We start from the raw sequence: 60,948 nt of genomic DNA, 5'->3' as shown, positions 1-60,948 counted from the left end.
CTGACATACAAACACGTGGCCGTGCCATCTGTTTGGCATGGCTGATGCTCCGGATTAAGACAATACTCCACCACAGTGAACTATATGCACAAGTCTCGCAGACGTGCTTCATTGGCATAGGGTGGAAATATTTTATGTTGTATGATTATGTTAAACTATTGTCAAGACCAATTTTTTCGGCTGCCAGGTTGTGAAAACTCACTCTGGCTGGTTTGACCGTTTCACCATTTATCTCTAAACAAGACCAAAAGTTTACAGCCGTGCCGAGCAGCACTGTGAGGCTCTGCTTAGACATAGTAGTTGCTTTGAGCTAAATGCAGTATCTGTGCGAAGTAGGTGTAAAGCAGGGGCCAGCAATTAGATTAAACGGTGGGCCAATTTAGTTTTACAGGCGAGGTGAGATGCAGCCCGTTGTCAATACTTTTTTTTCTTAGCAAATTTTTATTTTGGAGTATCTTATTTTAGCGAGTTGCAGCAGCTTGGCAAAAAATGACTCAAATGTATGCTTTGTGTTGCACCGCAAGACTTAAAATATAATTGACAGTTTATCCACATTCAGTAAACAGTGACCTGCTTCATTAACAGATGAATGAAAGTACTCTGTTATGTTTGAGATGCAAATCATTGATTATATGTGTCGTAACAAGGTTGTGATTATTGGGACTTACACAGGCCTTGTATTTACATTGTTGTCAATAGTACATTTTTTAGAAATTATGCAAAGGTTTTGATGCAAACTATGAAAAGGAAAACTCCAGTTTTCATCAAGGACCAAATAATCCTGTTGGCTGGCCGGGTTTGGCCCACAGGCCACTTTTTGACCCATTTGCAAACATTTGCTATTTAGCACTAAACACAAAGTACAGCCGAGGCTGATGGGAATGTCATTAGTTTTTGCAGGACTTTGGTCATAAACAAACAGACAAACTGAAATTTTGATCTGATGATGGTGCTAGATAAGAAATTAGGGGATCATCAAAGGGATTACAATATGCCCTCTTCACATCAGATATTTTGACATGTCATATGAAAGGCACAGATGTAAATAATTACTGCTTCAGGGTCCTAGTGTTGTGCATACTGGCTCAATGTCCCGGCTTACTGAGATAACTGAATGGAACGGAGCCATCGTTGATGTCATTCGTTACAACTGTGCTTTTCCTGCTCTCACATGTCAAAATGTCTGGTGTGAAAACAGGCCGTTGCCAAATTTTAACATCTAATAGCTGTTGGGCCATCTCACCAAAAACCAGAAGTATGAACCGTGTGGTGGAGCGAGAGGACTAGTCAGAAGAGCACCAATGTCTTGAGGATCCATCCTCTTGGGAACACAAGTTTTTGTACAAAATGCCATGACAATCCGCCCAATAGTTGTTGAGATATTTAGAGAAGCTAATCACCTGCCACTGGGATTTTTCACAGCCGTGACACCCCAGCATTTGCTGTTATTACTGACTTCTCACTGATCTCTGAAGCATTAGTAAGTTATTGACTTACCGTTAATGAAGCCATTGAATACAGCTACTTTCGAATAGGGCACAGTTTATTAAGGGTTTACAAGCTGTAAATAATGGAATCATTAGTGGCTAATACACCATTTACTAATGCTTTACAGATCAGTTGCAAGTCATTAATACGAACAACTTTTGGGTTGCCAGAAAAAAACAAAACAAAATCCATTTAGAAACAGCCCATTAACATTTACAACTGCACACTTAAATTATACAGATAATCTGACTAGCTGATGATATGCGTGCAAAACCCGAAACAGTTAAAATGTAGAGACAGTAGAGTGAATGAGAAATATAGGTGATAAGAGGTGTTATTATTACATTTTTAAGTTGAGGAGTTCCCATGCTGACACCATCAACACTATCTTGCATCAGCGTGCCCTGTTTATGCTTTGGTAGTAACACGGCTGAGTGTTTCTATGCAGTAATAAAGCAGCTACAAATGTTAGTACGCCATTAATGAAGGGTCCTCTCACTTTTCTAATGAACCATTAGAAAAAGTTGGTTCAATTATAAATGTTAATAAACCATCAGCAAAGGGTTCTACAGTCCATCAAGTCTGCAGTTGTAGATGTTATTAAGCAGTTTATAAATCGGGTTTGGTCCAAATGTCGTGCAGCACTTTTCAAAGGGTAGGTGGAGGGGAAACAGAAAGCTGAAAAGACGAAAGTGCCATGCCGGAGGAGGATTGGCCACAATCTGGCAACACAAGAGTCGTTCCTTTTAATAACTGATCTAAATGCTGAAATAGCCATTAGTAAAAAAACGAATTAATTACAGCCTATAAACCCTTTATAAGTCGTGCCTTATCAGAAAATGGCGCCGTTTTCGTTCTTTTTTTTTTTTTTACCAGCATATTAGACATTCACATCGAAGGTGTGCGCGAAAATGTTCGCCGTGCTTCTCGCGCGTCGCCGTTAAAAAGCGCTGCGAGCGCACACGAATTCGCACGCAGACACGCCCCCGGAGCGGGCCGCGAGCGGCGCCGTGGATCTCGCCAGCTGTCGTCGCTCGGGGAAGGCCGTCGGGGCGCCAGGTGAAGGGCGGGCCGAAGGGCGGCTGTCGCTTTAAGAAGTGGTTGCATGGCGAAGCTGGTGATTTTCCACTCAAAGCGATATCGAAACGCGCACCGGCTCCCAGAAACAATGGTCGCGCGGAGAAATAGATCGCACTGTCTAACTCAGCGGTAAACGTAGGCCCACAGAGCGAGGAACAACAGGCTGCTTAGTAAAACTAAGGGGACAGGTAATCCGGTATTCTTCTTCACACGCCAAGGCAGTAAATGAGGTTTACAGCGTTTTTATTTTCAAACTCAAAGAAAAAGGTGCGATAGAAAAACCAAAATGGGAGCTTTTAAACGGCGTTTTTTTTTTTTTTTTAAGGCGGGTTGATTTTTTTTTTTTTTTTTTGTCATGTCACAGTTATTTTCATCTTGGACTGCGCTGACTCATTTCATTCTCTGATACAAACAGATCACCTTTGCTATTTTTTTTTTTTTTTTCCTGATAACATGATGCTCTGTCCCTCCAGTTTCCATGATGCTTCCGCTAAAGGAAAAGAGGGGAATCCTGCGTTTTGACCCCGCTTTGAAAACAACTTGAGTAAATAGTGTTTTGGTTGTGAAAAAAAACGCGGCTTTGGCCTTTGGACCCTGTTTCCAGTGTTTATAATCGATAAGACCCTGTTCCGCGTTTCTGTTTGGTCTTTTTTTGGAGGGCTGCTGTGATGCGTTCAGGCGCGCCCGGGCTTCACAGAGACGTGTGTGTGTGTGTGTGTGTGTGTGTGTGTGTGTGTGTGTGTGTGTGTGTGTGTGTGTGTGTGTGTGAGATAGGTCGGGTGAACTAAGACGTTTACCGGTTTATATCTTGTGTTTACTGGCACATACTTAACCTACTTCCTCTGTCTCCGCCCCGTCCAGTGTATGATTGATTGATGTGCGTCCTCTCATAACCCCAATTCGCCCTCTCAGCAGGATAAACCCTGAAGGGTAGGTGCACTTTTTTAGCTGCTAGTGCTGAAAATAAAATTCTCAAACCGGGGACCTTTCAGGAGTCTGTGCAGGGTTTCCTGCAAAATAATGAGTGGCTTATTAATATTCACAGTAATTTTAGCTGGTATTGATTCTGAAAATGTGACTTTCCCAGTTAAAAGGTTTAATATTTTTGTGTGAATGAGCTCATTATATGTATGTATGCATATATCTGTGCATACATACATATATATATATATCTATATACACACACACACATACACACACACACATATATATATATATATATATATATATATATACACAACATATGTGTGTGTATATGTATATGTATATATTATATGTGTGTGTGTGTGGGCACCAAAAGCCCCAGGTTTATTTGATATCATTTGTGTCTGAATAATTTGGTTAATGGCAGATTTGTCATTTGTGCCACTGATGTAAAATATCAGCTCTGACAGATCCGCAATCTTCCATCCTGGGCTCTGTGTCAAAATCTAGACCTGAATGTTTTAGTTTATATTTTGGTCTTTTGTTATAACGTTGTGCTTTTTATTGTCATTGTGTCAAGTAATCACACCAAAAGCTAAAGAAGTATGCAATGTTGCATTATTCTGTAATACTACTGTAAGGTTGAATCCAGCTATTATTTTCATTATAAGTATGTCTCTTTTTTAATAATGAATTGATTGTTAATTGTATAAAATGTCAGAAAATCATTAAAACAACATATTTACTTTTGTCTGACCAATAGTCAAAACCCCAAATATGTTGAATATTCTACAATAGATAAACAGGGAAAATGTGCAAATATTCACATTTGAAGAGCTGGTGCCAGTGAATTTTTGGCTTTAAAACATTTTTTTTTGCCTAAAAGATGATTAATCCAATATAAAAAAAAATGTTGCCAGTTAATTTGCTGTCAATCATCTATTTGAGTAATCAACTAATCATTTCAGCTCTACAGTCCGGGTTGGCTTCTGGCTGCCTGGGGAAATAATGAAACAGCCATGTACAGTGGGGCTCACTAGGAGCCCAACAACAATTTTTTGCCCCGGGCCCCCCATGGAGGTTAATCCTGCCTTGATTCACATACACACATATCTGCTCCTCACTTGCAACTTATCTGATCATCATAATGTGAGCATCGATTTTAGAGCCGAGATGCAATAAAAACCAAAACTAATGATTGAGGGTGGAAGACTGGATGATGTATTTGTAGGTGCCATTTTCAAAAATATAGATCCAGTTTGACCCTGTAACATCACCTTTATTCAACAATAACTAAACCTATCTCACAGGGTTTCTTTCTGCTTTCTCTCTGTCTCTCACACTAAAGTGTCTGTCAAAGGTTACATAATGAAAATGGTAAACAGAGCAGGATACTGACCAAACTATGACAGATTATGGTGTGGTGCAAAGCCAAGAGGTGTCAAAGGCGTGTGTGTGCAACTTGTCATCAGATGATCCCTGTCTCCCATTTAACTGTGTAAATCCTGCAGCGGAATTTATCGGTTCTTAATTGACTCTTGAATGCCAGCCTTTGTTGGGTCATTGTGAGCTCTCAGAGTAGTGAATGGTATCTGAACAGACCATGGACAAGCAGAGGAGACATATTACCTTATTAGGCATTGTTATAAGCTGATACTGTACTGGTTTACATTTCCCACATAACAAACCACATGTCATGAAAGAGCGGAGGACAGCGATTCGAAATGTCCCGCATACCAGAAATTAGCACAGCGTACTCATGAATAAAAATAGTTTTCACACAAAGATGCTTGGATGTGGCGTGGTGATGTGATGAGGGGCTTGTTAGGAAACCGTGCTTCATATTTTAGTGCTGTTTGAGTGAGTAAAAAAAAAAAGGGGGGGGGGGGCAGTAAAATTCCCTATCCTGTCTTCAGTTCATCCATTTGTAATATATCATAATTCAAGACCAATCCCCGGTATTGGACCAGCCCAGCCTTTCTATTCCTCTGACTTGTCCTCTGTGTCTCCAACATGAATAAGGAGTGTTGTGTGCTTGTATGACACACACTCGTCGTCACCCCCCCCCCCCCCCCCCCCGGCCCCACTCCCCCTCCCTTGGCTGTGTGTATGTTTGTGGGCAGGGAGTAGTGGCAAGTGGAAATTTACAGTCTCCCACGTTGGTACCTGAGTTGTCTGTCACATCGAGGCTGCGTCCAATCTCCACTTTGGATTTAATTGTCTTTAGGCAGGGGGCGGGCCCCACTGTCAGCTCCACTTCTTGTGACCCGTGTCGGCATAAAGGCATTCAGTACAGAGGAATGGTAACAGCCGAGGGAGAGGAACGCTATACATAGTCGCAGCCATGAAGGAAATGTAAGTTTTTTTTTTAAATTGCTTTGCTGGAGAGAAGAGTTTGAGTTTTCGGGTTGTGCATGTGTTTAGTCAAGTTTTTCTGCATTCATTTTCTTAAAAATGTCAAATCGAAAGCAGTTTAGTGCTTCAGTTGATATTGTAAGACTTCCTTTGTATGTTAAAAGAGATATATAGAGAAAGGACAGATATATATATCTATATATATATATATATAGATATGTATATGTATATAGATATATAGATATATAAAGATGTATGTGTATATATATATATATATATATATATATAATATAAAGATGCAGATATTATTGTTGTCTTTACTTTTCATATATACAATAAGCAGAAAGAGTCAGTGATTTCAATTGTACATCAGTAAGAATTTTAAGATAACTGATGTGCTGAGATATGTGGGGGTTTTTTTAAATAAAGTTAAGAAATTTCTGGTGAAGTATGGCTGGGTTTACTCCTAAGGACGGTTGGCTTTAAGTCTTATCTGACGGGCAGAGAGCCTCCTAACACCATGCAGCCAGGTGAAAGCATTCGCTGAGCAGACGAAAGTGAAAAGGGGGGGCGACAGGATGAGAAACCGAGTGGGCAAGAACTGATCCAGTTATGTAAGGAGGTTTGAGAATGGAAAGCGGTTCAAGCTGACTTGTCATGCATAACAGGAAGAGAGAAATCCTAGAAAATGATGGGAGGCAGTGTGCACACAGGGGAATGGAGGGTTGTTGTTCAAGTGTTAATTAAGTGAGGAGACACATCATTCCCAGAAGGAATGTGAGAGGTTTCAGAGTCTTCTTCTTCATGTAGTTGTTGGCAGAAATGCCCATTCCTGCGAGGTCAACGTTGTTATTCTTAGGTTGTTATTCTAACGTAAAATATGCTTATCATTGTCCCATTTTAAAAGTTCCACTGACAGTTTTCCCTTTTTTGTTTTCAACAAAAAGAGAACTCAGTTTAATAGTTTTAGGCTTGACACTTTTCTGTACAAATTGTTCTTTTACCTGAGCTTCAGTGAACAAGGCCATCTGAATTTACTTTGTGACACGCAAGGGTTAAGGGGAAGTATTTGAAGTTGCTGTGCTGACTTCGTCTCTGAAAAAAAAGAGGAAACATATTTCACTAGTATTACAAATAATCTTGTAGAGCTTAAATCACATTCAGTCTTGACATGTTTTACAGAATTATTCCTGCCCTATTAGGCTTTTTTTTTCTCTTCTTTGGCTCATGCAGGGAAATAGGATACCTCAGTCAGTAATAACAAATCCTGTCTTTCTTGGAAAGACGGTTTACAGTGTAAACACTTTGTGAACTTAAGCTGCTGTATCTTCCTGAGAGCAGCCAGGGCTTTGGGAATGCAGAGGGATATCTCCCTCTCTAAATTTGGATTACGGTGGGCTGACTCATTGCTGATACAGTGGCATATGAGAAAGTGAAAAGAAAAACTTTCCTTCAGGTTCAGGCAGGGTCTAATAGGCGTGTATCGTGTCCAAACATTCCCTTCCTTTTCCTTCAGTGACAATGTGCCCCCCTCTGAGCAGAAAAATCCACCCTGAGACACAGAGTTAAGTCAGAAAACATAGTACTACATGTCCAGCAAATACAAAAAACTTAGGTGAATGTGCAGATGCTGTCACCAGGTGATTGTCTTGCAGCTTTGGTACTGTTTCATCTGAAATATAACATATAGATGTTTTTACTTAAAACCAAGAAAATCTGTTATCTTTAGTCTGATTGACTGAATAATTGAGGCAGATAGAGAAACACATTAGGTATTCTCCCTGGTTGATTGCCCTGGTATATTGTATATTGCACAAACCATTGTGAGACTAGCGTTGGACTGGGTTTTGTACTTTATTGCCAGCTTCCATAGCACAAGGCGTAAGACATATGTTTGCATATGTTTTTCATTTTATAATTTGATTTTGCTCTACGTTTCAGCGTAAATCAACTCCCCCAACATTTCTCCATCCTAAATGACCTCCATGCATCAGTCGTTCAGATTAGCAAGATTAGCAACATTGTACTGTATATCATGTACTCACACAGCCCGCTGTAACGCAATCAGGAGACGGCATTATCTTCCTAATGCTCCTCTATCTGTGTCTTATCCCTCTCACCTCCGTCTCTCTCTATTTGACTCTGTCTCTCTCCAACTATGTGTCCTTTTCCTTTTTGCTGTCCTCAGCATGGCACAGAAAGAGAAGCTCCAATGTCTGAAGGACTTTCACAAGGACACCCTGAAACCTTCACCAGGGAAGAGCCCAGGCACGCGGCCCGAGGACGAGGCCGAAGGCAAGGTTCCTCAGAGGGAGAAATGGGCCAGTAAGCTCGACTTTGTCCTGTCTGTGGCCGGAGGCTTTGTTGGATTAGGAAACGTCTGGCGATTCCCTTACCTTTGTTATAAAAATGGTGGAGGTAGGCAGAAGATACACAACAGATGCCAGAGCCGAACATGTTGTGATGATTGTAGCAGGACGATTACTCTGAGTTGATTCATTTTCTGTATCCATCCTCCAGGTGCGTTTCTCATCCCTTACTTCATCTTCCTATTTGGGGGTGGCTTGCCTGTGTTCTTCCTGGAGGTAGCACTGGGCCAGTACACCTCTGAAGGAGGGATCACCTGCTGGGCCAAGCTCTGCCCCATCTTCACTGGTTAGTCCACACTGCACATATTCACATACGGACACAAAAATAAAGGTTCTGCATCACAGCGTAAATCTCCCCTGACAAGAGCATTTAATATTTAATTCAGGTAAAAGCCTCATTTGTCCGAATGAGAATTCTTCCCTGATTTTCTTCCTATTTCAGTCCAATGTTCATCATTCAGACATGATGTTGGGCTGAGGCCAAAAGCCGCCCCAAGTAGAAAGTATACATACATACACCCCAAACATACATAAATATACAAAGGCAAAAACCACATGCTTGAAGCCGCTCCAAGACATAAAGTCATCCTTGGATCGCAGATCTGGTTTGTATAATGGATTGATGAGTTCTTCGTTGCCATGGAAACAGACCAGCAAAAAAATAAAAAAATAAAAATTAAAGTTGCCTAGCAATCAGCGCAATCTCATGCAGCAGGTTTGCATGGAAATAACAGGATCGTCTTTGTTGACACGGAGGTGCAGTGTGGATCCACGTGTTTCGTTTAGCTTACAGAACCTTTTAAATACAGTATGTCCTCTGTGACAGCGTTGTCAGGGTGGGGTTCTCCCACCAGCCTCTTGACCAGAGATCACCATAAGCTACTGATACTCTTAAGATCCCCCGGGGCTTCTCATTACTCTTAGGTGCAGCCCGTCTACCTTTGAGCGACAGCTGTAACGAAGCACTGAGGCGCCGCACCCTCAGCAGCTGCCGTGATGCCCTTACTCATGTTCACACGAGTAACGTAACATGAAAAGAGAGGAAACTGTGCGTCGCCGGATCCCTAGCAGCTGCCGATGGTCCCCGCTATTCAAGGAACGCTGGGGCTGCTGCCTGTCCATCTGGTGTAGCGTCTGGCACGGCAGAGAAAGTCCACAAGTGGCCGCGAAACTGGCCAATCACAAATCTCCCCATTGTTCCTCCTGTCTTCACGTGTTTTTATCACACAGTGAATTCACGACTTTACTCAACACACACCAACACACTGCAGAGTGCAAATACACACACACAAACACACACACCTGTCACAGCACTGAGTTGTCTATCCATTTGCATTTGGAATGTGGGAATGAGGAGGTGGGGGCGACAGAGATGATGAGTTTAAAAATACTCCGAAGCAATGGAGGAGTACCGGGGATTTCTGTGTCCAGGTTCATGGCAAAGTCATCTAAAAATAGCAAACAACACTAAGGACATTATAACAGTAGATAGTAGAGCCAGGGAAGTTGATTAAGAGTAAGTTGTTATGTGTTTGTATTAGCCTGCTTTTAGAGTTGCTCAGCAGCATTATTCATCTCACTTAAGCAGTTTAATCGTTTACATAAAGTCCTCCTTTAAAGAGTAATTTAACCACAGGCAGCTGCATAGAGTGTGCTCCATGGCACCTACAACTACACCCACCAGTGATGTCACAGTGTACTGACACACCCTGGAGTACACTTCTACATCATTGCAGAGGGGTGAGAAGTTAAAATCACGGAAGGTCAGAAAAGACAAGATTTTTAGCCGCTGTGCAAGCGACCATAATCAGTACGTTAACAACAATGGATCACGTGACTACTTTTAGGGTATGCAAAAGGTATTGGATGTGTAAATAGGCAACTGTATACTATCACGTTCGCCGTGTCAATGGACGTGGTGATAGTATTGTAAGTAAGTGTTGTGGCGATCGCTTGTATTTGCTGTCGACGTGGTAAAAAAAATCAGTTACTGAAGGTGTAAACTAAGCCATCACACAAGAAAAAGCTTATTTGTAATATGTGACTGTTTCAAAAGATTAGAAATGATAATGCTGAGCTTAGCTGGGTGATATCTTGAGCTGACGCCGCAATCTGGCCTCTCGCTTTCTTGTCTCCAGGTATTGGCTACGCCTCTATCGTGATCGTATCTCTACTTAACATCTACTACATCGTGATCTTGGCCTGGGGTCTCTACTACCTGTTTCAGTGCTTTCAGCCGGAGCTCCCCTGGGCTAAATGCAAGCAGCCCTGGAACACAGAGCACTGTGTGGAGGACACAGTCCGCAAGAACAAGACCCTTTGGCTGGCAGCCAACATTACCAACTTTACCTCCCCTGTCACTGAGTTCTGGGAGTGAGTTTTCACTGACAGCATGCCTAACTGACACACACACACACACACACACACACACACACACACACAACATACACACATGCACATCTGAATACACTAAAGTAACACTGCCTCTTTATCTTGCTTGGATAAATTTGTTTGAACAGGCAAAATTCCTGCAAAAGCCACCGTTTACTTTTATAAAGTACTTTCAGTTCTCTGACAGTTTATTATAAACTTTATTTGAACCGCACCTTTCATAAATCACATGCAGCTCCAGGTTTTACTTTGGCTGTCAAACTTAACTGAAATACCAAGTGTAAATCCCAGTGTTTTTCATGCCCGTTTGCTTCGTTATATGTTTGAATTTGAGGACAATTGATCACAGCAAATGGCACTCAATTACAAGTGTTTATGCAGCATCAGAAACTTAAAAGGCTCCTGCTTCAAAGCTTTTCCAAATTATCTTGTCAACATTTTAAGTCTATTCAGACTCTGGACAAGCAGCAGAGCAGCAATGAAAGGCCAAGTCATGTGCCTGTTTGATTTCCACTTTTATTGTACTCTTATTTGGTGTCTTGTAGTAATAGTCTGGACATGACCTGCTTCCTTGGGCGTGTTTGAAAATGTGCACGTTAACCTTTTCTGTTTTAATTCCCACAAACTGCCATTGACCTGTGCCTCTGTATGCTCTGCAGACGCAATGTCCTCAGTATCTCCTCTGGGATCGAGGACATAGGGCCCCTGAAGTGGGACTTGGCCCTGTGTCTCCTAGCAGTGTGGGTTATCTGCTTCTTCTGCATCTGGAAAGGAGTCAAGACCACTGGGAAAGTGAGTGCCAAGGCATATACACATCCTGTACTTATTGTGTTGCCTGGATGCTGCTTGGCCTTTACTTTTTACCCTGACAAGTTAGTGACAAAACACTGTTGCCCAGAGAAAACCCACAGGCTTGGAAACAAGGTTGATTTAGTTAATTTAGAGACACAGGCCTCCATGCTGTCCTGGAAGTTACTTCTTGGCCAGACTTTCTGTCGGCTGCAAACAGTTGACTGACGCCCCTTAGCCCTCTTTCTGTTTCTGTTAGCGGGAGAGAAGCTGGGCCTGAGCCAAAAGGAGAAACTATGTGAGGAAAATGATTAACCCTACTGAGAACCATCTTTGGGATTATTTCTGTATCTTACAGATAGTCCATTGTTGTGATAAGTGTGCTTTAAAATGATCACCCTTTATTGTTTAACCAGATAGCAGTTCAGAAAGTGAGAAGCCTTCATTCAGTGTTATAACTGCTTCGTGCTCTATTGGGCATGCACTCTATCTCAAATCCCTATAATGACTTCTGTATGCAGTATGCATCACTGTTCACAGATCTAAGCAGAACAAGAGCACTGTTTCTTTTGTCCAGCAGTTGGAAAAATTTGGCCTAGAAATGAGAACTTAAAAGGGAAGTAGTGTTTATTCCATTCTACTGCATCTCAAGGTTTATGAGTCATAGGTTTTGGCTAATAATTCCTTTGTCCTGTCTAGGTGGTGTACATAACAGCGACCTTCCCTTTTGTGATGCTGATTGTGCTGTTGGTTCGTGGCGTGACCCTGCCTGGGGCAGCTGAAGGGATCAAATTTTACCTTTACCCCAACCTTACCCGCCTACAGGATCCGGAGGTACGATCGAAAACTCTTCCCTTTTCGCTCTTACCCCTTCGTATCTTCTACATTTCTGTCTACGGGTATTAAAGGAATCGCTGGACATTTTGAAACATACCCTTATTTGTTTTCTTGCTGAGAGTAGATGAGAAGATTGATGTGATTCTCATGTTAAATAAGAAGCTACAGCCAGCAGCCACTTAGCTTAGCTTAGCATAAAGACTGGAAACAGATAGCTTGGCTCTGTCAAGTAACAGAAAAGTAACAGAGTCCACCTACTATCTTCATGTTTTAGCATATGGACAAGAGAGTGATGCCATTCTTCTCATCTAACTCTCAGAATCTAATTAAATCACTGTAGTGTAGATCTATGTTTCAAAAGCCAAGGATATTATTTTCCTTTTCTTTTCTGTTCTGTTATATAATTTGATTACATAATTTCTCATGAGTGATTGAATTAACATCAAAACCAAGTCGATATATATCAATCGGCTAGCCCCCATGTTTCTATGTGTGCAAACGCTGAGGTGCTGAAATAAATGAGATTTGACTATGCCTCATAGAGTGATATGCACATGATATGCATGAGATTTCAGATACAATTATACCCTGCTCAAGAGCTATTGGTATGTTTAATATGCTGTTGTGACTGTTGTAGCTCTATTTGATTAGTGGTTGCAATGTTTTTTATATTTTATATTACCCACCTCTGCAGCTCAACTCAGCTATGTTGACCTAAGTAGCATCTTTCAGCTCATTGTTTTGGTTTTATGGCCGTCTATTTTACTGTTTCGGCTCTCAGGGTAAATTTTGGGGCCTATGTTCCTCTGGAAACACGACTCCATATTCATGCTTGCTAATGTTGCTCCATGCAACATTAGCAACCATGAAATGCAACTTAGAGGCGATGATATGTTAATGCTGTGTTCACATCTTTTTCCCTTTTCTCCCAAGTGGCCAAAATCAGTTATACAGGCTTAATCAAATATTTGCCTTCTCAGTGTGTGCAATCACTTGCACTTTTGATTAGCTGACAGTCAGGAGCTCATGATGAAATTTCCCCAACACATTTCACAACAGGTTAATTTCTTCTCATATGAAAAAAAACTGTGGAAATCAGTGCACATCTTCCTCTGTCTCCTCAGGTGTGGATTGATGCAGGAACCCAGATTTTCTTCTCCTATGCCATTTGCCTGGGAGCCATGACGTCACTGGGGAGCTACAACAAATACAAATACAACTGCTACAGGTGAGTTGTACTTCCGCTGGGGGGAGTGGGACTGTGGTAGTGACAGCAACTCGTGTCAGAGACGGTTGCGTGAAAAGAAAATGGGAACTTCGGTTCCGCCTGTGTTCATTAACAACCTCCATGACATATGTGTGACATAGGGACTGTTTGCTGCTGGGAGGCCTCAACAGCGGTACCAGTTTTGTGTCTGGCTTCGCAATATTTTCCGTCCTGGGCTTCATGGCACAAGAACAAGGGGTGGACATTGCCGATGTGGCAGAGTCAGGTACGAGGGTCCAAGGTGATGGCAGCAGTGATGGTGGGCGCTGCTGCCAAAAAAGAAAAAAAAGAGAGAGAGAAAAAAATACAATTGGAAACTTAAAAATCAGTAGGACAAACAACAGGAAAATTTAAACAAGGAAAAAAAAATATGACTACTTATTTAGGTCTCTGAAACGATGATGCTGAAATGTATCGGCAATTGCACACTCCTTGAATAAAAGCTTCAAAGAAACAGAATTGTTACTTCAGTGTGAAATACGGTATGTTCCACCTTTTTGAGGAAAGATTACATCGCATCGGTCAAGTGCTGTGTGTTGTAGCTTCATAATGAACTGCGGTGTTACAGAGCTCCTGCACTGGGCCATCATCATTATTACAGGTGCTTCAATGGCACAGGGTGTCCTCATGCGCCACATTCGACCTGCTCACGTCATTTAGTAGCTTTACACTTTTTGACCAGGGGACATTGCTAAGAAGATTGGCTCCCTTCTGTATGTACTCTACTGTATGTGCACTGGCACCCTGAAGTGATATTCTGCACTGCACTGTAAGCCCAGTTCTGTTAACAAGCTGTGGATCTCCTGAGCGAGGTGGACGCCACCGGTTCTGTTTCTGCCTTCCTTTATACTCTATGTGGACTTTGAAGGAGATGTGTCTTCTTTCAGCATGCCTACTCTCTTCAGTTAATGTTAAACTCTTGCTATCTTTGAGACTGCAACTTGGATATAATCATCTGGGATACCAAACTACAGTTGTATGGCAATGACAGTAGTTCTGTGATGGACATACTGTACACAGAAATAGACACACATAGAGTGTACATACATCTGTACATACAGCTGTTTAATTGAGGCAGTAATTTATGTGATTGTTAACTTTGTGTCTCATGCTCTTATTGTATCCTGTTGAACTGTTTCACGGCTCTGCTAAAATCCTCATCTGCTTTATTTAGATTAGATCAGACTCCACAATTTTATTTACACAGTTAGTAACAGTACAATGAAATACAGTTCAGCATCTTACAAGATAGTGCAAACAGTAGCAAAAGTACATATGGAGATATATAAAGATAAGCTAGTATACAGAATGAATAATAGACCAGTGGGGTTTTCTAACTGTAAGGATGTAACTGTGATATATACATGTATAAATAATATACAAAATGAAAAAGCAGCTGTAATACTGTATGTACAGTATAATATGTCAACGTTAAAGAGATAATACTTACAGTTGAATACAGTAAGTAAACACACACAGGACACCTGTAGCTTGAGAAAACCCTCTAACCAAATACACAACACTCAATCTAGTTAAATTTATCTCATGTCTTTCAACTGTTGGACAAATTACATCATATTTCCTGTAAATTACTGGCAGCGTCAGACCCTTCTCAGACTCTCTAGCTCAGTCTTTACATTATTTTTTCCGATCCCCTTACAGTATGTCGTCCAAGCTGAAATCAGATAGAAATGTTAATTCTGTCCTCTGCCCCTTGTCCCCATCCCCACCCTTTTCTTCTTCCAGGTCCCGGCTTGGCCTTCATCGCCTACCCTAAAGCTGTGTCCATGATGCCGCTGCCAACCCTCTGGGCCATCCTCTTCTTTATCATGTTGCTGCTTCTGGGCCTCGATAGCCAGGTCAGTATTGCCACAATGGCTCTGCTGTCAAGCTATGTACAGAATAGATGTTTGGTGTAGTGCCCATTTATTTCACACAGACACCTCCCAGGAACCACGGGTTAGTTGGCTCCTGCCACGCCCAATGTGTAAAAGACATTTAGTGTCTCTCTGATCCATATCTAACTTCACCTAGGTATCAGATAACTGACAAGTAATGCAGCCTGTTCCAACAAAGGCATTTTACTACCACATTCAACTGCACTGTGTGAGGATTATTGCCCTTATAATGCTCTGTAATGCAACAAATTAAAATTTTTAGAAGTTGATAGACGTTTGCCAAACATTTGGTCAGAAGAAGTCATTATAATAGCTTGCAAGCCATTATCTAGCTTTGATAGGAGGCAGAGCTTTGATTAAGACAAGATAATCTACGTAGACAAAACATAAGTGTGCACCCGAGGGATTCTCCGGCTATATCACATTTCCTGCCTCCAAGTGTAATTCTACTCTTGTGCTAACTCAGTCCTGCACATGGGCGGCCAGTTGTCTCAGCCAACTGCGAGATCTGCCCAATACTTTAAATTTGAGCGCAATTAAATAGTCATGAAAGTGCGGCAATTTAGAAAGGGTCCCAGTGACAATATGTGTGTGTGCGTGGGTGCCTTTTTCGACCATAAATTTCATGCCGATTTGTAGTCTTGAATGCTATACATTGTTAGCATCGCTCACACACACATGCCGTTGTTATGTAAGGGTTTTTTGTTTGGTTTTCATAAATCAAAAGAGCATGCCCTTGGTGCATAAAGACACTGCAGTTTGATAAATGGGAACAATTTCATAATTTTTTTATGACATTATGGAGCTTATGAGGCAATGAGAAGACACAAGGGAGCAAGAGAGGGACACAGGCAGGGAAATGGAGATGGTGATTCACTGTTGTTTTGTTTCTGTTGTGTCTTGGTAGCAACAAATCAGTGTTGCAGAGAGAAGCCTTGTTTAAATTCTCATTACTGCCCAACAAAGACAGCTCTCTTTCTCTAATCACTGGTTTGTAGAGGCAAAAGAAGAGCTGCCTGCACGCAGAAAGAGACACAGATTGTTTTTTTTTTTCTCTGAAAACTTAATGGTTGCTTTTGTCCCCACAGTTTGTTGAAGTGGAAGGACAGATCACCTCTATTGTGGATCTGTATCCATCTCTCCTCAGGAAGGGTTACCGGCGAGAGATCTTTATAGCTGTGATGTGTTTCATAAGCTATCTCCTGGGGCTCGCCATGGTAACGAAAGTAAGTTCACCAGCAGTCTCTTCATCGAGCCTCCGCTCTCTTCCTTCTGCTACTCATCCTGTTTAGAAAAGGAAAAGAGGCTCGGCGCATTCGGATCAACAGCAGAGATAACGCCACAGACTTTCCACTTGCCTGTCGGCTGTTGCATTGTTAAGACCAAATATGGCTTCCTACCACATTCACCACTCACATCCTGTGTGTCTGAATGGAACAAGCTGGAATGCTGTTTTCCGTTTAGCCGTTAACCGTGCTTCAATGACGTCTCAGCACCTGTTGAACTCTGCTTCTATTGGTGGAGTGCCAGCATTCTTGTGTACTGTTTTCAACACCCCCTTCCCACTCTGCTTTAGTGCCCCCTTCTATCTCTGTGACTTTTTTTCTTTCCACACAAATCAGAGAGATAATTAATGGACTTTTCTGTCTTTTCCTTTTTCTAGGGTGGCATGTATGTGTTTCAACTCTTTGACTACTATGCAGCCAGTGGTGTGTGCCTTTTGTGGGTTGCATTCTTTGAATGCATTGCTGTAGCCTGGGTTTATGGTAAGTGGGAACAACTCTATGTGATAGATTTCTGTAGTGTGTGTCGTTTTTCAAAGTAATGATCCCGAAGAGCTGAAAAAAAGCACAAATGATCTCTATAGCGGTAAACAAAGGTGTCCTTGTGGTTCTTTCCACGCCAGTAAAAAATACGTTCAACTGCATATAGGGGTGTGGTGAACGAGGTAGCGTGGTTTACTAGATTGTGATTGGCTAGCCATGGTTCCCTCCCACCAGATTACACACTATCATTATTACTGAAGGAAAGTATATTTAGCCTAATAAGAAAAAACCTTATTCTAATGAAATCAACCCTGCTTCCAGTAAAAAACTTTAACTTTGTTAGCTTTGTTAACATGTTTCTGTTTACATGAAGCCATCTGATTCCTTCAATTACCATAAATCATTCATCTGACATTGTTCTGCAACCAATGTATCTAGATTATGCACAAAAAAACACCCTGCTATTCAAAACACTAGTCGCTGATTGCCTGTGATGATGCCCCCGTTGTTGAATCACACAGAACAGTTGCACCTCTTCACAGTGACCTTTTTGTTGTGGGAAAATGCAGGCTCTGAGTCCTAAACCAGTGGTTCCCAACTTGGGGGTTGGGACCACACAAAGGTGCATAAAATAAATCTAAGGAACTGCGACATGACCAAAGACCCTGGTAACATATTTTCTTAATCAACTTGTTATTGTCAGTGATGGGGTCCTACGTGTACACATGATTTTCTGCCAAAGTTAGAACAGTTTTGTGTATTTTACATGACAGATTTGTGTATTTTGGTTGTGCTCTTCACACTTCTTTGAAGTGCTAATATATTAGTTGTGGGTACAGTATCTTTGCTTTTGTTTCCAGGCCACTGTCAATCAAATCTGCTCAGACCACACCCACACTGTCCTAATGAAGCAGATTAGTACTTTTTTAAGTGTTAAGCTCATGATAAATAATAACTAAGAATGTTTTTTCTAATCTTTAACCTTAAATGTTGGTTATACTGTATATTCATTGATATGTAATGTTATTTAAAAACTAAATATTTACCAAATAGGAAAGAAGAATTTCTCCTACACGAAATAGGCTATCTTTATTATGTATATCATATACTTTAAAATAGGTTACTTCTCTCAAGTATTAACTTATTTCTTGTGAAATACTGGTGAGCTTTACCTCCAATAAATCACTCTTTGGTTGAATTGCTCACTGCCCATAGACATATGCAATCTATGACAAGGTGTCGTGAGTACACATCGCTTGACTTTGAAGGGTCACAAACCAAAAATATGTGTTCAGACGACTATTGGAAGCTTTTTTTTAAAATATTGTTACAATAGATAATATTGTAGCAGCATCACAGAAGATCTTAGTAGCTGCTGGGCTTTGCTTCTAGCTAGTTTAATATAGTTTAGTTTTAGTTTATTAATCAGCAGTAAATGAGCCACTAGTAGCCTAGCACGCTAATTTTCATCTGTATTCCCTCACCAGATGTTAAAACAAACTGCAAACTGAATTAAAGAACATATTGCTAACATGTACCAAGTAGCATAATAACAAACATCAGGCACATGTAACACACAGTACACACACAACACTAAACAATGCAATAAAACGTTGTTCACTAAAAATCAACACCGAGGAAGCATGAATAATGACCTAGTAAACAGTTTTAACTGACAAAGCCGAGACTGTTGATAGTATATACAGTATATGGTACATGGCCCTGTGGAAATATATGCTGCAGTTTATGGCAGACAATAGAGATAAAGGGCTCGTGAAGCTTCTAATTTCCAAAGGTAGATATGAAGGTCATTCTACAACAGACAACAATAACGTGTACATTAGAGACTGATGATAACTTATCCTACAATAATCATTCAATTGACAAACTTTGCTAAAACATATGCAAGGGCTCATGTCATTCTTTATTCTCTTTATGTTGGATAGGAGTTGATAATTTCTACGACGGAGTTGAGGATATGATTGGCTACAGACCAAACGCATGGATGAAATGGAGCTGGACCATAATCACTCCTGTCCTCTGCATGGTGAGAGATCAGAGTCAGTTTATTGTCTTGGAGGGTTTGGAGATACTGTTGTTGATGTCATGTGACTAATGTTGATAGGACGACTTTCAAGGTCACAGGGAGTTGTACAACTTGTACTAAAAGCAGCATGTGTTTGTTTCCTAGGGCTGCTTTGTCTTCTCCTTAGTGAAGTACAAGCCCTTGACCTATAACAAGGTGTATGAGTACCCTGACTGGGCCATCGGTCTGGGCTGGTGTTTGGCCCTGGCCTCCATGATCTGCATCCCAATGGTGATGGTCATCAAGATCTTGCAGTCTGAGGGACCCCTGATCGAGGTGAGCTAACACAACCCTTCAGTGCTTTTAAAAGAATAATTTGACATTTTGGGATTTACACTTATTTGCTTTCTTGCTGAGAGTTAGATTAAAACCACTCTTTGTGTTTTTACGCTTAATATGAGGCTAGAGCCATGAGATGGTTAGCTTAGCATAAAGACTGGAAACAGGGGGAAAAAAGCTGGCCTGGCTCTGTCCAACCGTAAAAACAACAACCTACCGGCACCTCTAAAGCTCACTAATAAATATGTTACAGCTTGTTTGTTTAATCTTTAAAAAAAATCCAGGTTTAGAATCACGTGAGCAGTTGAGCCAGCTGAAGTCATCAGTGGGCTAGTTTTCTGAGGATTACATTCTTGTACTGTAGAAGAAGGTAAACAGTGAAGAAGCACATAACAAAACTTAACGCTGTGAAAAACTTTTCAGTCAGCCTGCCATGGTTCTTCATTCTATCACCTCAGTTCCGTTTTGACAGATTGTGATTGAACAAAAAAGCTGGCTAGCTAGCTGATGTTAATTTTAGATAATGCTAGCTAACATCCAGTTTCCACAGAAATATCAGATAATGGAGAGGACACAGCTAGGTGCCATATTTTAATTATTAGACACGACAACAAATGTAATTTTCAGTCTTGCTTGGACAGCCAATACTGGTCAGCCGACAGTAAACATGCTAGCAGAATAGCTTGCTACCACCGTGGGTCACATTGCCTTCTCATTACCGTGAGGTTGCCAGGCAGTCAGGCTAGCTGTTTCCCCATGCCTCCTGTTTTTATGCTAAGTTAAACTTATCTGCTGCTGGCTGTCGCTTCATACTTAGCACATAGTACGTGGTATTGATTTTCTGATCTTACTCTTGGCAAGAAATAAGTGTTTTACTCTAGCAGCTAGCAACTAGGCTAGCTGTTTCCCAGATAACAAAATTATTCTGGCGAATACCTAACTATTGGTGTTTTATTCTGGCTCAATATATACCCGGTTCCTTGGCCCAAGCCCAGGCAACATACAGCATGACTGTCAGATGCTACTTCCACATCTGGACAAATCGTCCCGGCTGTCAAAGAACACTGGAGGATAACAGCTGGAATCAGCTCATATGTTAAAGTGTATGGACCAAACTCAGGCCGAGGAACCAGGCATATGTTGGACCAGAAGTTTAATTTTGCTATCTGGGTTCCCCCTGCTTCTGGTTTTTATGCTAAAATAAGATAATCTGCTGCCAGCTACTGACATGAGAGTGGTATCTACCTCTTGGCAAGAAAGCTGCATATTCTCCAAAATGTTCAAGTATTCTTTTAATAAAGAGTGCATGGTTTATATATACACTATGCTTCAAAACTGACATATTTCAATATATATATTGATTTCAATATATATATTGAAATGTCACCCAGTTTTAAATAAACATGACTTGAATTATGTAACATCTTCACAAATACAGTTATATTGTTGAATTATGATATCTGCCATTTTAAATTTGATAACTGTCAATTTACGCCCTAAACTGCCCCAGTTACTAATGATCGTTAGTCTAATCTCTCATCTCCTTCCCTCAGAGGATAAAAGCAGTGGCAGCCCCGGCGAAGTCAGGCGTGAGCTCGCGCCCGAAAGAGTACAGCTTGAAGGGCAGTGAGCTGACACAGCCCCTGGACCCAAATGGGAACAATGGCTTGATCAAGCCCACCCACACCATTGTAGAAACAATGATGTGAGCGCTCTCTGTGAGAGGAATAAGATTGATGTGCTTTCTGTGTTATTATCATATTTGCTAACTTTGATAATGGTAGGTTTACATTGTCCAGTATATTCACGTTAGAGATACTATGGTTTGATTTCTATGAAGAGAGTTATATATTATTGTTGTAATTTTTTTTCTCTTGCAATTTTATTTTCTTTTTTATTTTTTACTATATCAATATTGTTGATGTTACAATTGTTGTTGCTGTAGTTGTCACTGATCTCAGTTTAGACAGTATTTTGAGATAGAACATGTTAAATGTTTACTACCTTTCATGTCGATTCCTGGAGAGATGAGGAATTTGCTTTTTTTTTTTTTTTTGGTGTAATAGAAGAAAAGATGAAATTCTCACTTCTCATAAATTCAGTAAACTAAATAGGTAATTAACCATGCAAAAGGTAGAAAACGTCTAAACACCCTCACGTGATTGTGGCATTCTTGTTGCCCAAGCTAATTTCTAATCTGTTGTTGTTGTTGTTGTGTATCCCGCAGTGAAAATGAATGTACCTCCGCTAGCGGCGGAAGCAAGCCACCCACATCTCTCACAGTACATATCCATATCATGTTAAGTGGCAATATGCATTGTATCGAGTTAATTTTGCTTAACATCCTTGTAAGTTACAAGTTCAACAAGGCTTTGGCCAAATACTGTGAGAAATGCATTCATAAGAAGATACATACTCAAAAACAGCCAAGAGAAAAATAATACAGAAGAAGAGACAGCTAAGGAAGGAGAAGTAAGGAGAAATGGGAAGAGGCATTTTTAGAGTATTTGTACACTGCCTGTGTGACTACTATAGTCAGTCCCAGTGCATTTATTGAAACCTCTCTTTGCACTTTATATGTCATTTCACCTTTATTGTAGTATTTGTTGTTATTGTTGCAAGGTATTGCAGTTACATTTGCAACACATTTCAGGAGGAAATATTTTTAGCTTCTAACTTTTTGATATTGTAAACTTTGATATACAGTATCTAGTTGTCTCCATGCTAAGACAATGACGAAATAGAGTAGAAATCTGATATCAAATATTCTGATTCTTAATTAGTAGTAGGACCTGTGAGAACATCACTCAAAGCAAAAACATCACTTCTTTTTCTAATCATCCCGACAGCTCTCTCCATTGTGCTCATTTCAGTAGCAGAACTACCACTGGATTCTAGTCTCTAATGTTCACTTTAGACATTTGTATGTAGATTTTGAATTGTTTGTAAATCACATATGCCTTTTTGTAACAATTTTATACTATACATCATATGAACACCATCACTAATTAATTATTTTACTGAAAATTCAGCATTTTATTTTCTAAATATTGATTACATTGTGAGCCTGGATTACATTTTTCAGTGTGCAATATTCATTGAAGCAATGGCATTCTCTGCTCATTCAAAATGCATCAGCAAATTCAAAGTCAATTTAATGTTTATTCACAAAACAACTCACACAATTAAATGTAAAGTCTGAAGGAATTGTTATCCTGAAGCATGTGCAGGAGTCACCACAGTTCTGTACAGCTTTGTCCATAGAAATCTTCTTTGCTACTTGGAAGTTCAAGTGTACCAAAGTATTTTTGTCTCACAGTTGTCCCCTTTGAGATGCACATTGCATCATTCTATAGAGATTACCAATAAACATCTGTTTCTTTGGATTTATTTGTGTTAATAATTATTTTTTTCTCTAAATATCTCTGAGGCAGTTATACATAATTACACCTTCAAACTGAATAAATGGCCATCTGTACATTTGACACTAATATACACTCAGTGGCCACTTTGTAAAGTGCACCTGTACAATGCAATCCAATACAATTGTACTGCCATAAAGTCGACTTTTATTATGCCTCTACTCAGTTTTTGTTAACACTATCATAGATGTATTAATTCAATTATACTGTATGTTTTGGAATTGAGAGGACAATAATAAATATAAAACTAAATATACACATTTTTGACTGTCATCAAAAACTGAACCACATGAGCTTCGTGAAGACAGGTGTTATGACGGGGAAGTTGTATTGGATTAAATTAGATTGTACAGGTGTGCCTAATAAAGTGGTCACTGAGTGTTTTTAATTACCATTAATGTGCTTGAGTCAAATTTTGATTTTTAATTTATGAGGCCAAAATTATTACTAAGTGACAGGACAGACATTTTTTTGTATAGATATTTTGAATGACAGGGTAATTTTATTGTGTGAATCGTGTACCAAAAAAACACGTACCAGTTCCTGCTGGTACTTAAATGTACAGGAAGTACATTGGAAGTTGGTCGGAATTCACCTATGCAGTGGCCTAGAGTTTAATGTGTTTAGTCTCCTGTAAGTACATCGCTGTACATCCAAAAAGATTAAGAAAAGAGGAGTCCTCCGTTATTCTGAGATTTGTATCCCTTTTCCTCAAGCGTCCTACCCCACAACCACACAGAGGAACCCCAGCACCCCCAGTAACCCATATATATTACTGTACAATCTTCAGAAAGACCTCAATCTGAGTTTGGGAGATTTCACCAAAGCCCCCTTACGTTACCTTACTGTATCCCTGTAGTTTTGGTAGCTTATCATAACTGTGGAATACTATGCCATAATAGTTTATACTGTAGGCTCTGCAGAATATCAGACTTGTTGTCATTTAAGTTTTTACCAGTGCTATACCTTGAAGGTACCCGGTATTAACAAAAATACTTTGTGCTTTCCTCTAAAATGCCCAATTAATTCCCCCATCTTCCACTGTACCTGCTTTTAAGTACAAGTAGAAACTAGTAAGTACTCGATTCATATAATGAAGTTACCTTGTAAATTGTGGGCTGTATCATAAACTGTAACATAAACCGAAACATTTCATTCTAACCATAATAATCATGCCTACATACCCAAAGAGTTGTTTGCTAAATGGAGATCTCACAAGTGTAACATTGCAGAAATAATTTAAGAGACTGAATTTCAGCACAATATCATCTTATCTGTCTTTGCAGACATCCAGCTCAGTGTCGTTTTGCAGCGCCTGTATATCATCGCAGCTCTTAATTTTCAAGGTTAACTGCACATGCCAGGTGTTGCGTGCATGGTTACTCTGGTTTAAAGGAAGTTGTTGCAATTGACTTTGCCCACTAAACACTGCTATCTATTATTTTCAGAAGACTTGGACTATGAACAATAAATTTGATTTTCTAACCGCTTGCAATCTCAGTCTTCATCAATACTGTGTATTTTGAGTAAGTACCACTTATACCAATCACACTACATCTTGATTCCACCCCTGAAATAGCTATCTATATTTAATTGAACATCCTACACTGAAGGCCACCATTGGCATCCTGTCACCCACCTCTCCCCACTGGGACAGCTCATTGACACTTGTCCTAAATTTTTCAAGGTGTTTGTCCCACCATCAATCTAACGCCCCCAGCAGGTGGGAACTGCATAGAAATGTTACTCACAAAGATGGGATTGGCTTATTTGGGCATTTCTCTAGTGTCCCACTGTCCGTCCTAAGCCCTTGAAACACTGAACCCCCAAAGACTTTAATTCATGTCACCTGCATTATCAACATAAGTGCAGAAGGATGCAAGGGCTCCAAATGTTTCAAATGATTTTATGTTCACTTTTTGAACATAAAATCATTTATTATTATTATTTATTTATTTATTTTTTAAATCAAATCCGGAGAAAACAAATGCCTTCAGGGAACAAATTAGACACCAATGTGTTCTTTTCAGTTCTTTTACGGATTCGGGATTTAAAAACATGTATACTGTAATGAAATACAAAGAAACACAGTGTTTAAATGCAAATTTTACAACACGCTGTTGAGTAACCAGTGCCACATCATCTATGGTTTCATAACTTTATTGTCATAAAAAGAAATACATTTCTTATTTAATAATAAATTAAATAACAAAAATAAAATAATATCCAATAAATCTTTCAAGTTCCTTTGAACAGATTCCCAACATATACAGGGAGGATGTGGAAATCAACCAAAAAAACGTGCAGCCACATTCAGTATCACAGCTTACGTGAAGACACTACTGTATGTGCATGTACTGTAAATAAAAAAAGCACTGCATACCATGATTCATTATAGATTCAAATAAAGGTACAATACAGTAAATGAATATAAAACCTTAAAAATAGGCCTCAGATTGAAAAAAGTTAACGCCCCAAGGATGAATCAGTCTCTAAGGCTGCTCTAAATAAGACAGTGCAACTATCTCAACATGTTCACATCAGCCAAGACATGAGATGAAACAAATGTTTCTTGTTTCCATAGAAGCAGCTTGATAAGCAAGCCAGATTTGTTACACAAATTCTTTATAAAAAACACAATTTCATGACCAAAAAAAAAAGAAAAAAAAAAAGAAAAAAAGGGAGCACTCTCACAAAGATCCAGTCGGCGCAAACGGATTACTCCAGTATTTTTATATTACAAGGAGGAGCTACGCGCTGAAGACAAACCTAATGCATGCGGAACATGCTTCTAGATACTGGTAGGAGAAACAGCTACTGCAGAGAGTAACACACTTATGATAAATCCAGTCACATGTGGAGGGAAATCATTCATCAATGAAAATTGAAAGGCATTTCATCCTCTGTTTTGGTAAAGGATGTGATTCACTTAAGGAAGCATCAGCGATAGACCAGACACTCAGAGCCACACAGTGAAAGCGAAATGTGTGTAAAAGTGCAAGGGAGACTTGAACTCGTCGATCATAGATCTAAAGGGGGGGGGGTGTCAATAGAGAAATGTGGGTTATGTGCAAAGGTAGTGATACAAAGAAACGTGCAGAATGTGAAACTGAAAACAATATCTTTGTAAACGTGTTTGAGTCATCAGGACGGTAACAAAAAAAAAAAAAAAAAAAAAAAAATCCAAAAATGCAACATTATCTCTGAACACTGGAGTCTCTCTGGAACCATTTAGAAACTATTCATCCGTCAAAGGACACCTACTTTAAAACGGAAAGGGTAGAGTGTCTTCACAAGCATTCATGGTATTAAGATATAAGGGGCTTTAAAATATAGTTAGTGACACTTGGCAAGTAGCAGAGAGCATTCTGTCTATTTGGAGGCACTGTCCCTTCTCTAGGGCAGGCAGTGTGGAGGAGAGACTGGAAACGAGGGCAGTGAGCCAACACGTGGCTGAAATAACTCAGTCCACTAACGCCCGATGTGTCAGTGTGTGTGTCTTTTATATGCATATAAAGGATTGCATGTGAGTCTTTTGTGCACAACAAAGAAAATAACCCACTTCACACAACTGGGTTGATCTTCTTTCAATGAGAACATGAATCCAATTAAAGCAAAAGATCGTAAATTTATCCAGTGTGTGCGCGCGCGCAGCGTTCGACTCTCTCCAGAGCTGGGACGTGTGTGTTGACATCCTGGCTCCGTCAGAAGCTATGACTCGCCAGTTATATAACTCTACATGTGGCTTTGCCTCTGGAGAGGGAAAAGGGGGGGAAGGGCCACCACTGAACTGCATCATGTGAACACAGTGACTAAAACCAGCGAGAGTGAACACATGCATTTGTAACTTTGTGAGCGAGAGATGCTTTCAGGCGGTGGAGAGGGGCTGTTTGTGATTGTGCGTTTGAGAGGATTCTCTGTGCGCTGAACATCATTGTGATGGTCTCTCTGAGAGGTACAATGTGACAAAAACCTAACCTGGCGTGACTTGAGTGTGTGAGTGAGTGAGTGAGTGAGTGAGTGAGGTCCCAGCACTACAGTGTTTCAACAGCTAGTGTTTGTCTTTGTGGTCACACGGCGATGCTGTTGGTCCTGTGTTCAGGAAAACAGGACAGGGAGTTTGAGGGGTCGTCACAGTCGTCGGGCAGCCCGGTATCTGCTGCTGCCAGTGGATTCCTGCTAATGACCAAGTTCAGGCAGTCGCCAGTCTCCATAATTAGGGGCACAGTTAGACAACAGTCCAGGTCCCTGGTCCTCACACGGTTCACCTGGAAGATTAGCATCAATGAAAACCATCAATCAACATGCTAACTGCATTCACATTTGTGTAGTTTGACACTTTGGGAAAAAAGAATTATTGCTCTATTGGCAAAAGTTTCATTTTAATTTTTTAGCAGGAATAACAGCAGACCAATGAAAAGCACTACCACACAGTGAGGCCAAAGCAATACAATAGCGTGAAGACAAGACCAACAAAAATTACAGGTTAGGCAACATCCTTCATATATAAGGTCTATTGTTTTTTTAAGTGAATACTTCACTGACATTTCAAATGAATGGGCAACACTTCACTTTTAGTGCCCTATTTAGAATTTATAACCAGTATACAAATAATAATAAATTGTTAATAAACTAATGTAGTTCTGAGCAGATGTACATGTTTATTAATGTATTTGTCAACAACTACAACTACATTATAATGTACTTGTAGCCATTTCTTGAATGTTTGTGTTCTACTTAAAAATGCAAAATGCAAAATAAGGGGGAGTAATGGAAGTGTTAACCATGTATACAGAGACCGGTTACACAGCATTTGAAGAGCTGAGTTAAGATATCATTTTGATTCGGAGGAAGGTAATATCTGTAGAAATGTTTAAATTGTTAGGAGGAGGGAGTATGTCTAATGTGATATTGAGTTTTTATTTCTTTTTAAGTGCAGAAAAAGGATCTTAAACCAAAGGCTAATTATCAAAAGCAGGTATCGAGTTCATTTCATTTGTAATAGCTCTGGTTATTCTCCCAAGTCTTGCAAAGTTATGTCTTGAATGAATAGTACAACGTAAAGAAGGGAGAAGGCAATTATATAATTTATCATCCAGACTGATAGGTATAAATGCTCATATGGAAAGATGAGAAGATTGGTACCACTCATGTCTATCAGTTAAATATTTATGGAGGCCTATTTCCGCCAATGTGAGGGGGAACAAAATCCTGTAAGTCATTATAATGACTTACAGGATTTTTTTTCCCCCCGCATCACATTGGGGGAAAATGGACTTCCATAAAATATGAACTGCAGCCAGGAGACTGTTATCTTAGCTTAGCATAAAGACTGGAAACAGGGAGATAAAAAGATTCTGCCTACCAGAACAACTAAAGCTAATTAACATGTTATATCTCATCTATTTAATCCAAAAACTGAAGTGTAAAAACAACAGGTTGTGGTTTATAGGGTTATGTGCCACATTATTTCTTGGCCATCTGCTGTTTGCCTGGAAACATCACAATAATCTCACAATAAAATGTTTATGCTAAAATAGTATACAAACTATTTTTCCTAGCTGTTTGTCCATGCTTCCAGTGTTTTAGGCTATGCTAAGCTAACCTTCTGTAGACATTTATTGGATGCGCTTAGCTAATTAGTGAACTTTAGAAGTGCACAGAGCCAGGCTAACCATTTTCCCCTGTTTTCAGTCTTTATGCTAAGCTATCCACGTCCTGACTCCAGCTTTCATACTGAACGCACAGAGTTGAGAGTTGTATTGATCTTCTCATCTGACTCTCAGCAAGAAAGCAAATAAAAGTATTTCCCACAATGTCAAACTATTCCTTAAAAGATGAGGTTTATAAACAAAAACAGTACCTGAAGAATGCGGTCGAAAGGCTTTAAACCTGCCTGGTCAGCTGGGCCATCCGGGCGGATCATGTTGACATAAACCCCTTTCTCCAGGAGCCCGTCGGATACACTGAAACCAAAGTCATGGCTCTCAAGGTCTTTCCTTATTGTCACCTGAAAACCCAGGGACCTTAGTGTTACAGATTGTACAGCACAGTACATATTCATAAATATCTAGAGGCTTCAACACAGATTTAAGACAGGATGGTCACAAATATAGCAGAGGGCTAGATACCCTGACTTTTAGTCCATAGAATAAGTAAAAAACGATTGGATCCTACTGCATCCTCACAAGGAAGCTAGTCAATAGTAGACTTTAAGTAGATCCTGCTGTCTTCTAAAAGCCGGCAACTTTCAAACTCCCCATCTCTAGTTTCTAGACATGCTTTACATTAAAAATTTAAGAAGTCTCCAACCTTAAGTGGAGGGAGAACATGACAGAGTTCCCTCCAGAGTCTCAGAGGATATTATACAACCGTTTTTACAGGCCTGGCAGTACTCCCCATGACTACTAAACAGACTTTGATGGAGTTTCTCTTTAAAAGCCAGCCCAGGCATTTAAAATAAAACAATACAGAGTACTAAAACACCATGCAGTAAACAGCCTCACAATGACCCATGGAGAAAGAGTAGACCTAAACAGTTATTTTGTGTCGATTGTATTTTAAAGGAATAGTTAGACATTTGGGGAAATATGCTTACATGCTTCTTGCTGAGAGCTAAATGACGAGAACGATTCCATTCCCATGTCTGTATGTTAACTATGAAGATGAGCCATAAAATGGTTGGATTAGCATAAAGACTAGAAACGGGGGACAACAGCTAGCCCTGGACTCCATCCAACGGAAATAAAATTCGAATGCTGGCACCTCTAAAGCTGACTAACATGTTCCTTATGTCTTCTCTCATGCGCGCAGTGACTTTCTACAGTGGATTTTGCTACCTTTGGACAGAGCCAGGCTAGCCATTTCACCCCCGTTTCCAGTCTCTATGCTAAGCAAAGCTAACCGGCTACTGGCTGCAGCTTCATCCCAAACAGACAGATCTGATAATGGTATCGATCTTCTCATCTAACTTTTTGCAAGAAAGTGTATTTCCGTAAAAGTGTTGGACTATTCCTTTAATCCAGTGGCTAGGTGAAAACCCTGGGTGTGGACATATCGTAAAATTAAAGGCGTACCAGGTATTTCATAACGTCCTACAAACACTTACATACACATTTTTACTTTAGAGTTTTAGTAATTTTTGCAAAGTCATTGTGTTGTATTTCTTTGCAGGTGTCTACACCTCCTGTATACACTAAATAGTTACAGTATCCACAGCCACATGCCTCCATATCATTTGTTTCTCTCTGGATTTGCAGCTACACTATAACATTGTCAGCAGTTTAACCATAACATAACAAGAAAAAGCTTTGAGGTGGGACATTACATGTCAAGCTCAGATGACTTTCCATGATATCAAATGTGTCAACTGAAAATATTTTTAATTTCCACACTGCAGGACAGCAATGTGCTCTGTTATTATTGGCCCAGTTTCATCCCAGTCAGTCAGTCGAAAGTGGCACAATGAGATGCACAGATGACAACAAACAGTACACAGACACAGCAGGAGCACCTGCTCAGGTAGTGTTGTGTGTTTTTGTCATACACACGGTGCAAGTCCTGACTGGCCAGGATTCCACTGGGTCCAGTTACACTGTCCTGATGGAAGCCGTGAGTCAAGTGGAGGAGGAACGCGGGTACAAACTTCATAATGGGCAGACTCTCTCAGGACACTGTTGTTCGTACCTTGTTCATCAAGCTGTGAGTGCAACTGACTGATCAGTCAGGGAGGACGGGAGCATCTTTATATACTGGGGAACAGTAATGCAGTTTTACAATCCAGTGTAAGATCAATCTGATGATCAACACTGATGTTAGAGAAAAAGACGAGCACTTTTTTCCCAGGTCTCACATCTAGTTTTCCACCGTTCACGACATAGCTATTGTAAAAGGACATATGGGCTAACACCACATTCACGCAATGTCGTGAGAATGTGAAGAACAGGAAAAACAACCCCTATTCCAACTTGGAAGAGTTCACGCATTATTTCAAGGTGGTTAGCCATAGGGCTAATGATATAAATGTGCAAACCTTGTAGTCACACCAGATAACACAACAAAAGTAGCAAAGTTAGACTGTTTATGTATTTGTAGCAGTTAGTTACCAGGTGAAATGAACAAATATGTACAGGTTTTAGCTCCAATAAAATTAGCTGAATCCATTATATTAGTGTTAGGACTGGATTTTACTTTGATATAACTGCCAGCAGTGTGTTTACATGTCTGTTTACATGTCTGTTATTCTTTTCACCAAGTGGGAGTTATCATCAGTGTCAAAAATTCCTGATGTCTCTGACTGAGTCAAGTCGGAGGCTGGTGTTAATGTTTTTATTCCCCCACTCGGCTGCTTGTAATTACAGTTTAAATTTCAAATATGATATGATATATGAACGTGGCATAAGCTTGTTGGTCCCGCCTGTACCTTGTAAATCCTCGGTAATTAAAAAAGCTGTTTACAGTGTAATTTAGTTTTAATTTGTTACTTCCTTTGCACCCACCTGTGGGTACCAAGTAAGTATTTCATCAGTACTTCTTATGTACAAAATATTTATACTGTAATTTAAGGGGCTTTCATGTAAAGCATAATCAATCTTTCCCACATTTTAATTTTTGTTGTTTGTTTTTAAAACTAGTTATTCTGATGAGAAATGCTTAAAGTCACTCTCTAACTGAACTACCTTGTGCAGTGCCAGAGTTGTAGGGGACAAAATATCGCAGGGGTCCCCTTTACCCCTGGCTGGTACGTCTCTGGCTCCAGTCGACATGTTCAGGTTGCTTTTGTTCTTAGAGTCGGCAGAGATTCCCTCCCTCTTAATCGGACTAATTTCAGACTGAAAAATCAAGTCCTCATTGGTCTTGGTCTCCTCTAGGTACAGACTAAGTGTACTGCCTGTCATGGATGCCTGAAAGAGTGCAAAAATGAAAGGGATTATTAGAGCATCATGTATTAAAAAAGAAAAAAAAAAAAATTTGGACAATCAAAAAACACACACAACTGTAATCTCCCATGCAGTGTACACAGTGCCTGATTAGAGGCAGAGGCACTGCACAAAAGCCTCCCTCGGTCAGTATGGCAGCAGGTGCCTGGCCTGTCTTGTCAGATTTAATAACAGATTACAGTGGGGATTATCATAATGCTTCATCTGGCACAATCATGTATTCATAGAGACCTGTCTAAGTAAGACAAAGCAGATGGAGGAGGAGAGGACACAGGAGATCCGGGCCTACCTCCAGCTCCCTGAGAATCTCTGACTGGCCGCAGGTCTCAAGGTCCTGCAGAGCCTGGGACCAGAAGCTGTCCTCCTGGTTCAGGGTGCCATGGCAACGAGGGGGGCTGACGAATCTATGACAATGCAGGAACCAGAACATGAGAGCAGCCCTGTAGTCTGGAGGCCGGTACTGCGTACAAAGGCAGCATGGGAAATGAAGTTTTTGGGCTGCACGCTGGAGAGTCCCTTTGAAAATCTCTCAGGACCACAGTGAAGGTTTATTTGTAAATTCTCTCACTTGTTGCAGCTCAAACGCTGAGGAGTCCGCTAGATTAGATAAAGCCTTTAAAAGAGTTCATGTATACAAAAGTAACGTCACTCCCCCAAAAAAGCAGAAATTCAAAAGCATGTGACACAAAAGTTCAGGGAAAAAAGAAGTCAAGTGTGAAGAGACAAATAAGGCTGATGTATCCTTGGGCGCTTTAGGTGCTTTCTGAGGAAATGTTTTTGGTTTGGACAAGGGGTGACAGAAAAAGATGTGACTATGTGAAACACCAAAGAGCTCGTGGGCTGTTAGTAAAGCAGATGAGAGAGAGAATACCTGAGAAAGAAGAGAAAAGGACAGTTTGGAAATGCACAAAATGTGAAAAGCATACAACACAAAATGAAGAGAAAATAACTCAGAGTGTGCAGTTTGCTTTTGTCAATGAATTCAAAAAGGGCAAAAGAAGATTTTATTGATACACAGTGGCGGAAAAAGTACTCAGATCCTTTACTTCAGTAAAAGCACAACCACAACATGAAAAAATACCCCATTACAAATTAAAGGTCTGCATTCAAAATCCAATTTAAGTAAAAGCACAGAAGTATTATCAGATAAATACACTTAAAGTATCAAAAGTAGAAGGACTCATTCTGTAGTAAAAAGTCCCCTTGACTAATATAATATGATAGTTTTAGATTTTTAATACCGATGCAACAACGTATAAGCAGCATTTTGCTGTTGTTGACAGTTGAGGTCGAGCTAGTCTGTCTACTTGACATACAGCTTCCAAAATAGGGCTCAGGCCCCTCCCAAAGAGTCACAAGATAAATCTGAGGTTTTCAAGAGATGATTAATGGGAGAGGACAGAAGAAATAACAAAGCTCTTCTTCGATTTAAATGGAAACATCTGAGCTGTTTAGAGGGAGTATAACTGTTGGTAAACTACTAACAACTCAGACATCTGTAACATGACAAGGGGCCCAAAAACAAACAAAAAGTTTGGAACCACTGGTTTAATCTTTAACAATGTGTTGTATTTCATAAGCTTATCATATGTTTTTGTTCATGTGAAATATTAATCTGAAAAGTAACTACTAACTGTAGCTCTTAGATAAATATAGCAGAGTAAAAAGCACAATACTCCCTCTGAAATGTAGCGGCGCGGACTCAAGCAAAATTTTACTTGAGTACAGTTTTTGAGTAAATGTAATTAATAACTTTCCTACCACTGCTTATACACATGATTTTGATTAAATGAAATATGTTTTTTGCTGTGAAATCAAAAACAAGATGTTGACAGGAAGGAAACTGCACTTACCCAGGTATCTTGTCCCATTCATCCTCAGTGAATCTCCCATCATACAGTGCTGTGTGGTGGACTAAACCTGCAGAGCTCGAACTGGTTTGGGTCCTGTGCTTTGTGCGCCTCCAATCATTTGGATTGAGCAACAGATCGGATGCCTTGTGAAGATATGTCCCTAATAAAATAAAAAAATAAAAAACAAGGAAAACAAGAGAAGCCACTGATCTCATTAGATGCGAGAAAGGAAATGGGTGACATTTAGGCAGCGAGCGCCCAGTGAACCTCACCTTGGCTACTGTAGCCTGCGTCGAACCCCGAGCTATCCCAGGAGTTCATGGCAGAGTCTATACTGGGAACAGTGGCAGAGTAGACCTCTGAGTGTTTACTGGTCTTCTGGGAGTCTGTCAGTTCATCCTCTGTGTCACTTAGAAACCCAGCCTCTCTGTCCGAGGGCTGTCGGCCATCAGACTCTGGGAGCAAACATTGACTCAAGTGAGCATCAAACATTTCAAAACACTAAAATAAAAACACTATCACTTCCACTGCCTGTGTGTGTTAAAAAAGGCTAAATCAAAGCATGTTTGACAAAGCCCATTAAAACTTTCCTTCTTCTATTTTACAATCATTTTTTCTGATTTGCATTTGTCTCTTTATATGTTGTCTTCTCTGTCTATGTTTATCCCTCATCCTCTTTTTCTTCTCCGGTAAATCAACTTGTAACTAAAAGTGCTGTGTAAATGATAGCATGAGGACAAAGGGAATGTATCTCTGGACATTGGTTCAGCGGTGATGTTCCATCCACAGGAAAGTGGAGGAGCAGATTATAAAAAGTGAATGGATTTGAAAAAAAAAAAAATTACTTGAAGATTAAAACAGTGGACAAAAACATTTGGAAAAAAAAAAAAAAAAATGGCACCCAGTCATTACAAATAATGTCTTAGGCCCATGACAAACTTAATGAAACAGAAAAGTGAATGTTAAAACATGTGTCATAATGTAACTGTTTATTATTATTATGAATCCATGTGCCCTTATCTACTCACTGTTTGTGTTTCTTAAATTATTTTTTTTCTTTTTATTAATTTACTTTTTCGCTTTCTTCTCTCCGTGTTTTTGTTTTTATTTTAACTCATTTCTGCAACTGTATTTTTGCAAGATAATTTTTGCAAACTGCTGTGCGTAATAAAAAAAATAAATACGTAATGAGTTGAAAAACAAAAAAACAAAACAAAAAACTCTGAAAACATACGGTCGGCTTGTTTCTTGATCTTAAGGGTGACGGACTCCCCGGCCATCTGCAGGAGGTGGATGGCCTCGCTCAGCGGCTTTCCTTTTAAACTGACCCCATTGATGGCCAGGACTCTGTCCCCTATATGGATGGCCCCGGTCCTGCAGGGTTAGGAGAGCAGAGGAGACAGGGATACCAGAGTATACCAGACAGTACCAACAGGCGGGCCAGGAAACCTGTCAGGCTGCCAGAGTGCTGACTGAGATGGAGACAAAGAGGCTTCTTGTTGTAGAAAAAGACGAGACAGCCATTGTTTACTGTCTCATTTAAAAAAAAAAAAAAAAAAAAAAAGTTTCCAAAGGGAGCCAGTACAGATTTGATGAGCGTCAGCATAAAGTAAGTGTCACTATCTTCTAAAATAACTACCCTGACCCCCAGCCTGCCCGCCCCTCACCTCTCTGCCAGGCCCTTCTTGGTGAGGCCAGAAATGACGATGGGGTCAAAGGGCTCCTCTGTGCCAGAAATGGTGATGCCTAGTGGTCCGTTGTATCTCTTCAGCTCAACTGTGTAGATTATGGAGCCTGACATCTCCAACTCATCTACAGCACATGGGGAAACAGTAGATACCATCCATAAGATTCAAGATTATATAAAGATGTAATGAAGAGACAGAACTATTTCAGGAGAAAATCATTCGTGCAAATGGACAAATACAGGAGCTACTTAAGTCCAGAGAGCTTTTTCACCTTTACGTCTCATTTTATTCTCGTTGAACTGCTTTTAAACGTTTGATGGCTTATATACAGTGGTACGAAAAGACTTTGCACACCTGTAAACAAAAAGGTACGTAGGAGAAAAAGCAATGGTACAAGAAAAAAATTGAACGTGGGATTTGTTTTTTGTTTCGTTTTATATGCAGCGGTGGAAGTAGTATTCAGTTCCTTAACTTAAGTAAAAGTACCGATACAACTTTCTAAAAATATTCCATTACAAATCCTGCAAATCTTAAAGTAATATCAGCAAAATATACTTAAAGTATCAAAAACTAAAAGTATGAGTTGTGAAAAAAAAAAAAAAAGCACAACAGCATAAACAGCATTTTACTGTCATAGCTGGTCAAAGTGGAGCTAGTTTTAGCAACTTTACAGTATATACAGTTAGGTTATTTAGTCCGGTTTAAACCTGAAACCAATTAGTTCATTAATCAATTAGAGAATCAACAGAATATTAAATTATATAATATTGATAATCAATTAATTTCTCAAGCAATTTTTTAGGCAAAAATGTCAAAATTTCACTGCTTCAAGCTTCTGAGATCTGAATATAGGTCGGTTTTTCTTCATTTTCTATCATATTCAACTTGGGCTCTGGGAGTTTGTGATAGACATTTGTTACTATGACTATTTCCTGACATTTAAATGGACCAAACAGTACAGTGATGTTTATTTGAGAAAATAATGGTCAGATTGTTATCAGCGTCACGCAGTTGGAGCCTAGTGGTTTCCAAGCTGAGGGGTCAGGCCCCTTCACAGGGTCACAAGATACGTCTGATAAATCTCAAGGGTAGGAAAGAAGAAATAAACAAATTTGTGCTCCACAAATTTGAATTCAGTTTTTGGACTTTTTGTGTAATCTTGATTTTTTTTTGTGAAAAATGTGATAATTCTACTTCTTTTGGCCTTGAACAATTATTTAAATTAAATCATATGACAAGTTTAGAGGGGGAATGTAAGAGGTCACAAGCCAAAAAGAGATTGGAACCGCTGGTGTAATCTTTAACAATGCATTTCATTTTATAAACTCTTTTTATGTAAAATCTTAATCCGAAAAGCAAGTAGTAACTACAGCTGTCAAATAAATGTAATGGAGTAAAAATATTTCCTAATGAAATAGAAGCATAATTTATACTTAGTATAAAATATACTATTAAATTATACTCAACTATAAGTATAAGTAGTGTACTTGAATATATGTACTTGGTCCCTTTCCACCACTGCTCCTACACTGGATTGATGTTTTGTGTTCTAAGTGATTAGATGTACCAATATTGTCCTCATCCTTCTGGATTCGCAGTTTGACCATTTCCTCGGCCTGCTGCAGGATGTGCATGGCATCCTCCATGGTGCAGTTCTCCAGACGCACGCTGTCGATGGCCAGCAGCCTGTCTCCAGGCTCCAGAGTGCCTGTTCTACCGGACACAAGAGCAAGAGGATCCAAACTATTAACTGGGACTCACCAGCAGAATCCTATTAGCCTGGTGTCTCAGGGGGATCCTTGGGGTGACCGTAACCTCACCCTCACCCTAATCAACACTGAGCTCTTCTGAAATGCTGTTCCTCTGCCATACTGATCCAGTTTTCATAGCTCAATCCAATTAGGCTTGTATTACACACTGGATTCACAAAACAATTTTATGTTGTTCACGAATAATCCCATATAAGCCAAGGAACCTAGTTCACCCTGAGCTGTAAAGTGTTCAGAAATATTGTCATTGGGTCATTGCCACAGACTGTTTTGATATTTACAAGAAAATGTGTAAGACTTAGTGCTGTGAGAGCTGGAGAAACAAAACGTTCAGCAGTAATATCATTAGCTCTGTGTGATGACAGGACATACCTGTGTGCTATGCTGCCTTTTCTGATGTCAGAGATGATGAGGGGCTTGCCAGGCTTCTTACTTGCTGTTAAAACAGAGGAAAAATTTTAGGGGTTTTATTTCAGGATGTGTGACATGAGGGTAAAACCACATTAACAGTGACTCTAAATATTTCAAATTAGTCAACTTCCTTCTCTTTTTGTTGCACTGCTCATACTTGGCTTCCTGTTTGCATTTTTTTTCCTTTTAAACAGAGTTAGTTGGAACAGGAGGGGATAATGATGAATGCTGGTACAGGCCAGTATTATTCAGAGGTAATGAGGTATGTGCCCCCATGCTTTTGCGAGGCTGGGTTTTATGGATCATAGAACATTGGTTTAAAGGAGATTTCCAGTATGCAGGTCTGTAGGGTATTATTAAGCAACACTGCCCCCTGCTGTAAGTTTTGTTGCCAGCAAACTCACCACTGATGGTGATGCCCAGCTCCACTCCTCTCCTCTTGGGTAGTTTAACATGGAAGGTGCCACTGCTGGGAACCACTGACTCTAAGTGAGATTTAAAGTAAAGATTTAAGCACAAAGAAACATGATTCCACAATCAGAAATGGTTTCAAGTGCAGTACATGTGCTATATGATACCTGCAACGTCAAACTCAATCTCTACTGTGACCTTATTGGCCAAAGCGGAGTCTCGGAGCAGCTGATGGGCTTCCTCCAAAGTGCCGTCTTCTGTCGGGATCCCATTAATGGACAACAGTCTGTCTCCAACCTGCAGCAGCCCACACCTTAACACGGAAAATGCACAAAAACAACCCAGTCTGAAAAGTGTCTTTAAAAAGTTAATCACAATCTCCGAGAGGTGATGTCTTCCACCCTCATTAGTGAGTTAGTTTAGTTATTTATTTATTTATCTTTATATATCCAGGAAATAGCATGGAGATCAAGAGACATGGGAACAACACATACAGTGGTGGTGCTGTTTAATCGCATTGCGTTAATCAGAGAAGTATTTCTCTTATTTAGCTTACCCTCATTGGGTAACACATGTCAGTATAAAGAAAGTTAGGTCACAGAAAGCAGTGACTACACACACGTGTAATAGTTACAACAGCTACAAATATAATTAGAAATATCAGCAAGTAGAACTTAAACGTCTCTCAGAAGGAAAAGTGTCTTACTTCAGTTTGTTTTTTTTCTTTTTGCAGAACAAACAAATCTTCTTTAGCTTTCTTCTTTGCTTGTTTTGTCCAAGCAACGGTTGAAAACCCAAAGATATTGAATTAAAAATGATATAAAAACAAAAAAAACATACCAACCACTCATATTTGAGAGGATTGAAGCAGCAAATGTTGACATTTTTTGCTTCATAAAAGGACCTACAATGAATCAATTACCAAAATTGGTAGATTCATTTTATGTCAGTTAAGTAACCTCTTGATGAAATAGTGGTTTCAGTCTGCCCATGCTAGCATCAGCAAGGTTTTGAATTTACACTTTTATGGAAATGATTCTGACGAGTGACACCGTGTCATTAACTTTAACACCAAATCACATTGGCTGAATGTTTAAAATGCCATCTATGAAAACAAAATATTGCCTATTGGCTTGACATATACACATTTAAAACCGACCCATTATTTGAACCTGACAATTACCCCAGCTAGCAAATGCACACATACAAAGGAAAATAATTTAAAAATCACACACATCACACATTTCATCAGACTCCTAATTGCTAGGGCAAACACCGAAGCACTGTCAACTGATATTAATTCACTAAGGGCCGCCGCTCATTAACCTTGTGTGGAGGCTGAGACACCGACATCACAGTCGGATGCTTTGTTTGAGTCACTCCTGTCCAACTGCTGCTGGACTAATCGTGTTACTAGGCCCAGGAGAGATGGTCCTGCGCTGCCGGCACAGGCGGCATCATTAATCTTGCGAGACAAGGACAGATACTAAGCAGTGGCCTGATCAGAGCTGTGTGTTAATTAGACTGCAACATGTAGTCTTGATCAATACAATACATACCAATACTGTGTGTGTGTGTGTCTGTGTTCATTTAAAAAAAAAAGAAAAAAAAAAAGAAAATCTTGCTGCATTAATGGACCATGGATAATGTGTGATAAATCTACTACTGGCGGCTGCTGCTTCTCTTAATTTGTCAGAAACACACTCAAGACTAAAGTAACTGTCAAAATAATTTTCTAAGACCTCTCGAAATCTTGGGTTATGACATCCCTCACTAATGAAATAAACCATTACCATGAGCAAGGGTTGATAAGCACTAAACTATCTAGCTATTTCTCACATTTTTGACTTGTGACCCTTTAAAAAAGAAGCAATATCTACTTGTGCCCATTGATAGCGCATACAGTATGTCTCTCTGTTGTGACTAGCTCAACCTTAGATGGATATTTTCCTCGTTTTCTTTTTATATATTTTTTTTTAAACAAAGAAAAACAAGAGTCTACAGCCATGCCAGCAGCTCTGTGAGGGCTAAATGGCAACGTCAGCATACTAACATGTTGGCAATGACAATACTAATGTTGGTCACCATCAGAAACAAAGTACAGCTCAGGCTGATGAGCATATCATTTGTTTTGTAGGTATTTGATCACAAAACAAAGTACTGGACAAATGAACCTTTCATAACGATTCATCCTGATCAAGGCTGCATTACCAGCCAGGCAAGGTGGGCAACTGCCCTCTAGGGGCCCCAGACCCTCAGGGGCCCCGAAAGCCCCAGGCTTACTCTACTCTATTTCTGATCTCTATTAATCACAAATTTGTTAAAAATTTGCAACACTGAAGTAGAATATCAACTATGTAGGATCCTCAATTTTCCATCTTGGGGCCCCCGCTCCTGTAGAGGGACCCCGTGTCAAAATCTAGACCCGAAGACCTAAACTGTTTCAGTATATACTGAGATGATTTGTTGTAAAGTTGTGTTTTATCAAATCGCTTTAATTTTTTCTGAAGGTCAAGAAATTAACAGTCAGAAAACATCAGGCAAGGTAGTATTATTCCATTATAGGAGTAAGCCTGTCACTGACAATATTTTAGCTATCAATACATTGACATGACAATTATTTTCTCAAATAATTGATTGATTGTTCAGTGTAGAAAATAGAGAAAAAAGGCCCACCAGAATTCCCTGAGGCCCAAGTTAACATATTCAGATTTCTTCGTTTTGTGTGACCAGCTGTCAAAAACTCCAAAACTCCAAACTTTGAGTCTATCACCATAGAAAACTGTGAAACTAGCAAATATTCACATTTGAGAAGCTGGTACCAGTGAATTTTGGGTATTTTTTAAAAAATGACTTAAAGGATCAATCAATTGATGGGGGTCAGTTGTGGCAGAACAACAACTCTTTGCTCAAGGACCCCTTCGGAGGCTGATCTGGACATAACCTTAGTGGTGCTAGAGTAAAAGTCAGAGGATCACCAAAGTCATTATACGCTCAATCCTCTGGGGACCATGAATGTCTTTATAAACTTTCATGGCAATACATCCAATAGTTGTTGAGGTATTTCAGTCTGGACCAAAGTGGTGTACCAGTTAACCAACTGACAGTTAACTGTTAGCTTTGCATAACAGATAGTATGTTTTTCAGCTTTTAATCATCTCGTGACCCCCTTGAATTAGATTTTTGGCCCACTCTGTGGGTCCAGACCCCCCGTTTGGGAACCACTGCTGCACTAGACAAATGCAGCTCTCCAGCCTTCAGAAAAAATACTTCTTGGAGACACCAGGCTAAAATTAGCCTTTTTTCACATGTGGTGTTTCATTGCCGGGCTGAATGATTAGCACTAAGGTCCTCTAGTTCAAGGTGACTCTATATGACATTTGTTTACTCGTTAGGTGTCTCAGCCCATTACCTCTCAGCTGGGCTGTCGGGCTCAATAAAGCGGATGACTGGGGGAGCGGACAGGGTCTCTGTGGCAAAGACACCCCCCTGCAGCTGGATCCCGAAACCTGTGAGCGGATCCCCCCTCAGGACGACCTCGCTTGTTTCCACATGAAAAACCTGCCCCCCTGGGCCGACAGAACTGGACGCCAGAGATACTTAGGGAGAGGGGGAGAGGGGAGAGGACACATCAGAGAGAGATATTAGTGGAGAAGTGGCAGATAAATGGAGCAAGAGAGGGATTGTTGGGGACAAAAAAATGCAGGAGGGTAAGGGGAAGAGACATGAACCCACATAGACGACATGGGAATGGAAAGGGAATGAGTCACTTCTCAGGGTTTACATCAGTCACGTTTACGTCAGTTATCAGTCAGATCTGTTCACACAGTGAGGGGGCGAAACAGGAGGGAAAGGTGTTTGTTTTAACAGCTCTGCAGCAACATTTTAAAGGGTCAGCTCCCTCAAATTACAAACCCTGCTCCTGAAAAGGTATTTTCTCACTCAACGTCTGGTAGTGTCTAGCCCTGCAAATAGCTTTTGGTTTTATTTGTGTCTGGGATCTGAAGAAATGCCATTTTAGTTTAGCATGCTAGCGTGGCAACATATCCTAATTAGCACTAAACACGAAGTAGTTATTAGCTTTAGTTTTAATTTGTGATTAGTTTTGCAGGAATTTGGCTGTAACGAATTAAAATTTTAGCCCAGTCATGATGCTAGATGAACAGTTAAGGGATCAACAGAGTGATTATGGGTTATCATGCCATGAAATTTGGCAAATTTTCATGGCAGACTGTTGTTGAGATTATAATTATCACCCAAAATCACAAATGTCACAGTTCTTTATGCATTTTCAATGAATCTTCTTTCTACTGAACAGTCTCCAGAAAAACTGTTCATTCTGACAGTGAAGGTGAGGTCTTTGGATTATGTTGTTTTAACAGTCACTACAATATCCCTTTCATTTTTTGTTAATTAATTTGTTAACTGATACACCAACAAGTCTGTATGGTTGTATAATTGTATTAAGTTTGGCGCAGAAATCTGCGTCTTATTAACATAAACTCAGGTGGCAGTTTATTAGGTACGCCTCACCCAGCTAAGAGTGATGCAGTCTAACTCAACAGTTTTGCAATGACGTCTCCCTCATGAAGGTTCAGTTTTAGTTGGAGAGGTGGTGTTACTGTGTTGCTGTTAAACAGTATTGTGTTATACAGAGAGGTGTTTCTGTTATTTAGCCAACCCTCATTGATTTAAAAAAAAAGGTGGGAAAAAATAACAAAACACCTTTCAGTATCACGAAAAACAACTTATCAGCACCAAAAACATTACATTTGGTTAGATGTACCTAATAAACTGGCAATTGAGTAAATATGTCACCCCTCGGGAGATAAAAACCAAAACCATGTGCACTAAACTACCACATACTAATGAGGAAAAATGTTTCTTTTTTAATTTGCTTTAACTGACCCTTTAATGTGGGGGGAAAAATACTAAGAGGCAGGCGGTTTTATCATACGTGAGCTCTTGTGGTCCTTCTTCCTGTTCCTCCTCTTGCCGGTCGAGCTGCGAGGGCTGGTGGGAGCGATCGAAGGGATGGGGCAGGGCAGTGTATTGCTACCCTGGCTGCTGAAGCCTGAGGTGGCTGTGGAGGAAGGGGAGAAGCCACCACTCACCAGAGCTGAAAGGAGACACATAGCATTAAATGTATCAAAAGGCTGGTACAGTGAAACTAAACATCATCGCTTTTGGAAAAGGGTTTAACAAACAGAAGAAAGGCTCCTGCTAGGGTGACTCGCCAGCAGCAGTGCTGTCACAAGTGATAACTTACATTTGCAGTGGTCCTGCTGGTTGTGTGGGTGGCTTGGGCTGCTCCATGTCTTACTGTGGCTGGCATGTGGGGGATGGCAGTAGTTGCTGCTTTGGTCCCAGTGATGATAGTTGCTCTTCTGCACTTTTACTGCAGCAGCAGCAGCAGCAAGGAGGCAAACACATCCATTAAGTAAGCCAGATACACTCCACTAGATCTGCCGTACACTTGTCTTAATTCCACCCATGAAATCACGCTTTCATTCCCATGTCTAAATTTGTACCACGCCACACAGTGCCTGAAAGAGAATTCAGAGCAGAGTAATTGATATTTAATGTTTTTGTCATGGTACACTTGCTTAAATCCTGGGGTTTAATGTATTTTGATGAGCATCTGAGAATCAGTTAGACACAGTGATCTGAATGGGAAGTGGTGGAGGGTCTAAAAAAAAAAAAAAAATCTTACTTTTACTGGCAAGCTTCCAAAAAGCCGAGTGTAAATTGGAGATCATTTTTATAAATTCATTTTCAAAAGAGCCCGAAGGTGCAAAAACAGTCTGAGCAAGTTGACTGCTGGGCATGATGAGGAAAAGACACTGTCTGTTAAAGGCATGTGGTTTAACCTTGATTGGACACAGCTGAGTGCTTGATAGCTGATGATGCCGGACGTCTGTCTCTGCATCTGATTGGCAGACAGTTTGGTCAAATGTGCTTTAATTTAATCTTTTGCTTGTTTCATATTCATGCTTTTTTTTTTTTTTTCAGCAGTTGTGCTAGCTTTTCCCTGCTTTGAACCAAATGGAGAGCAGCGATTGTTTTTAATTCTGAAAGACGTTTTATCCATCATGTCAAAGCCTGTGTAACAAAGTGCATTCAGTCAGACAGTATTTATGAAACAGTGCGGGGAAACAAGTGACCTACTGTATGACACACACCTCAATAATTAACTTTCATTTACACATTCACGCAGCTAAATTTGTCACTGAATGTTACATGTGACAGTAATCCTAGCTGCCTCATTTGCAGGGGTCTAATCTCTGAAAACTGGCTCACATGGACGGAGGATTTGCCGGGAACATGGATGAGTACAGTAGTGCCTGGGATGTTTGCCTCATTCAGGGGAGCTGGTTAAATCCAACTGTACATAATCAGAAAACATGCAGCAGAACCTCCGGCCCCTTTTAAAGAACCAGTTTCTATCGGACTCAATCAAACCTGTAAAGCTCTGGCTCTGTCGGCTTATGTTAAGTCCACCTAGGGGAGGCTCTCCGAGAATCGGTGTTTTCAATCTATGATGGTGAAAGGAAACACTAACTCCTAATCTCTTAGTGGCCGTATCAGTCTTATTAAATCCCCAGAGGAGATTAGACAAATTGCATCTTATAATCGTGCCTTATCCTGGGGGGGAAAGAAGCTGTGAAAATATCGTCTTATCATAACGTCACAACGCCTTATTCAAGAACTGAATCATTATTGAATTGAGATTATAGAAGACAAGATACGTGCCTGTACTTTTATAGAGAAGTGATGCCTGTGCGGCACTTTGAATTGAGACAGTTCAATATTCAAAATGAGCCAAAGCAGTTGAAGTCACTGAGCAGGCTTAGAAAGTATTCATTTGCACGTCTTCAGTGGTGAAAGAATGTAACTAAGTACATTTACTCAAATAGCGTACTGAAGTACAAATTTGAGATAGTTGGCCAAAGTCTTTTCTCTTCGTGCTACGTTAAGAGGGAAATGCTTTACTTTTTACAGCACTACATTTATTGGACAGCTTTAGTTACTTTACAAATGACATACAAAACATACGAAGAGCTTATAGAAGATGATGCTTTGTTATTAATTAAACTTCCAAGCAGCGCGTATACAGCTGAATAATGATGAATCGATTAATCGAGTCATCATTTGACAGAAAGTTAATTGGCAACTATTTTGATAATTGTTTTAAGTCATTTTTTATGTAAAACTTTACACATGTTATGGTTCAAGCTTTTCAAATGTGCGGATTTGCTACTTTTCCTTTTAAATATAAATCCCTGCTTTTACATTAATGCATGAGTAATAATAATCTAGTTATATATGACGGTGTAACACTCACAGGGACGATTTTCCTGCATTGAGTACTTTTACTTTTCATACTGTAAGTACATTTTCCTGATTATACTTACATACTTTTACTTCAGTAACATTTTCAGTGCAGGACTTTTACTTGTAGTGCAGTATTATTTGATTGTTGCATTAGTACTTACTCCGACAGTGGTCTTTAGAGGATTTAACTCTGTATAAATTTAAGAAACTGATCAAAAATACATCAGTAAATATGGGTAAAAGACAGGTGGAAGTTTGGCAACAAAAAAAAAAGTGTAGCCTGCAGACTGGGCAAGGCAAATAAAGGAAGAAAGGGCAAAGAAACATCTCAGAAGAAAGGATTCAGTGATCCTAGAGAACACTGAACTCCAGCTTATTTCTCCTCGTCATGTTGTATGATTCTTCCCATGCTCACATGTTAAGTAGCCCCTGCAGCTGCTGACCCAGAAATAAGTCTGCAGAACATGGCACGAACATGATCTCTGACGGAAAGAGGGTGTGTGTGTGTGTGTGTGTGCGTGGGTGTGTGTATCTGTATTTGTGTGTAGCTTGTTGGTATGCGGAAGAGGCCAAGTGCGAAGGCAGAGGGATTGTGGCCGGCAGCATGCACACACATACACACGCAAACACATACACACACGCACACACACGCACACACACGCACACACACGCACAGAGACCGATTCATAGCACATTGAGGAAGGCAGCTGGGAGGCAGCCAGGCTCTTTACAGCTGTGGGTAATATAGCTAAGAGCACAACAGTGACAATACATATGGTGAGGACAACATACATGAACTACATTCTGTCTAGTGTATATTCTCTACACACAAAGCTACTTCAAAAGATTTTAATGATGTGGTGTTGGAACAATTAGACACTTAGTCAACATTGTGCTCGGTAAATCCTTTGCATTGCCCTGCTCCTTGGCATAGATCTTACAAGTCTCTGAAACTCTACTGCAGGGATGTAATAACATTGTTCCAAAAGATATTCCCTCATTTGGTGTTTTGATGATGGCGGCAGAGAGCGTTGTCTCACATGTTGGTCCAAAACCTCCCGTAGTTGTTCAACTGGGTTGAGATCTGGTGACTGCCAAGGCCATAGATTATGATTCACATCATTTTCATACTTATCAAATCGTTCCATGACCCCTCCTGTCCTAAGGAGGGGGCATTGTCATCAAGGGTCACCAGATATATTTGAGGGGTCATGAGATGAATAATGGGAGAGGATGGAAGAAAAAACAAAGTTTTTTAAAAACCTTTCTCTAGTCTTTTCTTTTTTGTGAATTATTGTATAATTTGCCTCTTTTGGCTTCAAGCTGTTACTTAAATTAAATCAGTTGAGAAGTTTAGAGGGGAAATGTCTCTTTGGTGGAAATGCTAACTACCCATACACATCTGAAATGGGACAAGGGACCACAGCTAGACACTGTTTTTTTTGGAAGGGGTCACACGCCAAAAGGTTGGGATCCACTGGTTTAATATTTAACAGTGTATTGTATTTTATAAGCTTATCAGTTGATTTTTTTATTGTAAAATTTAATCTTTAAAGTAACTAGTAAGTAAAGCTGTAAAATAAATGTAGTGGGTTTTTGATTTGAAGTTGTCACCTTGGGCTCTAGAAATAATTTTCACTATTTTATACAACAAAATATCCATTGATTATTCAAAAAACAAACAAACAACAAATGAATCAATAATGAAAATAAATGCTAGTTGCCATCTTAAAAAATAAAAATAATTGCACATAGTGTTGTCCAGCTGCTTTGTCTCAAATTATGTCCCCTTTCAATGCTGAGTCTTATACATCCATCTCCTTTTCCATTTTTTTTCTGTCACCTGCAGGACATACCTGTGTCTTGTGGCCTGACAGGAAGTCTGCTCTGACTAGCTGGAAGAATCTCTAGTTTGACAATGTCTGAGGTGCTGGCCAGTAGCTGCGTGGCCTCCATCAGGGAGCAGTGTTCTGTGCTCGTCCCGTCTATGGACAGGAGGATGTCACCTGCATGCAGCGCTCCACACCTGGGAGAATGAGACATAGTCAGGCTGGGTAAGGAACGTTTCTGTTATGAAAATGTCTGTGGAGCAGCAAAGTAGAAGAGGTTGGGTTTCACCTTTCCACCACGCTAGCTGCCTTTATCTTGTCAATAATAATAACTTGTTTGCTTCTGTATATTGTTGTGGTGAGGCTGATCCCCAGGCTGGCAGAGGGACCCTTCACTATTTCCACCAGCAGAGGGCCTGAGGCTTGCTGCACTGCCTCTGAAACAGATAACACACACAGAGATGATAGAGGCCAACAAGATTGATGGATGCATCTATAGCCAGGAACATAATACAATCGTTAAAATCGTTACCGTCTAAACAATGAAAAGACCCCAAAACACTGTCATCAGATTTGCATCGTTACAGGTTCTCTCAGTTGCTGTGGCACACTTATCAAATTAAAGTCATGCAATACAATTCTCTTAATATTTTCATTAATCTGGTACTGCATGGATGGATTACTGAATTGGCATATTGGGCACAGGCCCAGGAGCCCCATGGGGTCAGTGTGCCTGTGCCCAATGGACATGCTTAACCTGCAAAACGTCACTGAAAGAAACACTAACCAATTACCAAATGTCCAAATGACCACAAAGAAATGCCAAATGAATAAGAAATTAGACGCAAAATAACCAGAATAAGATCCGGAATGACCACAAAGAGATGAAAAATGACTAAAACAAGATGTGAAATGACTAAACACAGATGTGAAACAACTAAGAACAGACACTAAATAACCATTATGAGACAAAAAAACAACCCCAAAGAGATGTAAAAGGCCAAATAATAGACCCAAAAGACCACAAAGAGGTAAGCACAGGCATGTAAATTAACTACAAAGAGATGCAAAACAAACCATAATAAGACGGAAAGCAGCCAAAAATAAATGAATAAACTACTAAATATAGATTTTTTTTTTTTAAAACGCAAGAAAGAGGCACAAAACAACTACCATTGATGCACTGTTTCTCTTTCAGTCTGCGTTTCATGCTCCTATGTAGGGTGGGTGGGGGTGCCGTTTACATGTTTGTGCCCAGGGGCCCGTTTTTTCTCTCCTCAGTTTTTAGTGCAACTTAACACGTGCTGTGAAATGTAGTTTACAGGTGCAACTCCTAAGCTGTCATTACTCAAGGACCTTTACAACACAGGTGGCAAAATTATTGAGAAGAGAAGATGTAAAGGTATACTGAATGTGTTGGTTTGATCAGAGGAGGAGGTTGACCCAGAGGAGGAGACAGAGGGAGGACAGAGTCTACCTGCTGCCCGTGAGGACGGCCCAGCGGAGAAATGCAGGGGAAAGCTGCACCACTCCAAAATATTTCACTGTTTTTCCAGATGTCAGTTATAAATACATGTTACTTATAAATGTGAGCCCTCTGACTGGTTCAGGCCAGAGGCAGAAGGTCTGAATCCTAAATTCCTACATACAGAAAGATAATGTGTGTCAACTGTCCTTGGTGACCTGCCCTAGTTTGCACAGACCAGTGAAAAGTGTGCGATCTGGAGAATTAGTCACCGTAACCAAATGGAGGTTATAATCAGGCTTTTGGTCATGCAGTGAGCTCCTGTGTTTAGTGGCATTTTTTTTTACTATTTTTTGACAAAAAGTTTGAGGATATTTTAATGTAATTCACTCTGTACTAGCAAGGTCAGACTGACCTGTGTTGTTTTCTAAAATTTGATTCTAGATATTGAAAATATTCGAACAAGGTCTTTTGTTTTAATTTTTATTGTTGGTGCAGGAGGTCGAGATAGGACTTTCAGTTATTTATACAAATTTTTCTTTGACGCATATGAACACATTCTTTTATTATATTTTTTGTTAAATTATTATTTTAGTTAAATTATTATTTTAGTTTCTATGACTTTACATTCATTCTTCGGACATTATTATTATTGTTATTATGTAGCTGCTCTTTTCTACTGCGGCTGCTGGTTAATTGATCAAATTTATTGATTGCCCGTGTTGGTGTTCTCTCTCTGTAAGAGTCTGTCTGGGTCCTATAAGTAGTATCTGAATGCATCTGGACTTGCTTGAAGACGTTTCGCCTCTCATCCGAAAGGCCTCTTCAGTTCGGGTCGACCGTATTTTGTATCAGGTCTAATTATCCCCGGGTCCATTCAGGTCAGCTCTGGTGGTGATGGGGTCCCCCCTTGGTTTGGGTCTTTTATGAAAATTCATTTACGTACACAGCGTTCGGGTAGGTTTTCCACATGTCTGTTTTGGGTTGAGTGAAGACCTCTAGTCACTACTACAGGTTGTTAAAACAGTTGTATTGTGTCTAATGTGTCTCTGGAGGGGATTTAAAAAAAAAAAAAATTCAAGTCTGAGAAAGTAACCCAGATTATGTCATCATGATGTCATCAGGGTTAACCCTGAGCAAGGGGACTACACATTTATAACAGAGAGTCTGCAGTACAAACTAGGTATGTGGGGAGACGTGGGAGTTTGCCTAGTTAATGAAAAAGATACTAGCAAGCGGCATTATGGGAACTGCAGGATCCTGCATTCTTGTAGCTTGACTCAACCTAGGAACTAAAACTCAAAATATTTTGGCCTCTGCTGCTTACATTTTAATCATTATTTTGTAAATTTGTCTCTTGTGAATCCCCTTACTTTACAGAAGTGCATCACTAACTCGCTGGGGTGTCCCTTTATTAGCCTGCTTCGAATGTTTGTCATCTTGTCCCCCGAAATATGCATCATCATCAGGGCCTGGGGACGTACCATAAAATGTCTGCCTGTTGCTCATGTCCAACCTTGTTTTATTGAGGTCATGTTAAAAAAAAATCCTCATTAACAAAGAGTTGTCCTGAGTGACATACTACGCCTGAAAAACAAAGCCAAGAGTGGCAATGACTCTGGTACAGAAAAATAATATACTTTAAAAAAAACAAACAGAAAAACATAGATTAAACCTGCTATGATTCAGGAGAGGAGAGAGACCCATTATGATAAAACACTGAATATCATCCATCTACCCTTTCCCTGCTAAAGTCTGCTCTCGGGCCCGAGTGACTCCCCTGGTGGCGTCTCTACCACCGACACTCACTCACATCCACGCAGCCAAACAGCCACATTATTTACCCTCAGAGCAACGCTGCCCTACCATGCCTCCCCATATTCCCTGTGTGTGTGTGCTCACCCATGACAGAGACGTCATACTCAATCAGGAACAGAGCTTCCTGGCCGCTCTGCATCAGCATGGTCAAAGCGTCAGCGTGCTTCTCTCTGTTTAAAGGCATCCCGTCTATGCTCAGCACTCGGTCTCCAGCCTTCAAAGTGCCTTCTCTGGAGACGCACAGAGGGAGAGAAAGAGAGAAAAAAATAAAACAAGGGCGACCAGCACAAGATGCTCATACGAGCGTTTAAGCACCAGTCACAGTAAATCATTAAACAGTTCCACATGAGTGTTCCCTCCCAGGTGAGATGAAGGATAAACGAGATAAATGGCCGAAAAAGCCGGTGATGGTGAATTATGTTTGCTCCAGTGTTTTGGTGCTCGCAGTTTTCATGGGGAAAAGTGCAATGCTGCATTAGCCTCAGGATGAGCGGTGCCCTTTCTGCTTTGAAGATAACGTACTCAATACAGTATGTGTCGCAGCCACAAGTTCATGCAGGGGTCTGAGCATACACTAATGCAAAAGACATAATAATGGTCACATAAAAATATTGTTGATTTTAAATCTTTTACATGTATTCATATGGGTAAGGGACAAATATTTTCATTGCAGACCAATTAGTAAAACACATATCCATTAGCCTATACATCCAAATACACACAATATGAAGACACGCATGCATGCATACATACAATAATCTGAATAGGCTCATTCATGCATGATCAAGACATAAAATGTATACAAGGCACATAAATAACCACACTTGTATATATACCTACACACAGTAACTCATTTATCCGTGTCCTCACCTGTCAGCAGGACCCCCTGGTCTGACGTGGGTAACCACCAGAGGACGAGACCTGCGCCAGTCTTCATGGAAGCCTCCTAAAAACACCAGAACGCAGAGATAAATCAGTGTCAAAAGCTGAGGTTAACTATTCCTGCCGAATGGTTCATAAAAAAACATCACCCATCCACCTACCTCTCATGACAAACCCAAAGCTGTTCCCCTCCTTGTGTAAACACACCTCTATGGTTTTGGTTATGACTCCTGAGGGGGTCTGGACTAAGAGTAGAGAGAAAATGACAAATTATTACCGTAATCTTGTAAAGCTACACATAAAATGAAGTGTTAGAAACGTGTTTAATTAATCCTAGTGGAGAAATAAATTCTCAGTGTTTGATCCGTGTCAACAATTTACGAGCAGTGGAGAGCCGCAGGGGGCCAACGCTGTTTCTGAGGCCAGTGCCTTGATTAGAGAAACACGATAAGTATTGATTTGGTGATTTGCAGGTCAAAAGATTTCTAGATGTCGAGGTTAAAATGGGACTAAATATGGCTGACAATTTTGAAGATGTCTAGGTTATATCTGTGGTTTTAACACAACTGGAATGACTATTTTTCAACGTGAAGCAGGTGTGCTTCAAAAATACATACATGAAAATGAAATGACTGTCTTTTGTAACCTAGATGTCTAAAAAGAAACTTTTCAACCGAATTTGAACATTAAGAAACATATAGATACACTGTTGTTTGACCTGCAAATCACAAAATCAATGCCTACTGGGAAATGACAGGAGAATTTCCTAATACAACAGTCATTAAAGCCATGACTGCTCACATCTTCTTTTCGTTATTTGTTTGTTCTCTGTGCAATGAACCTGTTGTATTTTAATGTTTTTATCAAAGATAATCGATTCTCACACTTTTATTAATTTACTTACTGATCTTCAAAAGCATGTCTGTGTTTTTATTTAACTGTAATTCTCCTCTGTCTGTAAAGCACCTTGGACAAAATTTGCTGTTTTTAAATTTTAAATTGACTTGATTAAGATCCACATGTTTTGTAGTGGGAGGATATTAAAGCAGCTGAAGAACGTATGAAAAAAAAAAGAAGAAAAAAAATCAAACATTTAGTAAAGCCACAGTGTTGCTGAGCATAGAAGTGAGATGAGATGAGACGTCAGACTTTAATGCTGAGCCTTTCGCAGGTGCAGTGGCCTCAGCATGACTTGCATCGTTTGGATGTTCAGGTCTGAAGCCATAGTTTGTGTTTTTTTAAGGTCTGGAGCCTCAGCTAATAATCTTATTTCCTACTTTTTGTTGAATTTGTAAATACACAGCATGTCTTTTGTTTATTGCTAAGAGGATCCCCCTCCACTTTCCACTGATTCAGCTTCCACTTGCTCATCTTCCTGGGGTCCATTAGTACACACATATATACACAGGACGAGATCTATACATTAACAGTTATTAACGAAAAAACAAGTTAGATGTTTACATTACACCATAGCTCTGTATTGAACTATATATTTCAAATAATTTGTTTTGGGTCTTGGAAGACGTAATGGTCCCTGCGTAGCAGTTCTAGTAAAATGCTCATGATTTCGGCTGGCGTATTTACCTGAGAAGATGGCTTTCCTAATTAACAACAGGATACTTAGATGAAGTGTGGTTTTGATTGGCAGCCAGGATCATCTGGAATGCATTTTGGTAATGCTAGTGTGATATGAACAGGTGCACAGCTAGTCTAGCAGCTCTTTTTGCAACTTTGGCATAGCCTTCGTTTTGGCTGCAGGCCAAACAACAGAGTAATATTCAAGGTGGGTTAGAACCAGCGATGATATAACCATGTTCGTAACAGCTGGAGGGACGTGGGGAGAGCTCTCCCTGCTGACGCTCATGCCTCTCCCCAGTTCTTTTTTAATAATACTATCAGTGTGCTGAGACCTGGAGAAATGGCGGTTCAGAGTGATACTTGAACTTGCCCCAAGGGGAGACCTTGCAATCACAGCTTTCATGTGTACTCTTCTGAAATATCTAAACATTTTCTACATGTGAATTTCTCTAAGTGGTGAGAGTGTCAAGCGGAAAAGTACAGACAGAATATTATCAGACCCCAAAATTTAATGTTAAGCCCTCTGGAAGTTAAATTTCACTGATCTCAAGGTCATAAGAAAGAGCTCTTTATGGTCTGAAGCCTCAACTAATAGGCTTGTTGATGAGTAACCCGTCTCTCATCTTTGTGCGTTTGGAAACACGAAGCACTCGTTTCAGTGACAGCATAATTTTTTCTAAATGTCTGAAAATTTTCTTCATGTGACCTTCTCTATCCGCAGAGACTTTCAGGCAGAATACTCATCTCGCAGACTTCACCTACCGAACGGAGGCAGCTCGTACTCCACCTCCAGCACAACTCGCTCCCCGATGTTCTTCAGCAGGCTGATAATCTCATCATGGCGAAGCTTCGACAGGTTGATGCCATTCACTGACTTGATGTAGTCTCCTACATTCAGCTGGTCACTCCTGTGGAAAGTGAAGGGCAGACTCACGCATTCATTGCCTGTCAATCTTTTTTTTTTTTTTGGAACTGCATTTTTGTGAGTGATGTTTCAACTATCAGCTCAATTCTGCGTTATTCCCTGAGCTTGCGGTCATTTCTCATCGAGGGGGCAAGTTTTAAAATGTTAAAACTGCAAACATCTGGAATCTGACTTATGTGGCTCGTAATGATAAACCCACAGATAACTATCAACGACTTTTAGTTGTTCAGTCAGGGAAACTTATGTTGAGGAATTAACCATTTAAAGCAAATGGTTATACAGTACAATTTAGCAGAAAAGGCTGTGCTGTTTGAGGGGGCGCTCAATGAATCTGGGATGGGACGAGGACTCTGCTGAGAGAGCTAATCCTTAATATTACTAACACCTACATGAAAATTAATCTTAGCTCAATCGACTATACAAAATACCACATACGGAGGGGGTTGGGCTGGTGGTGGAAGCTGTGGCAGCAAACGGCACTGGCATGAGCGTCATCATCTGAGTAACAGTGACAAGTGTCAGGTTGTAGACCTGCGTGATTTTAATTGGAAGTTACTTGCCACATGGCTGTGAATGAGCCACTCGCTCTGAAGCGTACTGAGAACAGCTGATGCCAATCGTCCCGTACAGGCGCGACTTCGTCCTTCCGCCTGAACTAAGACTATGCTTAATTTTCAGCTCATTGTTTTGGTTTTACGAGCAGCAACGTTCACTCTCATCGCATTAAACTCTCTGTAATCCACCGTTTGGTACAGTTAGGTCCAACAATAGTGGCCTAACGGCACAATTTGGCCCCAAGGCCCCCTAGTAAAGTTGATCTGATCATGATCAACATGAAATGCAAACATCTGATCTGAATAAATGCTACGGCCGGTTTTTACTGCATGATCCCATGGTGTAAAAGAGGCAGAAATTAAAACTGAATAGAACTGAATAGCAATAGAACTATGCACTGAATATTTACAGAAGTAGTCATGACTGGTGTATTAATTTGTGGTCAAAGGTTGCTTCATTCTAAATCCCTTTGCTTTATTTAGACTAACATACAGAGCCAGTTGTGTAGAATAGTGAGAGTATGTTGGGATGACTCAAAGCCTGTCCTCTTCAGACATGGAAGAGATGACTATACATGCTGTCTCACATATGACATTCTGAGTCAACACGCTGCTCATTGGAGGGCCAATTAATTAAATATATGTTCCGCCCTGCTCGCCCCTCTCACCTCTGGGCTACTGCCAATAAGCACTGACAGCAGACAGACAGACGTCTTAACCAGCACGGCTGACCGTCCTGTCATCTGGTCCAGCCTCACGATGTCACACAATGTCTCTCCCAGTCGCTCTCGTGTCTGCCTGCGTGTCTCCCCACCCAGTAAATTAGCTAGCACTTCTACACAAGCATGAAGTCAGCTGTGGGAAGACAAGCTGCTTGGAAGAATTAGCACAGTGTCTGTCTTTAAACCTCCTCAGACTTGACAAGCAACGTCATATTTGGCCAAGACTTTTTCAGAGGGCCTGTGTCATTCTTAGAAAAGTGTGTGTGTGTGTGTGTTAGTCTTCAGTCACACGCTGCTTAATCATCATGAAACGTGAGTCCTCTGCTACAATTTTTCATGGGGTTGGTGTTCGGGAAAATGATTTTAATGTTGTTTACGCTGGGGAAAATTAGTTGTAATGCGAGTTGTAATTGAGCCATCTTTAACACATAAAAAACGACCTCACAAACAACTTATATTGATTAATTACCACCATGCAGTGAACAATGCATGAAGTGACAAAAAAATGAAACAAATTTACATTTCAGTTTATGGACATATCCTAAATGGTTTCTTTGGGGACTTTACTTAAAAACAAGGCCTGTTGGGGTATTACCCTGTGGATTGGCATCAAGCTGATCTAACACAACGCCTCTAGTCCTGCAGTTAGGGCGACCTGGTGTAACTTTGCAACACATGCACGTTTGTGGGAGCAGAATAACAAGTCCGGACAGCTCGGTGTGGTTGCCAGGTTTTACCCGCATCACAGAGCAGAGATCTCACCTGGCAGCTAGCCCACCTGGCCGTAGGTTTGACACTCTGGGCTTGCCATCCTTATCAGACCCTCCGGAGATGGTGAGGCCAAGGCTGCTGCCTTCCCTCTTCATCAGGTCCACTGTGGTCACTCCTCGGTACTCTTCTGCAGTGAGATACAGACAAAGGCACAGATCCACAGTCAGCATTGACATGCGCTTGACAGAATCGCTCTGTCTGAGAGGCAACGAAAGACTCTTCTTCTTCTTTCTTTCCTGAATCTCTCACTAAATTGTTCTCTGACACACAGCCTCATATTTGATTTTCTCACTTTCCTATCTTTTTCTTGTTTCCTCAAATCTCGGAGTCTGAGTGAATCTTTGTGACGGCTTCAGAAGGAGGAGGAGGAGGATGAGTCTTCGTGTGGTGTTTTATTAAAACCATTCTAAATACTGATAAGGGAAAGAAAATCACTGGATTTTTACAAAAAAAATGCAGTTGTTGAAAATTACAGCAGACTCATCAGGTTATAAATTGAAACCCAGTTGTATTCTTAGTGAATGAAAATTAGTTTGACTGATGGACATGTGGTTATATAGTGTCATCAGAGGACTCATTCTGTCTTGTTGTCTGCATTGTGCTGTGCTGTTAAATGTGACGTCTACCAAGTGTGGTTTAGTACCAATGACAGGTATGCCACACAAGCGTTTTTTTTTCACCTTATCTAAGCATTCAAAGCAATGCAACATCAGGCAAAATGAAGCAGACACATGACTCTGCATGTGCAAAGACACAAATCTCAGTCAAATGACTGTTCTTCTTCTTTTTGTGAGGACCCGGGTGAATTAGGTGCAGTAGCGTGAATCAGACAACAGATAGAAAACAAAATGATGTGAAGTCAGGTTTGATTGTATTGCACCTGAAAGGCTGCGCCTCATGGATGAATGTGATTGGTCAGTTCCCCCGGACTCCTTGCCCCCCTTCGAGTATGGTCCTTCATCTGAGGAGACAGCAAGGAGGTATGGAGGTGCTGTTAGAAAACACTGTAGTTATATGTGCGGAAACTCTGCAGCAGAAGGCTAAATGAAATGACCATCAATTGCACATCATGAAGGCTGCCAACACTTTAATGCTTTGAACTGCACCCTGGGTAACGTAAGGGCCCTGGGAGGGAAACATCACTAAGCCAACAGCCACATCCGCCTGTCAGGCAGTAGCTGAAACAAAGTGAGCCTGAACTCAGGAACCTGGAAGGTCCCTCCACTTTGTTTCCACGACAATCCTATTAAAGGGTCAAGGGTTTAAAACACTGTAGCTCCTTTCTGTCTGCAGCAAAGACCCTTGAAAACCATCAATTTAACACATGAATATATTTGTGGGGAGCTTGATGTATGCAACCACTAAAGCATGGGAATTTCCCTCAAGGAACAGCATGCAGTTAATGGACTGTCGGGGAAGGGAGAGGAAATCATCATTTTCATGTCATTTACAGCAGCTGCTACAGAAAGCTGGAAAGTGTTCAATCTGCTCTGCAGGGGAAACTTGGTTGTTTATTTATTTATTTATTTATTTATTTTACCCAGACTGGAACCCATTTCTGACACAGCACTGGGCTGGCCTCAGATTAGCAGAGCCACTGCCCTGAGTGCAGCCATACAAGCACGTCAGCAGTCACAGTGATGAGGAAACTGACTTGGCACTTCTCTAATCCTGTCCACTGTGGATTACCTTTTCAGCTGCCCAGCGCAGCGACTGAACATCATATTACAAACTTAAAGAGAAGCTGTGCCAAGTCCTCTTTTTAAGAGTGGAGGGGCCATGTTGGGGCCTAACACTACGAGTATCAAAATTAAGTCAATAATCAATGACTGCTTTAATACTGCACAGTACAGACCCTGGTTAAAATCTTATTTTTCTAACACCCATCAGTCAGAAACCGTGTAACCTATAAACCAGAGGTTTTCGAACTGTGAGGCATGCCTACATGCTGGTATTTCGAAAGAATGGAAAGTTAGTTATTCTAGTTTGCCCCATTGATTTGGCCTGTTCAACACAGGCAGCACTTACAGGCAACAGCAGTGGCTGTGACACACAGCTCATTGAGGCAATTGAGGTACTTCAAAACCCTTAGCACCCAATTACTGCGGTTTGCAACAAAAAATCATACAGCTTCTCTGAGTCATAACTCAGTCAAATCTGAACACACAGACATGATATGCATATTTTTAGCTTCAGTGTTAGGCACTATTTCTGAGGACAGCATTGACTCGAACATCCATCAGAATAAACCTCCATAAATCTCTTTAGAAATCATAGAAAAAGACGAAAAGAAGAAGAAGAAAAACTCCAGAACCTTTTTAAGTTTTCTTCAGTATCAAAGTAATTTGGTGACAGTTGTCTGTACATCCTTAGGTACATGGCAAACATGAATTGCTAATAGCGAATTCGGCATACTTTTAATGGCACCAGTTTGCCAAAAAGTAAACAAATAGTGACTAAAAAAGCAGGGCTCAAGCTGTAGCCCACAGCAGAATTAGCTGAATCCATGGCAACATATTACTTTCTGTTTACACGGAATATTAATATCTATTAATATCAACTTTTGTCATGTTGCACTATACTTATAGGCCTCTATAATATATGGGGGTCTGTCATCATTTAAAATGTAACATCTCAGGCATGAAAGTTTTTCTATTTGACATGAAAAATTCCATTTTGGTTACTCCGATTTGTAAAGACGGAACTGGGGGAGGCGGAGGCAAGTGCTCTGAGGACATCCAACCTACTGCCTTCTCTCAGTCCACATCGAGTCTCCACCCATTGCCCAAACTGAAGATGAAGCCTTCAGACAGCTGAGAGGCAGGGATCCTTTTGTCAAACCCTCTCTGACCTGAAACCTTTGGGCAAGCCCTGGATACGAGGAGTAAAAAGAAAATTCAGCCTTCTTGTGCACACAGCCGCATGAGTCGGACCTCAAAAATTTCTTTACTAGACTTTCATATTTTAGTGATGTACAGAACATACACAACATATGCATAATACAGTATTTAACACTAATTTACACACATCCTTGCACAAATATCCTGTCCAGTGGCTGCAAGGCACAAACACGCATTCACAAAGTGAGTGACACATCACAAACACATTAGACTGGGCAAAAGCCTCGTAACCACGCGGGCTCCAGGGGGCCCTGACAGTCCAGCAGCTGTCATTGCAGTCAAAAGGCAACATTAGCTCTGGGTAACAGAGGCCCCAACGTGCTGCACGTGACTGAATGCTACTGTACCATCAAGCCATCCCCCAGCCATCCTCCATCACTCACCCTAACGGTCAGAATTAAGATCAGGATGGAGCTGATTAATAAACATCTCCAACAATGAACAAACTACTGTAAAAACAAGAACAAAACCCATCTCATCTCTGTTGTATTTGTAGGGGAAGTTAGTTATTGGCTCATGGATATGATTTTAGTAAGAAGCTGAATCTAGAGGACCTCGCACTGACTAAAAAAAAATTCTACGCTCTTGCATAAATATGTGGTGAGTTAATTAACTCCTGATTTAATTCAGGGCACTGTATGCCATCCCTCCCGTATCCAATCATAATGTAGGTTAAATATGGGGGCAGCACTGACAATGACAATGAAATCATAATGCTATTTTCAGAAGTAAAACTTTATTTATAAATTGGGCCCTGCCAGACCCAGTTTACATTTCTATATCTGTCCCCATTACACATGGCAGGATGGTATGACGAGCTGGTGGTCGAGTCCATTGACATTTAAATCTCTCACAATCGATCACTCCCATAATGCGTGCATTGCAACAGCGTAATGCCGTACAAGCATGGAAATATCCTCCAAAATCTAGTTAGTGAGAATGAATCAACATATTTGGAATTACGTTAAATGGGTTACAAGTTGTTGTGGCTGCTCCTCAGATAAATACATTTAAGACATAGGCAGCTCTTTACAGGTTGGTAAATGATGAGGGTGATCACTCACCCCCTCCAGCCCTAAAATCCCCTACTACAAAACACAAGCTGACCCCCTTCCGTCTGCATTGTAAAGATCAAAGTGTGGTGCTCTTACCGATGCTGTTCTTGGTGTCTCTCCTCAGACCACACAGCATGGCTGTAGTTTAGTCAGTACAGCCACCCTTCGGGAAGTAACCCTGCTGATCTTCAGTAGTGGACAGAGAACTGAGGTTCCACCTGAGGTAAAGTAGGCGACCCGAGAGGCAGACTCTCAGCCGCTCAGATAAAGCAGAAACACCATCTTCGTTTCGTCAGTCCTTTTCTCTCCAGTCCAACATTTGCTTAACCCTTGTCCCTGTTTTTTAAAACCCAGTGAAGTCTGGAGCTCCAGAGGGAAATTTCCGATCCTCAGATGCTCTCTAGTTCCCTTCTCTATTTAAACTTCGTGACAAAAAGATGCCAGCCTTAAATCATTTTTCTCAATCCTCAAAATTATGCATCTACAAAAGTCCGTCTTTCTATAAAATCCAAAGCAGGGAGAGAAATGGTTCACGTCCTTTTGTTTCCATCTTGCTGTGGTTCTGTTATTGAGCTATTCTTACTAATCGTTCGTCTTTTTTACGTAGGATTTATCAGCCCTTGTTCATACACTCACATGAGCTCACACATAACCCTTCTCTCTCATACAGAGCTAGAGTGAGTGTGTTTGCTCTTTCTCTCTCTCTCTCCCTCTGCCAGAGGGATTCAGTGAGGCAGGCACACACGATAGTCACTCCCTCCCCCAGCGCACACACACACACACACACACACACACACACACACACACACACACACACACACACACACACACACTTTATCCATTTCCCACCAAGTCAAACACATCCTCAAACCCACCCACCCACACACGTACACGCACTGAGATTAGGCATGACAAAACTGCACACACACCACACACTCAACCCTCGGCACAATTAACACCACCTGCACATTCATTGTCAGACTGAGCCCTGCACAGTGTCACGTTTTTCTCACACAGAGACTGCACCCATTTTCCACACAGTGCTAGTATCTCTCACTCTCACTCTCTCTCTCTCTCTCTCAGAAAGACACA

The 60,948-nt window shown here is 40.5% G+C and overlaps 2 protein-coding genes and 1 long non-coding RNA gene across 5 annotated transcripts; 2 read left to right on the top strand and 1 right to left on the bottom strand.

Moving 5' to 3' along the window:
• The first annotated feature begins 2,623 nt into the window (after positions 1-2,623).
• LOC120803604 (sodium- and chloride-dependent taurine transporter-like) lies at positions 2,624-22,915 on the top strand. 2 transcript variants are annotated; one of them, XM_040152222.1, is made up of 14 exons: positions 2,624-2,756; positions 8,036-8,265; positions 8,368-8,502; positions 10,355-10,589; positions 11,267-11,399; positions 12,096-12,230; positions 13,358-13,461; positions 13,602-13,726; positions 15,247-15,359; positions 16,487-16,624; positions 17,062-17,164; positions 19,111-19,211; positions 19,356-19,526; positions 21,083-22,915. In XM_040152222.1, the coding sequence occupies exons 2-14, from the start codon at positions 8,037-8,039 to the stop codon at positions 21,236-21,238; spliced, it is 1,878 nt and encodes a 625-aa protein (XP_040008156.1). In that variant the 5' UTR covers positions 2,624-2,756; position 8,036; the 3' UTR covers positions 21,239-22,915. The 2 variants fall into 2 exon arrangements, with proteins under 2 accessions (XP_040008156.1, XP_040008155.1); XM_040152221.1 differs by lacking the exon at positions 2,624-2,756 and adding an exon at positions 5,649-5,847.
• A 2,692-nt stretch (positions 22,916-25,607) lies between these two features.
• LOC120803605 (glutamate receptor-interacting protein 2-like) lies at positions 25,608-59,992 on the bottom strand. The gene is made up of 24 exons (XM_040152225.1): positions 59,953-59,992; positions 56,782-56,862; positions 55,893-56,028; positions 53,692-53,837; positions 51,513-51,596; positions 51,340-51,415; positions 50,554-50,699; positions 47,476-47,623; positions 47,214-47,383; positions 43,292-43,420; positions 42,980-43,141; positions 41,435-41,621; positions 38,190-38,335; positions 38,016-38,096; positions 37,573-37,636; positions 36,999-37,144; positions 35,411-35,555; positions 34,978-35,117; positions 34,016-34,198; positions 33,744-33,903; positions 32,180-32,294; positions 31,630-31,854; positions 28,815-28,961; positions 25,608-27,219 (listed from the first exon to the last, which is right to left on the bottom strand). Exons 1-24 carry the CDS (start codon positions 59,990-59,992, stop codon positions 27,022-27,024), a joined length of 3,255 nt encoding a protein of 1,084 aa, XP_040008159.1. The 3' UTR covers positions 25,608-27,021.
• LOC120803606 lies at positions 43,390-52,068 on the top strand. Of its 2 annotated transcripts, none has more exons than XR_005709356.1 (3): positions 43,390-43,462; positions 47,207-47,411; positions 51,350-52,068. It is a non-coding gene; the product is annotated as an uncharacterized LOC120803606 (long non-coding RNA). The 2 variants fall into 2 exon arrangements; XR_005709355.1 differs by having other exon boundaries at positions 51,347-52,068.
• Positions 59,993-60,948: the final 956 nt, after the last annotated feature.

The sequence above is a fragment of the Xiphias gladius genome, chromosome 18 (assembly GCF_016859285.1).
Source record: "Xiphias gladius isolate SHS-SW01 ecotype Sanya breed wild chromosome 18, ASM1685928v1, whole genome shotgun sequence".
Taxonomy (NCBI): domain Eukaryota; kingdom Metazoa; phylum Chordata; class Actinopteri; order Istiophoriformes; family Xiphiidae; genus Xiphias; species Xiphias gladius.
This window is presented reverse-complemented; position numbering and strand designations above follow the sequence as displayed.

Bases quoted from the DNA above. Each gene is read 5' to 3' on its own strand.
- LOC120803604 (XM_040152221.1), top strand. The intron at 11,400-12,095 runs GTGAGTGCCAAG...TGTCCTGTCTAG, and splicing joins GAGTCAAGACCACTGGGAAA to GTGGTGTACATAACAGCGAC. The intron at 13,462-13,601 runs GTGAGTTGTACT...TGTGTGACATAG, and splicing joins TACAAATACAACTGCTACAG to GGACTGTTTGCTGCTGGGAG.
- LOC120803605 (XM_040152225.1), bottom strand. From the start codon at position 59,992: ATGCTGTGTGGTCTGAGGAGAGACACCAAGAACAGCATCG. The intron at 53,838-55,892 runs GTGAGATCTCTG...CACTTTCCACAG, and splicing joins CCAGGTGGGCTAGCTGCCAG to GAGTGACCAGCTGAATGTAG. The intron at 38,336-41,434 runs GTAATGGGCTGA...TTCCGTGTTAAG, and splicing joins CCCGACAGCCCAGCTGAGAG to GTGTGGGCTGCTGCAGGTTG.